Raw genomic sequence first — 72,089 nt, forward strand, 5'->3', positions numbered from 1 at the left:
GTATGCTCATGCATGTATTTTAGTGTTAATAGATACGAGTATGATATTGAAAATGAATAATATTGGAGAGCAACTACACTCATCTCTCATCATACAACAGATATAAAATATTTGAACGCCATCAATTCTTATATGAAAGTAAGAATTCAATTGATGCATTTTGCACTTTGAAACACTTGAGATATCATCACAATGCAATGTGTTGAATTAGATAAGATATTAAAACATTCTTTAAGTTATAATTTTGATTAATATATGCCTAATTAGATGCACCTGACCTATACACTCCATTACTTATTTAGTTATGCACAGTATCAATCAGCAGGCGCAACTTAGCTTTTGATTTTATAACAACAGTCATCTCATCTTGTTGGATCAATATTTCGATCGTGAATGTGAATGAAAGCGAGTGTCGTAAAATACTGGAACGCCGCCGAATTGATAGTAGTACTTATCATATTGAGCGCAAACTCAGTTTGCAGGTCAAGTTCATACAATCTGCCGATCCCTTGCTCTGAAGATCAGCCCAATCAAATATTCTATATGGAAGTATACATACGAGAATGCATAAATATGTGCCATTCCATACAGACTCGTCCATTGAATATTTAATTTAGATTTGACTCAATCTGTGTGAGAATCTTCTTTAGAGTTCTAGATAATCAAATCAACCGTCAGGCCGGTACTGAGGCACACGAACTTTAAATTACATACAAGTACATTAGATTCAGTTCCTTGGAACTCTAATTGCCAATTTTGAGTAAAATTTAATTTAGCTGGCTCTATAGGCGGTTTCATATGGAATTGCTCATACATATGTATGTTTGTATACATATATTTATATACATATATATGAATGTATGTCCATACGTATCATGTATTTAGTATGAGAGCAATAAATGATGCTTAGCCTTAGGTATTTACTTTGAAGTGAAATGATCGAGACTTAGGGACGCAAATTGCAAATTATTTAGAACGAACCTGTTTTGCAGTGGTTGTTCTGAATCAATATTTTTTGAAAATACTTACATAGGTTCAGTACGAGTCCGACTCCTCACATAGTCGGAGCGGAGCAATTTTGAGAAGTGAAAAACTTTTGCATCACAAGTAAAATATTTAAATTAAGACAAATGTGTATTTGAAATTTTTATTTAACTCGTGCAAAAATCTACATGAATATATGTACATACATACATGCAATTAAATATACTGAAGTGCATAAGTGTATCATCCATTCAAATTACGATGAAAGTGAGAATGTTACGACAGAATTGTTTGTCCATTCTATTTCTAAGCTCGATCGTACTATGTGTTGCGCTACCCACTAACAACACTCCAACAGGAGAGATAATCGCGAATAGCGCCGTTAATGCACCAACGATTGCAAATACAATTGCATTAGACACAATGCAAAATGGTTTGAACGAAATCGAAAGTGAATATCGCATCAAATACGCCGAACAAATGCTGACGTATATGAATCGATCGGTGGAACCGTGTGATGATTTCTACGAATATGCCTGTGGCAATTGGAAGAATGTAATTCCCGAACGTCAATCGCAACATAAACGTAGCAATCTTATCGATATTGTTTATAGTTTGGGTGAAGCCATTGAACAATTGCTTTTACAAGATTCACCACCGCATGAAAACTTCAAGTTTACATCGGAATTGAATTTGACAAAGCGAATTTATAAGGATTGTTTAGCGGCTGAATTGTATCCATTGAAGAAATCCGAAGTGTATTTGGAGATTATCAAATCGATTGGTGGTTTTCCTGCCCTTGATGAGACGTGGAAAGCTGATAACTTTAGTTGGTTCAATATGAGCGCACACTTAACAAATTATGGTGCTGTCGGTTTGATTAAAGAAGAAATACTGCCGCAATATCCGTTTCCGCCATACTTCAAACTACCCAGTTTAGGTTTCGAATATGTTGTACACTCAGATAACATACACACTAATAGTTCCCACGAGTTGAATGAAAAACGTATGCGCGATTACTTGCGTTTGTATGGCGTTGATGATGAGCAAAAAATTGAACGGATCGTTTCTGACATCGTTGAGACCTGGTCTGCTATACTCAATATCACAGATGATTTTCATGAAGATCTCACTGAATGTGAAGTGATAACAGCTGCAATGGACATAAACGAATTCCAGCAATGGGATAGTTATATGGAAATTGCATGGAATGGTACAAAATTTGATTTGGATGAGGATACTTGGCCCTGCCACTACTTTTACAACGAGCTCGACAAAGTGTGCAATGAACGCAAAGAGGCGGTGGCCAATTATTTGGCTTTGAAATTTATCTACCGTATGGATGCGCGTTTACAGGATACAAAATTTCAAACGGAATATTGCAATATGATGATTCAATATGTATTACCTCATCTTTTAAATGAAATCTATATGAATGTAAGTAATTAAGTAGTAAGTAGCAATAACCGAATGGACATACGTGAATGTGTCTCGCCCAAACGAGTCTGTTGTATTCGTTGGGCGCACGCGTTCGACCGCGATGCCGTGAGGCTCAGCGCACTAGACAGGGCTAGTTTACTGGGGCGGCAACCTTTGGGCGGGAAAAACCCCGGTCATTCCGGTACGCAGAACCGGCTGCAGTGGGATATTGTAGCAGGTTAAATCGCCACATATCCAGAATCGATCCCGACATATTCAATATATGGCATGTGAAGATGCCCCGCACGACACTAAGCACCTATTCACATTCCCCCCTTAAACCCACTCACCTAACACGGGATCCAACCCCCCGAAACAGCGGGGACTATCGGTGACTACACCGTATTGGCAGGGCTTGATGCACTGCATTAACAACCCGATTTGCCGTTCAAAACACAGTGGGATACCATAAAGGCAGACACAAATCAGCTACAGACTTTCTTTTTTGTTTGGTTGCTTACATTGTTGTTGTGCCGGCCTTTGTCGCGCGGCAAAATTAGAGAGTTGGCCGTCTTTTGTCCGTTTCGGCAGCACGTGCGGTTCGATGTGGGTTGTCTTTATACAATTATCGAAAATGGGCTCGACTATTAGTCAAATGCAGTGCGGCAACGTTCGAAGCGGACTTATTCAGGCGTGGATATTAGTGTTTCTGTTAGTCAAGTAAAGTCCTCTGTACTGCTCCTACTTGTACGACTAACTACTACGGCTAAATAAAAGTTCGATATACAGGGTGGTCTAAAAAGAAACTTAAATAAAAAACTACGTTTGGTTTGGTATATTATGACTTTACTAGAAAGAACAAATATTCTCGTTGTTTATGGAACTCGATTTCATTCAGCCTTACACGGCTTTATTTAAGCTTATCCTTTCAACCCCCATTTTCTATTATTGACGAGATAACGTCTTATAATTCCATTTAGCCGGCTGCACGCACGAAAAAATGCGTTGTTATCTATCTCAATCGTCGTTATCTTACTCAAAGGCAAATCGATGATGTTGCCTCTTAGTGTTGTTGACTTATTAACGTCTGATGCACAATCGAAATTGAACATATCTTTCATGAATTTGATAAATGTTTCGTCATTTTTCACGTTTGTGTAAATGTAACTTGACCTATTCCATTGCGATTCCATTTACCTCCTTCTCTATATCCATACAAAATATCTATCAAACAAATAAAATTAAAATTTTGTTTTGAAAAATGTATTTTCAGTATTTTCTTATGACGTTGTCACGTTAAACTATCGTCAGTAAACCGATTTTACAGACAACCAATTTTTTTTTGAAAATTACCGTTATACGGGAGGAGGGCTATTGACCGATTTCTCCAATTTTCAATGTCAAACTAGCTTCTATATTAATTTTTCCTGCAGTGCATGTCGCGCGCACGGGCGGATGGACAAACAGACATATTTAAATCGACTTCTATCATTCTGAGAATTTTGATATGCATACATACGTCTACATCTATCTCGATTATTTTATGCTGGTACATACAACAGCTATGTTAAGAAAATTATAATATCCCTGGGCACAAGTGCATGTATATAAACAATAATAATTAGTGAAATATACTCGCCTTCAACTTTTGTTCACTCAAACTTGCTAAATTATACAAAAATAGGTATCGCAATTTTATAGAAAACTTTATTTACCATCCAAATATTTTCTTAAAGGAATATTTCGACGATGAAATCCATGGAGAAATTAGTGATATTGTTAGCGATGTACGGAAAAGTTTACGGGAAATATTGGAACAAGCCGACTGGTTGGATAAGAAAACAAGGGAGCAGGCTTTGATGAAGGAGGCTGCCATAAAACCATATATTGGAAGCTATCAGAACAAAAATGTGACAGATCGTTTGATTAAACAAATGCAAGAGCTCTCCTATGTGGAAGGCAATTATGAACTGAATTTGGCGAACCTGTACAAATTCAGAGCAAGGCAGAAACGTTTCAATGGCCTACATCACAAAGAATATGATAATACGACAATTCAACCATTGGAGCTGTTGACGGGTATTCAAGTGAATGCCTTCTACTACAATGTCGATAATTCAATTTGTGTTATGGCTGGCATACTGCATCCGCCGGCATATCACAAAGCGTGGCCAGCAGCTCTTAAATTTGGCACTATTGGTTACTTGGTAGGACACGAGTTTACGCATGGTTTCGACTCAGTGGGTGCACATTACAACAGCGTCGGTGAGGAGAATTACTGGTGGTCGCAGAAGGCAGGCAAAGTGTTCAACGAACGTGAAGAATGTTTCGTCAATCAATATAATGCTTACAAAGTATGAAAATTGAGATTATAAATTTAGTTTTTTTATACGAATATTCACGCATCTAAGCACATATACTTACGTTAAACATTTGCATTTCACCACTTTTAGATACCTGAAATTAATCGTTTTGTCGATGGCAATCAGACAAAAGATGAGAACATAGCTGATAGTGGTGGTTTGAGGGAGGCATTCTCTGCATATCAAAGACATGTAAAGCAATTGAGTTTGACACCAAAGGATGAACGAATGCCCGGATTGGATCTAACACCCGAACAGCTATACTTTGTCGGATTTGCACAACTTTGGTGTGCATCGTACAAGGAGAGGCATTATTGGGAGGAGTTAACGAACGAGCACACAATGGACAAATTTCGCGTATTAGGCGCAGTGACGAATATTGAAGAATTCAGTAAAGCATACAATTGCCCAGTGGGTAGTAAAATGAATCCAGCAGAAAATAAATGCCGTGTATGGTAATATTAAATTTAATACTAAGAGTATATGGAAATAATTTAATTCACAAAAGTGTATGTATGGATGTAAGTGGCAAAAGTAGTAAATACAGGAAAATTAATTGCAATAATGTTATTGTAACCGGATAAAACCACAAATATTTAGTGCCAACGAACGCTAATGCAAATAAATGATTAAGTTAATTTGACAGTGAATGTGTGAATGTACTCGTATCATTGTTTAAGTTGCATTGACCTATGGGAATTTAGAAAACTGCCTGTACACGTACATAAGACAAAATAAAATGCTATCTGTTTATATTTTTCAATAACTGGTTATTTTAAACTTTTTGATTACATTCACATTCTAAAGACGATACCAACCGAAAAGCATAATTAGATGTGTGTGATGGTAATTGAAGATTTTTTCATCACTACTTATATATGTACATATGTATGTATTATACAATAACTTCAGTTAGTACCTTGGTGTTTTTTTGTCATTGTTATTTTAGCAATATATCTAAACCTTGCCAAGGTCGTTGGAACTATTAACTGTTATCATCGAGGTCATCTAAAGGTAGGCTCATTAAATGTGCTGCTTTGACGGGTAGTAGTTAATGTTGTTTAAGAACTGTCCGTAGTTCGTCGGGTTCAAAGGTATTTTAAATTCATCAGGTAGATTAAACTTCTAAAAGATGAACGGGACGCCTACGTGGTCTGGAGCTCGAAAATTTAGGGTATCTTCAGGAATTTTTTTACAATAAAAAAAAAATTAAAAACGATATTTAAATTTATTACGCTTTTTATTTAACTTCTTTTACATACAAAAATAAATTAATTTTAATAATTTTAAAAATGGTGTTGAAGTTGATCCTCCCGAAAAATTGGACCTGGACGGTGTTGCTCATTTTGGCTTTTCTATTTATCTGAACCACAAAAACTAAAAAAAAAATATTAATCAGTATAACTGTAGCTATGTCTTGTACTAGAATAAGTAAAAAAAAAAAACAAATTTGACAAAATAGCGCGGTTTTCAATTTGACACTCTAAAAATCGTGTTTTTTCAGTTTTTTAATAAAAAAAATTCGAAATAATTGAAATAATAATATGATTCTAGTATGGGCGATAGCCTATGATGTTGTGTACAATATATTATATTAATATGTCGGACGATTCGGTTGAATAGTTGTTTTTTTTATAACACCAGGCCGAAAAAAGTCGTTTCGAGATAAATGAGTTTAAAATTTGAGGTATAGGAGCGCGCGACTAGTTAATCGACTGTAAAAGTAAATTTCCGCATTAAAATTTTACAGTATATTCTTAAGATCTATACTTTCGAAATATCGGGAAAACAAAAAATCGATTTTTTGAAATTTCTAGACCACCGGGTTCCCTTAATACGCATTAGTACCCTGTGCCAATTGGATAACAACTTCGCACCATTTTGTGCAAAAATTGTGAAGCAAAATGAATAAATTTTTTATTTAATATTTATATTTGAATGTTTTTTGATTTGTTTGTAAATGTATAGATTTATCTTACTTTTACGTTTTTTATTGCTTAAATCTGATTTTCTTAAGTTGAGTCAAAATGACATCTTTTGCCAGGACTGATTCGTGTTAAGCAGGACATTCAGCAGAAATTGCTAGAAGAGATTTATTTAGGAGAACACTGTTATGCTGAGTACGAGTAGTAATAGAAAATTTAGTTTTTTAACGCGTTACGTCTCCTACAAAATTAATCCAATACCACGCGATTGCTATTGGTAATAAAGAAGAATTTAAGAAATGCTTTGAATAAATAACTTTAATTATCATGATTTTGCTTTTTTAAAAAGCTGATAAGTCTGTAGGTATTTACTTTGTAAAGGGAGGTGTTTTATAATCCCATCCCGTTCAGGATTGTTGGAAGTTTGTTAGCACTGGTTTTCACGCAACTAAAAACCAAGTTAGAAGGTGCTCAATTCGATCTGGACCCAACTTTATATATCCACGTACATATGCGTAAAAATTAATTTATATATATGTACACCCCTTTTGGGTGTTTGGCCGGAGGAGCTCGGCGCTATGTGGTGTGCGTCTTGATGTTGTTCCACAAATGGAGGGACCTGCAATTTTAAGCCGACTTTGAACGGCAGATATTTTTTATGAGGAGCTTTTTCATGACAGAAATACTCTCGGAGGTTTGCCATTTTCGTTTTCACCGAGATACGAACCTACGTTCTCTCTGAATTCCGAATGGTAGTCACGCACCAATCCATTCGGCTACGGCGGCCGCCAAATTTAATTTGGGTTGGCTATAAAACAAACTGATAGAGATAGCTAAGAGATAGGCATGTTCTTTAACTGATCTCAATATTTATGTCGTATCTAAATAATTTGGTGCGTGTACCAAGTTCGGGTGAGTTTTATTACGTCGAGGCACCCGCAGGTGTGACACTGCCTATTTTTTTACAAATTTTATTTGCATGCTATTTCCATCCTTGGGTTTATCGTTTGTATAGGGTGGGCCATATAGCCTTTGCTTTTTGAACCACCTATTTTTTGAGAATGGTAACACAAATGACATGTCAAATGTGTTCATAGTTTACTTAAAGGTTTGACATTTACAAAATGGGACGCTATACGCTTGAACAAAATTGGAAAATATTGAAAACCTAGTGGTAAGTCTTCTTCTTCTTCCGCGGTTACAGTAAATGGCGAACGTTACCGTGACATGCTCAACGATTTTTGTTTCCAAAAATTGAAGAGGACGACATTTGGTTTCAACAGATCGGTGCAACTTGTCACACTGCCAAAGTTACACTCGAACTTTTGGCTACCGTTTTTGAAAACCGAATAATCAGCCGAAATTCCGATATCATTCCGGAGCTTTGATTTAAGCCCGTTGGACTATTTTTTGTGGGGAGCCGTTAAGGACAAATGCTATGCGAACCATCCAGAGACGATTGATGCTTTAAAACTCGAAATCGAAGTTGCCATTCATGAAATTGGAGCCCAAACAATCGAAAATGTGCTTAAAAATTGGGTTGATCGAATGGCCTACTGTACAGCCAGTCGTGGCAGTTATTTGAACGATATTATTTTGCATTCACAAATGTCAATGTTCAATCTTGAAAATAAAAAAAATATTGAAAAAATATTGATTAGTATTTTTTTATAGCCGATTCAAAAAGCAAATTTTACATGACCCACCCTATACTAAATTTCAGTAATTTCATAATCAGGTTTTTATTTAAATTTAATTTTTTTTTTAATTACCGTTGTATGGATATTGGCCGATTCCGCACATACCAAATTACCATGGAAATACGTTTACCAAGTTTCAGTGAAATATATTGATTTTTGCTTGAGTTATGTAGTTTATATACGCTCCAACCGTTTTTAACAATGCGTTGTACAATGAGTTGGATGGCTGTTTAGAATACACGTTAAAACATGATTGTCCAACTTTATAATTCTCATGCAAAATGCAGGAATCAAGTGAAATCTGTTCAATTATAATTGATGACATTTTATTTTATTTATTACAAGCTTCAACCCGCGGCCCCGCTCGCGTAGGAGTAGTTTTGAGGGATTTAGGATATGTATATAAAAGAATTATAAACAATAATTTCATAGAAAATAATTTTTTATTAATAACCATAATATTACAATACCCGGCATCCGTTGCTATGCCTCGTTGAATAAAATCAAAACAACCAATCAGAAAAATATCAAGCAAAATTATTTTTATTTATTTTCTATCTCAAACCGTTTTTGAACTTTGCATTTAGGTCATAGTTGAACAGCTTATGCGGATTATGATGTCTAAAGTGTGCTATAAATAGTGGGAAATAGGAAAAGCTAAGATTTTTTAGGTTAAATTTAAGCAAATATCCGATTATTAGTGACGAATGAGAGTGGTGGTGGCGCGGCCTGGGGGCTGTGGGAAGGGAGTTCCATCATAAAAACATGCCTATAACCTTCATTGGGTGAAGTAGTGATGCGCGGACAACGTACAGACATTCACCTTTTTATTTTATTTTTTCTATGTAAATAATGAAAAAGAAAAACACCGCCCACCAAAAATTAAATCATTTCAATTTGCATGCAACCGTCGGATCAACATGAAAACCGATTGTATCATACAACCATAATAAAAATGGCACGGATGGACGGACAGACATAATAGCTAAATCGACAAAATATGTCTATGTACATACATATATCTATTTCGATTATTATTTCAATGCTGTTACACACAGCCATTAAGTGCAAAAATTATAATACAATTATTCGTAAATGCGCACAGGTATGTATAAATACTTGGCTAACCTTTTACTTTTTTACGTAGAATACCACACAAATTCATTTGTCTTCAACTAGTCATGGATATTTTACGTGTCGATATCCTTGGGTCTTTAAAAATGAAAGTGCTTATAATTAGTTTGAACTTTACCTGATCCTCTTGCGGGTCAAAACTAATACAATCACATATGTATTTTAATTTTGCTAAACGGTGAGAGAATGAAGAGAACTATTCGCTCACGCACCTAATACAAACAATTGTCAGTTACAGATTATAAGGAAAAGGGGATGTTTTTGTATATAAATAATGTGAAAGATAGATGTTATATTGAAGAATTTACATTTTAATGTTGTATAATTCAATTTAATTTCTTCTTTTTAATAACATTTTATTTGGTATTAAAGCAAAGTTTATATTTTATTAATGTAGTATTGGTAATCAATCCAAAAAATGGAAATGAAATGTGGTCATCTCCTAATTATTAGTTAATTTTTCAATATTTATTTTATGTTTATGTCTATTAGTCCTTAAGAGATCTTCTAAGTGTTCGTCAGTCATTGTGAAGCTGGGATTTGATTGGGCACGATCACAGCAAGGCAGTAAGCGTCGGCATCACTGCTTCAGAGAAAACGTAATGCATGTGCGAAAGCAGCGCGGCTTTTTTTCGCGCACGTGTGAAAACAGCGTTTGCAAATGAAATGTTTAGCTGTGATAGACATATGTATATACCTGCACAATATGCGCGATCGCGACTTTATATGTATTGTACGCACATCCATTTATGAAAGGATATGTAAATAGTCCCCTGTGTATTCAAAGAATTTCTATCCTTGAACAAAAATAAATGTAAGTGCATATTATTCGTCCACAGATAACATAAGTAGATATGCATACATATGTTTTTGCCAGGTAAATTTTCAGAAGAGATAGTGTTTCCTTTGGTACTTCCTTGCCGATTCCGTGGTTCAGTGTCGATTACGTGGCTCAGTACGATTTTACTTTTCACGTTGGAATGAGGCTCAATTTGGTCGTCGCAATTTTTGCAACAGTGTTTAATGTTGCTTACAGTGTTACGGATATAAAGGACTATGTAAAATTTCACGCAGATCCCCGAAATAAACCATCGTTTTATGGAAATTTCTTGATAAAGGTATTGAATTGTTCGCCGAAAAATCTTGACAGCCCGAAACCAATGTCGCCTGATGAATTTATAGTGTCAGCAAAACAAAAAATACGAGACTATAAGCCACCAACGCTAATAAAATACACATCATATGTACCCTCGAGAAAGAAGCAAGTGACAACAATAAAACCTGATGCACCTCCGCTAAAAAAACTAGGGAAATTCGAAAACTCGCGGCCAATGACACGTGCTGAATTTGTAACGTTAGCAAAACAAAGAATACGAGACTATAAGCCACCAACGCTAATAAAATACGCACCATATGTACCCTCGAGAATAAAGCAAGTGACAACAATTAAACCTGTTGCACCATATGCAATTAAAGTAAATAGCAGCACAATTGCGATTGCAGAAACAAATTCAACAACGCCATATCTAGTTACCACCGACCCAGCTTTTATCAATTTAACTACAGACGCCATAATGGGAAATCAATCAACTACCATAACAACAGAAGCTACTATGGCTGAAACAAGTACGACAACCCAAAACAAGTCCAATGTGGAGGACACCACGTACTCAAGTTTATCAACCAGCCAAATAGAATTTATGACCTCAACCACTGAAGATTACACTTCAACTCAAACCTTTTCAACCGATCAAACCCCAACTACAACAACATTAATGGACACAAAAATTGAAAGTGAATCGACTACCCCCAACGTGGAGACTTCTACAGACATTAACCAAAGTGAATTAATAACATCAACCACAGAAGATTACACTTCAACTCAAAGCGCTTCAACTACAACAATATTACCGGAAACTATCACTGAAAGTGAATCGACTACCTTCAATTTGGAGGCTTCTACAGACATTAGCCAAAGTAATTTAATTACATCAACTACAGAAGATTACATTCCAACTCAAAGCGTTTCAACCGATCAAACCCTAACTACAACAACATTAATGGACACAACAATTGAAAGTGAATCGACTACCCCCAACGTGGAGACTTCTACAGACATTAACCAAAGTGAATTAATTACATCAATCACAGAAGATTACACTTCAACCCAAAGCTTTTCAACTGCTCAAACCCCAATTACAACAACATTAATGGACACAACAATTGAAAGTGAATCGACTACCCCCAACGAGGAGACCTCTACAGACATTAACCAAAGTAATTTAATTACATCAACTACAGAAGATTACACTTCAACTCAAAGCGTTTCAACCGATCAAACCCCAATTACAATAACATCAATGGACACAACAATTGAAAGTGAATCGACTACCCCCAACGTGGAGACTTCTACAGACATTAACCAAAGTGAATTAATTACATCAATCACAGAAGATTACACTTCAACCCAAAGCTTTTCAACCGCTCAAACCCCAATTACAACAACATTAATGGACACAACAATTGAAAGTGAATCGACTACCCCCAACGAGGAGACCTCTACAGACATTAACCAAAGTAATTTAATTAAATCAACTACAGAAGATTACACTTCAACTCAAAGCGTTTCAACCGATCAAACCCCAATTACAATAACATCAATGGACACAACAATTGAAAGTGAATCGACTACCCCCAACGTGGAGACTTCTACAGAAATTAACCAAAGCGAATTAATTACATCAACCACAGAAGATTACACTTCAAATCAAAACGTTTCAACCGCTCACACGCCAACAACAACAATATCAGTGAACGCCAATACTGATAGTGAGTCTACCACCTTCAACTACGAGTCTCGCACAGATACTAGCCAAAACGGATTAACTTTTTCAACCATAGATGATTTTGATTCAGTATCTACACCAACAGGACATAATATCCTTATATTAGAAAATAATTTTACTACGGATGTGCTAACCGATAATACCCAGATTATACCCTTTGCCTCAGAGACTACAGAAATTTCAATAGTTCAACCTAAACGTTTTACAATAAGTCCAAAGAAAGATGATACCGTCACAGCAGATAAAATTACAGCTAATGATATACTTATGAAACCAATCCGATTTACCTACGATACTGACGTTATGCCAACTTTGGACGAATTTTAATTCAACTTTTAATTTAGTTTAATATTTATGTATGTATTTGAACTTAAATGTGTATAAATAAATATAAAAACAACGTTGAAAAAACTACTGAATGTATTTAGGTGTAAAAGATCGGTGCGGTATAAGATCGTATTTGAAAGCCATTCAAATTTGGGCTGTACGGCACAATACAGATTGATCCAAAATGCTGCAGTGAAAAATCTCTAATCTCTTATAAATTAATAGTTTTGTCATGGATTCATCTTACACAGATGACGAATTGATAACTAGGGATGACATCCAAGGCACTATAAAAGGCTAATTTAGTTTACTTACCTATCTAGAACCGACCCCGACATGCTCAATATATGACCGGCATGTGGAGGTACCCCGTTCGATACTAAACAGTATTCACATGACCTCTTAAACCCACTCACCTAGCACCCCCTTCCCATTGGTCCCAACCCGTGGAGACAGCATGTTTTCTGGACCTAGCGTTAGATCAGTTAGACGATGACGATCGCTGACTACAGCGCAATTGCTTAATGATCTTCTACAACAGCCACAACAGCAAATTGATAACATTTTTCATAGCTTTACAATGGAGAATAAACTCATACCAAGGCGAATTTATTAAGGTGACAGCATTCACCCAGCTGAATTTTTCACCGTAGGTATGGCTTATGTCAAAATTATATGCTTTGTTTGTATGTATTGGTATGTTTACATTTGCTTGCTGATTTTGACGTGATGGTTGCATCAAACGCAACAACAAATACATGTAGGGTTTTACTTATATGTGTTTGCTGTCACCTGTAATAAATTCGCCTTGACTCATACCATGCAGCCAACTGTGCTTGCTGCAATATAATTTTTGACCGGTACATACCGTATCTGCTTAAGCGCGTCATTACCATTCACATAAAATAGTTATCGATACCAATCCGATTAAAAAAGACTTGAATATTATATTTCTTTTACGGAGAGATGCAACCCTGTAAATAAACAGCTGAGCTTAAGGCACAAACATGTGCAGTGTGAGCATACGTTGTATTGCTATTAACAGGGAGATAATTTAGATTTGTTTACTATGAATAAGAATAAAGGAAAGCGAAAAGGTTTACCGAAATTGAAAACAATTTTGGCAAATCCAATTAAAGAAAAATGGTAAGCCTGATATTTAATATTTCGTGTGGAATTTTTGCTACAAAATGCTGATTTTTAGTCCCGCGTTGGATGAAGGAGAATTACAAGAACTAGGTCAACTGCTAAGTGAATCTATTAGCTGCAGCGGTTTAAATCCACAACAATTTGCAACCTCTGTACATATTCGATTGGGATTGGAAAGTAGCCTCCGAGCTATCAATAACTTGAAATGTTCTTGCGTGCTGATTTCGTTGACTATTCAACCACGATTCTTGATTGGACTAATAGTTCGGAATGTTGAAGCTAAAAATACAGGAATACCTGTGTACGTGCAGTCTCAATTGGAGGAATTCACGAAAAGTGTTTTTGGAGTGCGAGCGCTGGCTCTATGCTTGCCTACCGTGGAAGAAATGCGTGTAAACAAGTTGGATGAAAAACTTTTACAGTGGGTTGGTTCGCGGACAAAACCTGTAAAACCAAAGGCTTCAAGAGTTATGCCGAAAATAATAAAAAATAAAAAACCTACTGTAAGTATAAAAGAAGCCCCTGCAATAGAATTGCAGAAAACCGCTGTTGAAAATGTAAATGAACAATGGGAAGGAGACTTCATATCCTTTTCAGAAACAAGGGAGGTTGATAAGGCAGACCCTATAAAAGATGAACAACAATTAACAGAAGCTTTAAGTAAAGTTGTTGAAAATGTCGAAAAGCAAGCCGTCAGAGCAGTAAATTGTATTACTGCTACAACAACAACAACAGAAGTAAAAATGGATGTCGCAGAAGATGTGTCACATGCTGTTGAGAAATGTTATGATGACAAGTCCTGTAGCGATTCTGATGACTTTCTTCCGGAAATTTATCAACCTCTTACGGTCCACAAAATAAAACCGAATCCTCAGAAAAAACCGAAAAAGAAGCGTAAAAAAAATAATAAACAAAAGAAAAACTAAATATGTTTTTGTTTCAATAAAAGTGATTGCTTGGTAGCTCTGTTCTCCAGCTGTTTATTTTGAGGTTATGGTTAGCGGCTGATTTTCATAACACAGTTACTATACAACTAGACTTTATTAGGAAGTAACTAAAAATGTTAAAATTGCGCCATGTAAATAATTTTAGGAGAATATTTGGTGTTAATCAAGATCATGCGCTGACATCAACATTGGCGGTTTGCCAAGAGAATACTAATACTGCGGCCAAAAAATGGTATAACCGTTTGCCACAACAAAGCCGTCAAATACATATAGCGCAAATATTGCAAAAGTACAATAAAAAATCAAGGTATGGTGACGAAAGTGATAGCGACGATGAGAGTGTTGCAGAATTTAAAGATGAACGCGATTCTAAAGTGTTGAAGGCTAGTGTAAATTCTTTGCGGGCTGATTTGTTATTGAAAACAGGCTTAGGACTGGCTAGAAAGTAGGTACTTGAATTTAAAATGTTTTACCATTTCTAACCTATTATCATTACAGCAAAGTGGAGACTCTTTTCTATGAAAGTAAAGTACGTGTTAATGGCAAAAAACTCAGCAAGAAAAGTGTAAAAGTATGCGTTAATCGCCGATTGATATTTGATGTTACTAAATTAGATTCTGCTTTCAGCTCGAAGTCGGCGATGAAATTGACGTAGTTCGAGGTTTCAGCCAAGCGAATCCCGCCCATCTGATAGTCTCTCGTGTTATTGTTCTTGATGTCAGTGAGCGAGAAGAAAGCTTAAGCGTACAGATACGGCGTTATAAATCGCTACTCATAGAAAATTATCCTGGACCTAATGCTTACAAATCTTCTGAAGCAGTGCAACATTAACACAATTGTGATTGAAAGCTGTTTATTCATGTTCTACATTTAGGCCAAATTATAGTTTAATATAGTTCCTATTTAAAATAATATGTATAGTAGAATGCATAACGTAATTTCCGCTTTATCATTCTAATGCATAAAGTTATCTGCACGTACCCTAAAATATGCAGTTTCCAGCTGCTTCACCCAGTAAAGAGTAAAGATTTTTATTTTACGTTAGCAATTCAAGACAAAAAATCCGTCTATTCAATTAATTCTTTTTCGAAAAATTTTTTTAATTTCTGGTAAATTTACAGGATACAAAACTAGAAAGCTCTCGGACACTGGATTAGTGAAAATATAGTAGTGCAAATATAATAGTTCATTCGCCCGCAGTAGCCGAATGGGTTGGCGCGCGACTACCATTCGGAATTTGGAGAGAACGTAGGTTCGAATCTATACATAGGTGAAATACCAAAAATAAAAAAAAAGTTTTTCCTAATAGCGATTTTTTTGCCTCCCCACAAAAGACACTAAAAGTTCGACCCAAATTGGGGGACATCAGAATTCGTTTTAGAGGTATGGTTCCTTCAGCAAAGTTTCTTATTTTGATCCCTAGAATATGATTTTCACAGAACAATGAGCGATTTTTAAATCGACCCGCCCTAATATTCATATATATAAATAAAGGAAAATATCTTTAATCAGTAGTATGGAGGCTGATGTGAGTTTAAGATGTACGCAGGCGAAGGTATAGGAAAGTGCGAAGAATGCAGCTATCTAAAGGATCCGACTCTTCAGCAAAGTCAGTGATACCGAAAATTAAATCAGCTGTCCACAAAGTTGCAAAGGGGTAATTTTTGTACTAGTCCATTCGCCCAGCCTGCACCGCGATGAAAATTAGGGATAATGAGTTTGGGTTATTGCGTCTAAATGGGTGGCCCGATCCAAACAATTTCAACACAACAAAAACTTATAGTTTTTATTTAAACATTTTTGTGCAGAAAATTCGTTAATAAACTCGATTTGGAACATGCATTTTTTCGGAAATAACGGAAATAAGCATACATTAATTACTCTTAGTCTGCCTTAAAGTAGGAATTTAATCAATACATTTTTATGTTCACATCCACTTAACCCATTATACTATTGGGTATTACTTCTTTTATTTTTTAGTTTAAACTAATTAATCGAAATTTATTAAATAAACTCACTTCCGCGCATTTAAAAGCAAATTAAATGACAGAGTTGAGCTGGCAAACTCTACAAAATCCACGAAAAATAAGAGCCAAAGAAAGCAAACAAAAACCCAGTTAGCATTAACGCTCCGTTGGGCACCCAAGCCGACTTTGGACGTGAATTTAACATATTTCTATTACACTCAACGACTTGGGCCAGGTCGTTTCTGAAAATTCAATTTTTTATCGATTTATGGAAATAACCCTTTAAAAAAGTTGGGCACATAGAGCCTAGCTGGGACTCTATTATTTACATTCATTTGTATGGGGATAATGTGGCAAATGCGCCACATTTATAATTCATTTTTTAATTATCGCAGGTAAATATTTTTAATTTCTTACTTTTTTTATTGGTTTTGGCATGCATTGAGCTACCTACAGAAGCAAAAATAATCGCAAAAAATGTTAGTATTTTGGTTTGTGGAAAAAAAAGGATTTTTTTTGTTCCTTATTTTGACTCGTTTCGAAGAAGATTTAAGAAAGACAGTTGATTACAATGGAATTTATGGTAAAACATGAAATTTTATTTATTTATGGATTCGGTAAAAGGAAAGCAAAACATGTAAAGCGTTTTTCAGTAAGAGTGCTTCAACTTTTTTTTGAATAAAACACAAACGGTTTGACAATTTTAACTAATTTTTCTTTTATTATCGAGTTTGAACATATACATTTAAGTATGAAATTCGATTTCTTTTGCATGACCACCGCGTGCACGTTTTACGAAGTCCAATCGTTGAACCCAATTTTCGACCACTCTTTTGCATAAATCGGCCGAAATTCCAGCAATTTCGCGTTCAATATTGGCTCTGAGCTCACAAATCGTCGCCGGCTTGTTACTGTAGACCAATGACTTCACATAACCGCAAAGAAAATAATCTAGAGGCGTCAAATCACACGAGCGCGGCGGCCATTCGACCGGTCCATTTCTGGAAATAATGCGCTCATCGAACTTACTCTTCAACAAATCAATTGTAGCGTGTGCTGTGTGGCTTGTGGCCCCGTCCTGTTGAAACCACATGCCGTCTAAGTCCATACCATTCAATTGCGGCCAAAAATAATCGTTTATCATGTCGCGGTATCGATTTCCATTCACAGTAACGTGGCGATCGTTCTCGTCAACGAAAAAATATGGGCCAATTACGCCGCCGGCATGTAAACCGCACCAAACAGTGATTTTTTCGGGATGCAACGGTGCCTCATGAATCACGTGTGGATTGCTTTCTGCCCAGTAACGCATATTTTGCTTGTTGACAAAGCCATTGAGCCTAAAGTGAGCTTCGTCACTGAAGATGATTTTTTGGAAAAAATCTGGATTAAAGTAGCAGCAACAGAACGATTATTTTCATAAAAAATTTGCACGATTTGCAATCGTTGCTCAAGTGTGTAGCGTTCCATGATGAAATGTATACTAATGAAGTTTACAAATGACAAGCGAAAAATAAAAAATATTGCGTCGTTCGCCCTCCCTATCGGAAAAAAGTTGAAGCGCACCTATTGAAAAACGCTATATAAGCGATTTTTGAGTGCTGCTGATATACTGGATTCTTGCATACAATAGGAACGAGTTTTTCGACGAAGCTTTTCCGACGACAATCGTTCTTCGCTGTGAGTGTATTGGTTTATTAAAAAAATTATTCCATAGTTAGCATAAGAAAATCACGGCTGAATTATTCATACGGGTTTCGATGTTTGCCTAAAATTACACTGTGGAACAAATTCAGGTTAGCAAAAATTAGGTCCATTCTGAGAGTGGCGGGTGAAAATAGAGGAAATTAGAAGACCCGTATCGCGCCGTTTTTTTATGTTAGTTCGAATTTTTTTTTAATCGACCTTCGAAGTTCGAAATCGGAGCAAAATTGTTTATATGGTTTTTTGGCTATAACTCGTCGACTAATTGATATTTTTTCAATCTGTAAAAGCCAAATTATTGCTAGAGACCTGTGCAACAATTACAATTTTTGAAAAAATTGATTTCGAAAATTTTTGTGGTACTTATGAAACAATATACTGAAAATCGGCATTTGACTGCAATTATAATTATTCACTCAATTTTGTTTTTGAATTAATTTGTTTACTGAATAAAAGAATTATTTTGAGTCATGAAAACCTTTGTTTGACCTTTACATGCGCCAATGCTCGTCTGTGTGTATACTGCAGCTGTTAAGTTCCCAAGTGTCAAATATGATTGACGTATGATGCCATTTGCAAAAATTATAAATTATATAGGGTGATTAATTTTGTGCCACCTTGTATAAAAAACTCGAGAAAGCAAAATCTAATGGCTAATAACTGACTCTGTTATAACGAAAAATCAACAGAGGCCTTTTATAACTCCAATAAAACCGGACAGACATTGAATGTGACATATCTAATAAAAGCATTTTTGGTCTTGTCCGTAATAAACGTGCACGCTTGTTATCAGCAGAGATGAATAGTGGCAAATTAATTTTTTTTCTTAATTTTATTTTGAATTTTTATATGTTTTGTATTTATGGCTTGAATTCCCTCTGTACACTAATTTAATGTTTTTTTAATATTGTACAATATATGAATTCTTTTTGTTTTAAAATAAGTATTTGTTGTTGTTGTTGAAGTGGTTGAGCATTTCCACTGAAATAATCCTAATTAGTGACCAGCACCGTTTTACTACCGCTGTCCTCGTGTGATGATGTTTTTTTTTGTTTGTTTCTAAGTCAGATCCATTTAGTGAGGTCCAAGTACAGCAGCAAATTCTTTATCTCGATGTCTGAGATCTCATTAATTTGCTGTTAGAAAGGCTTACCGAAGGAGCGGAGTCGTGCCCCAGCTAGCCCTGGACATTCATATAAGTAGTGGAAAATACTTTCCTTCACCCCTTTCGCTTGACAGCTTCTGCGGATGGGATTGAAGGGGAGGTTGAGTCTGGCTGCATGATACCCTACTTTCCAATGACCTGTAAGGGTTGCAATGATGCGTGAAATATTTGGTCGAGAACATCCTAGCAGGTGATTCGTCCTTTGGATTTTGTACGACGGCCATGTGTTTTTTGTTGTACTACATGTAATTAATAGTGTGAAGCAATGGATGCTTTGTGCTCAGTGGGGTGGAGACTGCCACCGCCTCTGCTATGTCTAGTGTCGAACCTTTTCTTGCTAGCTATCTCATTACCCTGTATGTTCCAATGTTCGGGAACCCATATCAAAGTAATCTCAAGCCAATGGCTAAGTAATTCTAGTTCCTCTCTACACTGTAACACTAGTTTTGATAAAATGGAGTTGGAGTCGAAGGCCTTGATAGCTGCTTGACTGTCTGAAATGATAGCTATAATATTTTTGCACCAACTTCCTTCTAGAGTTTTACTGATTTGCAGGCTTCTTTGATCGCTAAAAGTTCTGCCTGGAACATGCTGGCATAGTCAGAAAGTCGAATTGACTGAGATAGGTTGAGTGGCTCCGAATGGAAGCCAGCTCCCACACCACAGTTCATCTTATAACCGTTAGTGTAGATTTCAATATCGTATCTTCCAATCATCTTCCCTTTGCTCCATTCGGCTCTTGGTGGAAAACGTACAGTAAAGTCTTTCTTGAAGTTAAGGTCGGGGACTGTGTAATCTGATTTGGGTTTTAGCAGTGAGAGTCCCTTTAGGAAGATCTTCCTATATCTCTGAGTCTCACCGTGCTGCAATTAGTGATTGTTTTATATGTAAGTCTAATGGTAATATATGAGTTAGGACAATGAGCCCTTCAGTAGGACTTGTACTAAGCACTCCTGTAGTTAAGATACACGCTGTTCTTTGTATCTTGTTCAGCTTGGTTTGGTTGTATTTATTTTCTGTTGCGGGCTACCAGAGTAGTGCCGCATATGTTGGTATTGACCTTACAGTGGCTGTGTAGGACCAATTGGATAGTTTTGGTTGGAGACCACATTTTTTACCCAACATTCTCTTACACGTGTAAAGTGCTATATTCGCCTTCTTTACGATGTACTCTACGTTGGACTTCCAGCTGAGTTTGGGGCCTAAGATAACACCTAGGTATTTTAAATACTTATTTAGTATGGTATTTATTATTATTTCTTTTGCACGTTTTTTTGGGAAACTATTTAGAGCATAAAGACAGTTAGACTAAACATAAAACAGTTAGACTAAACTTTAAACATAAAGGAGACTAAACTGGCAGAAATAAAAGCCAAATTGACCGAATCAAAAATGAAACAGGAATTAGAGTTTTCCAAAACTGAGCGCATGTTACGCATTGTTAATATGCAGAAATTACTTACAGGGTCCGGCACTCGAAGTATAATCAATAAATTTAGTTTGGAAAATTACTTTTATTCAATTAAAAGTAAAAAATGTGTGAAAATAATACAAAATTAAGAATCAATTTACTTTTGCTCGATTTGACCACTTTTTGACTTGACTATAGTCTGGAGACGGTCTAGAAACGAATCGCAAGCTGCCCGAATGTAACTTGCAAGTATTTTGGCCCATTCGCGGACAATGGCTTTTTTCAGCCCCTCGGGAATGGTGAATCTTTTAGTTCGATCCTTCCTCTCCAAAATGGCACAAAGAGAATCATCCATCGGATTTGCATCTGGTGAATTTAAGAGCCATTGTGTGGACGTTATGAAGTTCGGAACGTTGTTTTTTAGTCATTCTTGGTTCACTCGAACTTTGTGAGACGGTGCCGAGTCGTTTCGCCATATTGTGGCGAAGTGAAACCTTTAGATTATTGGAAACACTACATTTTTTCCGATTGGGTTCTTCAAAAGTTACTTTATTTCCTTTTTGATAGTTCCTCTACAATCTTAACTTACGTTACGTATACGTCTCATACATGCGCTGTATAGTATGTATGACATTTTCCCATAAAAAAAGCCATATTGTTATAAATCACAACAAGCCGTAATTATGGCAACACTTGGCAGTAAATTTCCCCACCCTTCACTTTGGTCTTATGAACACTGTGACAGCTTTAAAAGTGTGCTCTAATTGCTCTTGTAATTCTAAGAACTGGCGTATCATAAATGAACATTTCTCCAACTGCTCGTGGCTTAAAATGCTACGCTCTAATATTACGGCGCTCATTCCACTGCTTCATATATTAGATTACAATTTGAGTGGCGTAAATTTGTTAGTATATATGTATGGTATTTAACGCGTCAAAAAAATTCTACGCATTATTGGCACCTGTGCACAAATATTTGTCTTACCTTAGCTAGCAGTCGGCCAAAGGCTGTCGAGGATCTAGAATTGGCGCACAATTTTACCTCAGAAGCATGCATTTATTATACAGTTGGTTTCGTTTTTTGTTTTTGCTTGTGTTTGCTCTGTGACCGACAGATAATGTAAATTCAACAGCAACGCATACCAAGAATTTGCCAAGCGACTTGAAGGACAGGCAGGCAAATAGATGGCCTGAAATACCAAAGAAAAGCGTGCGCATAAGCGCTTTAAGCATTCTTACGTGGTTTTTAAAGTACAAGAGCGTATCGGCAGGAAAAGGAAACGTAGCACAAAAAGAGGCGTATAAAATATTGTTGGTACATATACAATCGAGTATACGAGGGAATTACATTTTCTTCATAGCACACTCACTCACCGGCAAAGCCTACACAATTGGCAGCCAACAAGTGACCAACGGTATTGAGTGTGCAACAACTGCTTTGTAGGTACATAGGCCTGTAAATATAATGAGCAGTAGCAACTTCTTGCATATTTTTATGTGTTCTATGGCAAACTTCAGCTTCCATCGTTGCACGCCTGGAGGATACAATAACTGTAATAAAATAAATATCATCACAACAAGGTTAAATTTGGTCAACGGCAGCGAAAACAACTGACGGGAAAATGAAAGCAACAGTCGCGCTATGTAAGCTTAAAGCGTTGTTCGAATGCGAAACAAACCATTTTGTTGTTGTTATTCTTATAACCATGGGTTCAATTATAACACTTGCATAACAAATTTAGTAAAAATGTATACAAAAACTAAATTAAAAGTATACGATTAACTTATTATGCCTTAAATTTTTCGGATAAGAAAAAGGGTCAACGATAAAGTACAAATTGAAAAAGGTTTATAATTGTGTGGCCGCTGTAGGCGAATGAGTTGGTGCGTGACTACTATTCGGAAGTGCATATGGTCGCGAAACATGGGCGCGAAACATCATAGAGATAGAAAAAGTTTTTCCTAATGGCGGTTTCTCCTCGGCAGACAATGGCAAGACTGCGAGTGTCCTTTTGTCGAGAAAAAGCTTCTTATTAAAAAACCATATGCCGTTTCGAGGCAACATAAAATGTCGTATGGTTTGACAAGATGGTAATCGGTCGGTGTAAGGAGAGAAAAATATGACGGCTGCTGAGGTCCTCTCATTCGTGTTCTTGGAGTGCGGCTTTGACGACTTGTGGGGCCTGGCTCTGTCATGAAGGCGTATAGTTTGGCCATGTCGATCAGGTGTTTTCTGTCGAGTAGGCTCATTCACGCGGTGTAGCTAGGCAATGTAGAGATTCTTGTTGACCGTGGTATTTTATTCGAGCATTTCCCAGTGCGCCATGCCTTCCCAGTCGCACCAGACACATGTCATTATCTTCTTTGGATGAAGATCCGGCTTGGCTCTCGACTTTGACGTATCTCCTGCAGCCACCCACTCCTTACTTTGCTTCATATTAATGTAGCGGTGTTGCTCGATGGCGGGGGAGATACTTGAGAAGCAATTTGAAGGCGACTTTCTTTGTTTTTTTCGTTGAGCTCGTGAGGTACCCAGGCTCCCAATTTTCGGTAAATTCCATTGAATGAAGGTGATTTAGAATCGTTTTATGATCGCAGTTTATTTTTTCCGCCAATTTATGACTGGTTTGGCGATCGTTCTCCTTCAAAAGTGATTTGAGACGTTCTTCATCGAATTCAGAAGGCGTTCCGCTGTGGGCCGTATCATCGACGTCAAAGTCGCCATTTTTGAACTGTGGAAACCGTTTCCGTACTGTAGACTCGTCTGTGATATATATATATATTAGATAGTTTACGGCGATGAATTCCTTGTTTGAACTACATTTTTTTTCCCGCGAGCCATTTCTTTATGTTAAGGAACAAGAAAAAGTCGCAGGGGGCCAGATCGGGTGCGTACAGGGGGGTGTGGCAGTAATTCATAACGCAATTCGTGAAGTTTGAAACGTCACTTTCTTTTTTGCCAAATGCGGCCGTGTCTCCATAATTTTTTTGTAAAAATGGTCCAATAACTCATTGTAGTATTGTTCAGTGATCGTCATATGTATTTAAAATTTTCCCGTTGATTGTGTATATAATTTTCACGCTCATGTTTTACTGAGTGTTTGACCGAGCTTTTTCTCCAATTTAATGCCCTCCTACAATTGGAGAGACCTACAATTTTCTGTCGACTCCGAATGGAAGAAGGTTTTTATAAGAAAATTTCCTATGCATGGCGAAGGGCGACCTCTATTAGACGAAACTTGTTCTATAATTTGATGATTCATGCCTACTGTGCGCATCAATCACGCACAACCACACTCGGCGACTGCCGCATCACTTTCATTCAGTTTCTACTACGTGGCTGTAGTGGAAATTCTTTAATATTGCATTTCACGAATTTTTATGGGATATTAAGTAGAATGGCCACATATATTTTTGAAAATAAATCCATTTCTGCTGAAATCTTGCTAAGTTACTTGAGTCCTTTATCCAAATGACTCTAGAGCCAAGTGGTAGCATTTGCACGGAATGACAGAGAAAAATATTTACTTATGCAAATGATACGCTGACTTAAATCGTTAGATGTAAAGCCAGACAAATGCGAATAATTCAAAGAAATAAATGGCTTAAAAATCTTAGAAAAGTTGTCGAAGAATAGCTTGGATAATGTACGGTTCCAAATACTTGGAGAATCTACTGTATGTACCGTACTGACCTTCTTCTGTATGTTCGAAATTCTTCTATTGCCAGAGCCATAATTGAGCTCAATATAATTCAAAATATGTTGAGATACATTATTCATTTTCAAAAAATCACTTCATGGATTCCTTGAAACCCTTTTGTAAGTAGTTTAGCTTCAATCTTGTTTTAATCCCTTTCACATCTAAAATATTTGCATCAAATCTATAAAAAATTTTAAAATTTAATTTGCTTGACATTTGTAAAGCCACGCCGTCTTGAGTAAATCTGCAGGTGCTTCGATTTTTTACAGTTTAAAAAAAGGATTTGAATTTGCGACAACGAGTTTATATTAAATTTTGCGTTAAAGATGGATTTAATGGTGCGAAAAGCTTAGAAATGTTGGAAAACTGTTTCGGTTATGATACTCTAAAGAAAAGAGTGGTTACGAGTTACATGAACGCTTCAGAAGAGTCGTCCATCGTTCGTGAGTCCATTGAGGGAACCGGGCATAGTGGCAGGCTGTCGATATCGAAAACTGATGAAAACATCAATAAAGTGAAAGAAAAAAAAAATAGCCACAAATTAATCCGGATCCGTTTAGGACATTGTAGTTAATCATTTGGGTGTGCGCCGTGTTCCTATAAATGTGGTCCCATAGAATCTGAATTTTATGCAAAAAAGGGACCGCCTTAATATCGAATAACACCAAAGACATGATTTCCAAGGCTGAATCCGACTCAACAACATTCATCGAATGCCTCATTATTAGAGACGAGACGTGGCTTTATGAGTACGACACGCAATCCAGACATCAGGTGAGTGAGTGGAGAGCTTCGAATGAACCTAGACCAAAAAAACGCAAGTCGTTTTCAGTCAAAGAAGAAAGCGATGCTCATGACTTTTACGTTTTACAACGGTATTGTACACCACGAATTTTTGCCAGAAGGTCAGACAGTTAATGATGGCTATTATTTGGGCGTTATGAGACGTTTAAGTGAAACAATTTGCCAAGAAAGGAAGAATTTATGCGAAAAGAGCACGTGTATTTTACACCATGATAACACACCATCGCACAGTGCCACCATTATCTGTGAATTTTTGATTCCATTTCCATTTTTTTTTCTGTTTGATCGACTCAAAGAGCCACTACAGGGAATGCGTTGTAACAGCCGGAAGGAAGTAATGGAAAAAAAACGGTTCTGATGGATATAGCGAAAATAGAGTATCAGAAATTTCAGAACTGGATCTACTGCTGGCAATAGTGAGTTGCAGTTGATGTAGAGTACTTTGAAGGTGATAATATCACTGGTGGTATTTTAAAATGTAATATAGGTATGTACACCTGTTCAAATATTGCTTGACCTGCTAAAACCGTTATATAAATATAACACAAAGATAATGCAATACTTTATATTCAAAAGTAAGGATGGTGATGCCCCAGGTTATTTAACGGATAAAGTTTTTTTATTACTATTTACTTTTATTTTTATTTTTTGTTACTAAAGCTTACATAAAGCATAAATGATTAGATGCGCTGTTCCCGCTGTTTGTCAATAGATGCCGCCAGCAGTGTGTGCTGGTCGATCCTAACATAACCTAAACGCCATAAACCAAGCTTACACCTATGGTAAACCAACTGCTTCGACACATTGGTGATTATGTTTTGGTATCATATACTTTTGGTTTTGTGAAAATGTCTGATTTTGTGCCGAATAATCGTCATTTGCGGGAAGTGTTGATTTTCCTCTTTCATTCGAAAAAAACGGCGGCTGAAACGCATCGAGAGCTACAAAAAGTTTATAGAGATGCTGCTTTAAGTGAAACAACGTGCCGAGATTGGTTCCGTCGCTTCAAAGACGTTGATTTCAATGTTGACGACCGTCCGCGTGAAGGAAGGCCAAAAACTTTCAAAGACGCTGAATTGGAGGCATTGCTCAAACGGAAGAAGAGCTTGCTTCAGTATTAGGAGTTACCCGCCAATCCATTTCCACGCGATTGCATGCTTTGGGAGTGATTCAGAAATAGGGGACTTGGGTTCCTTATTTGTTAAAATCTAGGGATGTTGAACGTCGTTTTTTTGCCTGTGAACAACTGCTCCAGCGGCAAAAAAGGAAGGGTTTTCTTCATCGCATCGTGACGGCTGATAAAAAATGGATTCATTACAGCAATCCAAAGAAAAGAAAGTCGTGGGGACTGCCAGGTCATGCTTCTACGTCGTCGGCTCGGCCGAATATGCACGCTGCGAAGGTTATGCTATGTATTTGCTGGGGCCAAGTTGATGTTATTTATTATGAACTGTTAAAACCAAGCGAAACCATCACTGGGATCGGTATCGCCTTCAATTGATGCGATTGAGCCGAGCACTGCGCGAGAAGCGGCCGCAATACGCGGATAGGCATGAAAAAGTGGTTCTACAGCATGACAACGCTCGTCCTCACGTTGCCAAACCCGTTAAAACCTACCTGGAACACTAAAATGGGAAATCCTCCCCCACCTGCCATGTTCTCCAGATATTGCGCCGTCCGATTATCACCTGTTGCGATCGATGGCACATGGTCTAGCTGACCAGCAGTTCACTTCAAATAAAGACATCAAAAAATGGCTTGATCCGTGGGCAGCCTCAAAAGAATGAACAGTTTTACCGCGACGGTATACGAGATCTACCAGAAAGAAGGAAAAAAGCCAGCGATAGGCAATACTGTCAATGATTCACTTGTAACCATTTTTTCACAGTAAAGTTGTAAAGTTGTATATTAATGTTATACAAATTAAATTACGCAGCGCCAACAAAATGGGCTTTCGGCTTAAACGATTTCAAATACAATTCGAGAGTGGTATAGCCACACAAAACTCACTCCATTATAAAGGATTTGAATTATTTAATACTCTTCTAGAAGACTAAGTATAACTATTTGGAATATATTCAGAATGAATTGCGTAAATTTTTCTAAAAACATGTAAATCACTCTGTCTGACCAGCAAAAGTAAAAAACATTTAAACTACAACTGGAATCAAATTTAGAATAACTGACAAAAGAGTATAAGAAAAAGACCAGAGCAAAAATACTACGACGATAAGGATAACGATTGCCAAATATTTATTTATTTACTAAAAATACATCAATTCGAACAGTCTATGAAGATATTATGTATAAGATGCTAACATTTTTCACTAAAGGAAGTTATTGCCTTCAAACCGGCGCACCGTTCATTGAAATCGGAAACCGTTACACAGGGGTTTAAATATTTTCGTGTAGCGTATTTATCTAATGATGATAATGATGATGATGATAACACAATGTTTCTTAATTTCCCAAATAATTTCTGAGCTCCATACAAAATAGCATAATTTCAGCTTATTTTATACACAATCTTACGAGAATTACTTTTTATCTCTGCAGTAGCTCCCGAAAAGCAAGTAGTGAAATTAATAAATTCATATTTTTTCTAATTTTCCTCGTCAAAAGTACGAATATTCAATAAATTTTCGTTTGAGCACAAACTAAATGCTTTTTGTTACTGTTCATCACTGTCATCGATTGTTACATAGAGAATGTTGAAAAATCATTAAACAAAAAAGTCACGTTTTCGGAAATTAAATTTTACGTCATTTAAAAGCAAAAAGAAAAAATTATGCACTAAAAGAATTTAAGGCTGTTAATTTGATTAAAAAATAGAAGCGCATTGCTCTTGCGGAATAGCTATTGAATTTGGCTGAAAGAATTTTAATTAAATTTTCAGGCAAAGCGCCGCTTTCGCGACATGCATTAGCTAGGAGTTACATAAATACACATACATACATATACACATACACATCAAAGCCCAAACACACTTTAGGTTCGTTGGCCAAATACGGGCACTTTTCCACATTCACACGCACGCTTACATACTGATAGACACATTTTCGAAAGCTTTCATCACCGTCCGACGCCAAAACTTTTTAAAGTTGTAGGGACGAGTGGCAAAGGGCCGAGACAGGTTTTCAGAAATGACTGTAAGCATATATAATGCATACATACATACGAACATGCAAGTATTCATATATAAGTATGTCTGTAAGCATACACACACGCACAGTAAAATATAAGTGATGGCATCTGCCCACCGAAACTGAATAAATTTGCATCTAATTAGGGGATGCGAAGAGTCCGATGTCCGTTTAACGGTGCTGTTGCTGTCGCTATATTTTTTGTTATTCTTGCAGCCTTCCAGCTTCGCAATTTCCGTACGAGCATTCTTCAGTGATTTGTATGGCGGTGCGGTGCAGAAGAACAACACCAACACTTTCACACCTACTAACTAATGCATGCCCACATTTCATTTTCATTATCAAACCAGGATCATTGCCATTGTGTGTTGCATACCTTTATGCTTATGCTGGCTGTACGAGCATTCAACAACGTCCTCCAGGTTGCTGCTATTGCTGCTGAAAAGCATTAAATTCGGCAGATATGAAAAGAAGGAGAAGCGAACTGGAAAAAGTTGAATTGGGTACCTACACTCCGCGGAATTCAATTAAAGCCACCTTTTTTTTTTCTTAAAAGCTTAAAAAAGCTGAATTGGGAATCTACACTCCATGAAATTCAATTAAAGGCCCCTATTTTTTTTCTTAAAACTATTGAATTATAACTTTTAAACACATCATTTTTTACATTCTGTAGTAATAGTTATTAGAAGTCAAGCTAATAAAAAATTGTTCATTTAAACGCAGTACAAACTTGTAATATAGGTTGTCAAAAAAGTCTTGCGGTATTTCCGCAAGCTTGTCTTTGCAAGCGCGTAGCTTGTTGGAAAGCTCTTTTCGCGTGCTAACACGTGTTTGATTAATTGTGGTTTGCTTTTAGTTGTTCGTGAGTTATAGCGTCGCAAACATGGAGCAAAATAAAGAGAACATACGGCATATTTTACAGTACTACTACGATAAAGGCAGAAATGTATCTCATGCTGCCAATAAAATTTGTGCAGTTTATGGACCCGATACAGTTTCCATTTCCACCGCACAACGATGGTTTCAACGTTTTCGTTCGGGTACAGGGGTGATCGAAGATGCGCCACGGTCCGGAAGGCCTGTCGTCGAAAATTGCGATAAAATCGCTGAATTGATCGAAAGAGACCGGCTAGTAGCAGCCGTAGCATCGGCCAAGAGCTGGGCATGAGTCATCAAACCGTTATAAACCATTTGAAGAAGCTTGGATTCAAAAAGAAGCTCGATGTATGGGTGCCACACGACTTGACGCAAGAAAACATTTTTGCCCGTATGGATGCATGCGAATCGCTTCTGAATCGCAACAAAATCGACCCGTTTTTGAAGCGGATGGTGACTGGCGATGAAAAGTGGGTCACTTACGACAACGTGAAGCGCAAACGGTCGTGGTCGAAAAGCGGTGAAGCTGCCCAGACGGTGGCCAAGCCTGGATTGACGGCCAGGAAGGTTCTTCTGTGTGTTCGGTGGGATTGGCAGGGAATCATCCACTATGAGCTGCTCCCCTATGGCCAAACGCTCAATTCGGACCTGTACTGCCAACAACTGGACCGCTTGAATGCAGCACTCATGCAGAAGAGGCCATCTTTGATCAACAGAGGCCGAATTGTCTTCCATCAGGACAACGCCAGGCCACACACATCTTTGGTGACGCGCCAGAAGCTCCGGCAGCTCGGATGGGAGGTTCTTTTGCATCCACCGTATAGTCCGGATCTCGCACCAAGTGATTACCACCTATTTCTGTCCATGGCGAACGAGCTTGGTAGTCGGAAGTTGTCCTCAAGAGAGTCCTGTGAAAATTGGCTCTCCGAGTTTTTTGACAATAGGGAAGCGAGCTTCTATAAAAGGGGCATTATGAAGTTGGCATCTCGTTGGGAACTCGTCATCGAACAAAACGGCGCATATTTTACTTAAATCGCATTATTATAACCAATTTTATGAACAATTGAAAATTCAATAAAAAATACCGCAAGACTTTTTTGACAAGCTTTATTATGTTTTAGAAACAAAACAAAAAAAAATCGAACTTTAAGGCACTGCTTCTAAAGTAAAAGCAAAATAATTGGAAAACTTATTGTGTGTAACACAAAATTTATCTGACTTGGCATCGAAACAAAGATACATATTTGTAAGCTCTGATAGACAAATTATTTCCTAACAACGTTACGTAGCTACTCTACCCTGCAAACTCGTCGAAAAAGTTTGCCCCACATGTTCTTGTTCGGACTTAAGTCCCTGGATCGTTATGGCAACTTTAATACTTGAATTTATTTTCCCTGAAACCAACTTTCCTCATGGTGAAAGGCATTTGAGTTTTGACCCACATCAGACTTCACGATTTAGGAGGCACGAGGTAATTTACTGACGTAACCGGGGATGTGACTTTGTACAGAATATGTTGGTGATATATGAAGAAATAACGCAACCACCCCTCATGTTAATTCATTGCCATCTGAAAAGCGACTGATTGGACGAGCGTAAAATGAGCGGCCAGAATTCTGCTGCCGGAGCCCCGATGACATGGCAACCGAAGTTACTATCACAATTTTGTTTCGGATGTCCGAACCTTCTAATCTAACATCCTTGGACAGAATTCTGTTAACGAATCTCCGATCACGTCGCAAGCGAAATCACTATCATAATTTTGCTTCAGATGGCTGAACCTTGTAATCTATCACCATTGAGTTTCGGGTGGCGCATGCCGCATCTGTGGCGAGTTTAAGTTGGCGGAAGCTTTTCACACAGGTAGAATAGACACACAGGACGAAATGACTGTGCTACTTGGAGTCCACAAAAAAAAGCAAATTCGTCCATTATGATATCATACAGAGGAAAATCGAGGGGAAAAGGAAGAGGGGCCAATTATATGTATGTGTGTGCGTATGCTATCTAAACCTGCTATATCCGAAGGTGTAGCAAAAAAGTGAGATCCAGATGTCTGAAACTTTGCGCGTACGAACGGGACAACTGAAGGGTAGGCGCTGTGATGATTCCATATCATCCCCAAGGCACGGTTCCCTGCTTATCGAACTCATCCGCCCAGCAGTTATTCGCTGTGGCCCTTTGACCGGGAACACAAATGAGCCTAATATTGAAGTATTCGTATGAAGTCGAGAGAAAAGTCAGGTATTCCCCGGCTAATTTCGAACGCTCCAACAACGGGCCCTTTTTGCCGCTTGGCTGTCAGAGTAAATATTTACCTCCCGTACAGTAAGCAACACGATCAGTGGGATCATCCAAAGGGCGTTAGACGAGCTTAACTCTTGGGCCACAGGATGTGGCTTAAGTTTAAACCCGCGTAAAACAGAACTTATGCTTTTTACCACCAGATACAAGATACCAACTTTTACCCTACCAAATATCAACGGACAAACTCTTTCACTTTCACCCAGTGCAAAGTACTTAGGGGTAATTCTGGACTCCAAGCTTAGCTGGAAATTAAACATCGAAGAACGGGTAAGGGAAGCAGACATTTTTTTATATGACTGTAAACGTATGCTTGAAAGAAGATGGAGTCTTCAACCTAAGCATACATTATGGCTGTATGAGGCGGTTATACGACCTATTCTATCGTATGGCTCGGTAGTTTGGTGGAAAGCTCTAGGGAGAGAGTACAATACCAAATTACTCGGCAGATTATAAAGATCGGCCTGTGCAATAACGGTCGGTGCAATAAGATCTTGTCATAGAGAGGCTCTCAATGAACTGACACACGTTATTCCAATAGACCTACATATAAAGAAGACAGCAACCATGAGTGCATTTAGGTTAAATGAAGCGGGTCGCTGGAAAGAAAAAACTCATGGTCACGCTAGTCTATTGTTGCGACAAGCTCAGTTAATCTCGGTAAGGACTGACTACATCGTCCCGCCGGTAACTTTCAATAGGAATTTGCCACTCTCTTTCCATCTAAGGAAGAATGAAATAAGGGACTCTCCCTGAACAACTTCGACACTACAGTCTATTCAATCTATATAATGGATTGTGGTGTTCAAGCTGGTATATATTCTTACAGACTTGGAATTGAAAAATCTGTACGTCTCCCGTCTGGTCTATCGGAGAACAAGCCACCAAAATGGGCTGTCATAGTTGTAAACAACCGCAGAAAAAGGAAACAATCTTCCATTTCCTCTGTGAATGCCCTGCCCTATGGAAGGACAGAATGCTAACCCTGGGCAAACCGCTGTTCGAGAGTCTCAAGCAACTATCTGGCATAGACGTCAACAGCCTAATAAGGTTCCTAAACCGAACAGATTGGATATAGTCTTGCTGTAAGTAACTGTTGAACAAGTTGGTAACGAGGATGTGGCAACAAAATGATGCGGAAGCGCTAGTTGGATTCTGGATGAATCACCATTCTAACCAACCAACCAACCAGTAAGCAACAAATCCACTGCTTCTTTGATTGCGGTTACCTTCGCACCGAAAACACTACAGTAGTCCGGCAGTCTAAATTTTAGTTTGATGGGGAGCTCCTTGTAGAATACTCCTCCACCAACCCTTCCATCCCACTTCGAGCTATACGTAAATATGTCTGCCATGCCCTGTCTCCCTTTCGCGGAGATAATTTTTGGTTATTCTTGTTTACTTTTCCTTAAGTCTTACGATAATATCTATTGCCGAGGCCGAGCTATTCAACGCACGTTATTGTTTTTCGTTTCCCATGACGACTTTTTGTAAGAATTTCTGGCATATTGAAATGTGTATTTAACAGCTAAATAAAATCGAGATTGTAGAATTACGTGTAAATTCAATGAATTTTATGCCCAATCTACTCATTTGAAGACACGGAGCTGATTACTTTTGATTGCATTTTGCAACGAAAGTAACTTCTAAAGAAAACGTTTCCGAAAAAAGATCTAGTTGCCCTTGAATTTTTTTTAGAAAAACAAAAAATATAATAATAATAAAAAATACAATATTATACGAAAACCTTCAAAAGTAAAAAAAGGCACTGCTATCATTGAACAATTGTTAATTGCATAAATGCAGGTGCCTTTAATTAAATTTCGCGGAGTGTATGCAAGAAAACAAGCCAGTGGCAGCCAAAGCAGTGAAAATCGTGAAAAGCACGTTAAAACTAAGGTACATAAGTTATGACGACTCTGGCAGAATGCACTCGACAGAAAGGGGGGGCGTTATAGGTGAACGGCGACAATGTGGACTGCTGGCGCATGTCAAAAGTACACGCCAATATGGGCAGCGAAAAGTTGAGTGCTTGCCGAATAGCGAGCATTGAATGACTGAATAAATGACACGGGTTGCAGATGGTGGAAGGCGACACTTTCTCGGACGACGCTCGATTGCTTTCTGGCTGTCGCACATTAAATCTTCGCGACATATGGCACTGTGAAACGTCTTATTTTTGTCAAAAATATTTTCATGTTACGAAGATCTTATTCACACTGCGGATGTCAAACTTTTCCATTTTTACGATCCCGTGATTTTCGAGATGGTGTTATTACAATCCCCGGATTTAGATATTCATTATTTTGAAGCAACTCGAAAAAATTGCCGCAATAATAAATGTATAGTTTTAAATAATCATACTTTTTTATGTAAAGGGAAGTTTCACAGCATGCATTCCTCGTGCATTGTGTCCTGTGAGAATACCCACGAGATTCGAGAGCTGATATTTTGTCAACCTCAGAAGCTCGCCCGAGTACCCCCGGTCCACACGTGGCCAGAAGGATTTCGCGAGCTTGTGTACTTGCCCAACGCTCGCTGAGTTGGCGCGAAGCCCAGGGGCAGACCGCAGGTAGTCAGAGGGATCTCAACACTCTCCCTTAGCGGGGAAATCACCTCACATATCCCTTGTCTGGCCAGCTCATCCGCCTCAGAGAAAATTCTCACAAAAACATTCAAACCTATCCGTATTTGTGTAATGGGATTTTCCTGACACCGCTTCATATGCTTTCAAATCATAATAATAAATTTCAAATCCCGAACATCCCGGGATTGTTAGTAAATAACCCGAAATTTTCGGGAATAAACCTCGAGATTATGGGATCCTACATGAAGGACGAACAAATTTTGGGATCTCGAGGTCGACATCCCTAATTCGCACAAATTTTAATAAGCCGCACTTTGTCGAATAGGCCATATTGTATTTTGGTAAGAAACTCTTCAATTTATATTTCTACCAGACAGCGGAAATATCATAGATGTGATGAAATGTGTAAATAGATATAGTATTAGTTGTAGCAAAGTGAAGTAACCTGAAATGTCTTTGGTATACCGGCAATACGTTTATAACTTTGTTTGCTTCTAACGAATACTAAAAGGTTCTGATCGAAGAACTTACATTGATCAACTGATCAACAGAAGCTGCATTATTTCAATATCTGCCTAGCTAATGCCGAACATTTACGCAAAATATCCTATCATCATCCTCAAAATAAAGCCGGAAAAGCCTTGAAGATCCTACAGGTACATGCCAATTGTAAACGCAGCCAATTGTAATCATTTAGGTAACCAATTAAAAATATAATGGTGATCCTAACAAAATGCTTATTACCCTTTCTATTGAATGTCTAATCGGAAAGTAGCACAAAGTATGCTTAACCGCGTGGTACGTCACTATTTAACACTTGTGAGCTAGACATCTGTAGTATAAAATCAGCAATGACAGACAAGCAATGGATTGCATACAGGTGGAAATAAAGATTTCCACTACTTCAGATTGGGAGCTTAAAAAGGGTTTTTGCAAACTCATTGTCCGGACAAATAGTACTTCCGACTTACAGTCTGTGTCAGAAAAAAGGAACCGCGATTATTCATGAAGTATAAAAGATATATATTTAACATCTTTTTTACAAAAAAGTGTGTACAAAATGACGAGTCGCAATTACTCAATAAGCTGTGTAGTCCCATTGTTGTCGAGTATAGCCTGGCATCTTCTCGGCATGCTTTGAAGCAGCTTTTCTGCGTAGCTCGTCCACCAAGAGGACCTGATTTTGCGAACAAGATGCACGGTTTCTTGAAACCATGGACTGGACTTCCGGCAAGATGCGTTTTCATAGTTTCCTACATATTTTCAATGGGGTTGGCGTCTGGGAACTGGGAAGGCCAGTCCAATATTGTGACGCCATTTTCTTGTTTCTCAATGAGTTTTTCTGAGAGCAGTGGTTTTGCTGATGTGGGACGGTAGGATATATTCGCCTCCTTCAGTCGACGTTCGATGGTGTTGATACTCACATCTAGCAAGAACTGATTTAGCAATAATTGATCGTGCTTGGCGTAGCCACAAAGAAGAGTCCCGCTTAAAAAGTTGGACGATCACTTTATCCTGCTTTTTTGTCGTCACTCGCTTCAAGACGCGCTTGGAAAAGTCATCAGAATTTTTGTACACCTTATACCGCAGTTTTGTAGCCGCGGCGTAAGATAATTTCGGCCCTTTCGAATGCGTGCATAAAAATACCGCCTCAAAACGTTTCGCCCACTTCTAACTCATTTTTGTTTGGTTGCGTTTGCGGGAAAGTTTTAAACGACACTAACTTGAGTTAGCACTGGCGTAGTAACTCTTGACTTGAAGTTACATGAAAAAAACTGGTTCTTTTCTTCTGCTACAGACTGTATTTCGCGAAACACGCCATTACAGTTTTCGGTCTTACTCATCACTTCACTGACTTTATAGGGACTTTTTAGGCTTTGAAAAATTTGAAAGTGCTGGAGGTGCTGTCCCCCTTAATGTAGTCAGCTATTTTTCTAACAAACTATTTGTTCTAAAGGTTTTTTGCCAGACCAAGCTAAATGTGTCAAATCTTTGAGTAGAGTGAAGATATTTTATTCATTGATTTAGGTTGTTTAAACATTTAAGGTTTTACACTTTACCCTTTTCATATTTTGATGTGAAGTGCTTTATTGTACTGAAATTTTAACAGATTTCAAATCTTCTTCTTCTGCAACTGTTTTATAACAGCATTGGATTAACAATAAAAATCATATATTGGTTACGAGTATGTAAATAAGGCCTGTATGTATTTTCTATTCGGAACGTGAGCCGAAAGTTCAGCACTCATGCGATCTTCTTGGGGGTCTACCTGGCGGTCTCGGCATATTCGGTTCCTCTAGCATTGCTGCTTTCGCAAGTCGCCTGTCAGCCATTCTTTTGACATCTCGATTCCTCTCTTTTATGCGTTGTCTGTCTCTTTTCTGCTCCACTTAGCTACATCGGCAATTTCGTATATGCGCCTAATCTCTTCGTTTCGCTGCTGATCGCTTCTTGTGTACCCTGATATAGCACGTAGAATTTGCATCTCTTTAGTGTTCATAATTCGCTAAGTTGCAGAAGTGTCTGCTCAAGTTTCTACTTCGAACGTCATAATTGGTCTGACGTACGTTTTATAATTATGACGTCACACAGGTATCCCGGCATACAAGAGAATTTTATGGCTTTTGCTTTAACTTCTCTCGTAAGATCTCGTGAATATGTAATATGCCTATATACGTCTATGCCAAATATTAAAATTCCATTACTTGTTGAACGCTCCTAATATATTCAGTAAGCTTTCATCTGACGGTCTGTCGCGATATTGTTAAACCTAAACAGATTTAAAATATGTTAAAAACACATGCACCATATTTTAGTCAAAGTTTGCTTCATCAAAAGTTCTTTTCGTTTCATCTACTTGTATGCTGTCGCCAATGTATTTTTTCATAATGTACTTAATAATTAATACTTATACAATTAATTTTGTTACACTGTAGTGCCCCACACATCCCCAAACTTACAGTTTTGGCTGCTCTATGATATGTTTTATCAGTTTTTGCATTGTGTGTAAAATTACCCTGAAGAATATTAAATATGAAATAGCGTTTGAGACCAAATGCAAAAGAATGTCGGCAAAATGCCACAAAAGATACAACAAACTCGCTGCAGGAGAAAAAACTGGCGGTGCAAAGCAAGTAAAAAAATAAAATGGAAATTGTAATATGGAAAAGGAGCACTACAGCATACTTGAATGCACTTAAGCATGCTAAGCGTGGCCGAATCAAGTTTTTGTGAATGTGACCAGGCTCGTCCAGACTTGAGTTCTATGTATGTATATGTATATGTATGCCAGAGGAGTGTATTGCAGTATGGAAAGGTGCTTACCGTGCACAAGTACACAAATGATTGTACTACGAAACTCGTTGGTATGCATAGGTATCGTTGAGGGAGAATCAAACTTAATAAAAGATGCAAATTTCTGATTCTGATTACTATTACCAAAGAGGTCGACTAGCGACTAGTTAGATTCTTATCAGTTTAAAAAGCGAAGTATGGGAAATTGCTATTCTTTTGCTTGGATAACGAAGTAACTGCCTAAGCAATTTTTCCCGAGTTCAAGAAAAGCCTGACAATCGTTTCTTCCTCGCGCCAACTGGTGCCAATTATGAACACTAAATGAAGCCAAGTCCTCTTGCACTTAGTCTTTCGAACGCAGAGCTACCTTTCTCTTCCTCTTCAACCACCAGTAGTTAGTAGTTCAACTACCCCCAGAACTGGAATGCAAGTAACCCCATTCGCACGACATAACTTAACCAGTAGAGTCACTTGATCGTTCGCCTCATTATAAATCATATGCTTCATCATACCATTACTTGCGATATTGCGGGGTCCCGGTGGTCTAGAATTTTGAAAAAATCGATTTTTGGTTTTTGATATTTGGAAAGTATAGACTTTTAAGAATTACCGGGAAATTTTTGGAAGGATATTCCCAGTATTTTCCATTCTACAGCCGTTTTAGCAGGTAGGGCCAGATTCGTCACGCGGCCACTCTCAAAACTTTAAACTCAATCCCCTAAAACTACTTTTTTCGGCCAGGTGTTGTCGAAAAAAAAAACTATTCAACCGAATCGTCTGAAATTTTAATATGTTGTTCACAACATCAATGGCTACCGCCCGTATTAGAATCATATTATCATTTCAATTATTTCTTTTTTTAAACTGAAAAAAAACAAATTTTTAGAGTGTCAAATTCAAAACCGCGCCATTTAGTCATTTTTTTATTATTTTTTATTCTAGTACATAGGGACATAGTGGGCGGAGTGCAACATTTGGTGGCAAGGCATGGCAAACATGTTCACGGATGGCTCGAAGTTGGACGGAAGGGTTGGTGCGGAAGTATTCTGTGAGGAGCCTTCCATCAAACTTAAATTTAGGCTTCTGGACCACTGTAGTGTTTTCCAAGCGGAGGTATCCGCAATTAAGGAAGCGGTGGACTGGTTGCTTACCTCGATAATTACCGTTGAAGAAGTAAATATTTACTCCCATAGCCAAGTGGCAATTAGGGCCTTGGGCTCGTTGAGATTGGTCGGGAAATGTCTGGCTTCTCTCTCGATTGCATCCGAATACTTCAACATCAGGCTTATATGGCTTCCTGGCCACAGCGGCATAGAGGGAAACTGCTGGGCTGATGAGCTGACTAGACAGGGAACTTTGGAGACGGTTTCGTCGGGAAATGAGAGTATTGGAGTTCCCTTAAGAATCTGTGGTCCGCTCCTGGAAAGATGGGCCTCGAGTCAACTCAATGAGCGCTGGGCTAGTGCGTAAACGTGCAAGGTCGCGAGATCCTTCTGGCCACAGGTAGATCGGGGGCGCTCGAGCGATCTCTTAAGGCTAACAAAACTCCAGCTCTCGAATTTGGTGGGTATCCTTACGGACACTGTCCGCTAGGTGGTGGACGAGGTGGAATAATCTCAACACCTTCTTCTCAGCTGCCCTGCTTTCGTCTGGCAAAGATTTAGACATCTGGGCTCTCATTTTTTCGATACGCTTGCGGATATACATACATACATACATAATTGGCGCGAACACCCTTTTTGGGTGTTTGGTCGAGCTCCTCCTGCGTCTTGATGTTGTTCCCGCCTGCGTATATAGCGGGTCTAAATATCATAAATTTGGTGAAGTTCATCAGTAGCTTGTTGCGGCTAATTACGAAGGCAAATCAGCCACCGTCGGCGTCGTCGTAAAATGCATGGCCATAATCGTCTCTAATCCCAAGGTTCCTTATTCCTTCCCTTCTCCTTTCTTCTCTCCCATGTATGGCATCACAACTGACGAATTTTCAATATTTGTCCAAGTGTGCCCTAGGCAAGGGCAGCCATTTAACCTAACCTAACCTAGGCACATAGCTACAGTCATACTGATTCATAATTTTTTTGGGTTTTGTGTTTCGGATAAATAGAAGAGCCAAAATAGACTACACCGTCCAGTTCCAATATTTCGCGAGGGCGAAGTTGACCCCCCAAAATTATTAAAATTAAAAAAAAAAAATTTTAGTTTAGTCTGCAAAAGAAGGTAAATAAAAAGGCTAAATAATTTATATATCGTTTTTTTTTCATTTTTTTATTTAAACAAAAAATTGCTGAAAACACCTTCAATTTTCGAGCTCTAGACCACCTTAATCGTCGCCAACGTTCAAAGCGCATAAATCTTTTACGGAATCTTTTTCTCGAGCATTCCAAGGGGGGTGGTGGTGATAGGTGGCGGCTGTTAGAAAATAATTTTTTATCAACTGCATTAAAAATAGTGAGTTTTAAGCGCTGCACCAACTGGGTGATAGTATCTAATTTGGCAACTGAAAAGAAATTTCCCCTTCCTCGTAAGCTGGCGAAAGTTTTTTTTCAAAAAGGATTTTGCTTGTTTCGCCTTTCTTATGTTTTGGTTTTCGATCATATTTTATATTCGTAATTTTTTATGCTTTCTTCTTGACTTTTCGGTATCCGCACTTCCATTTGCATTAAAAATGCAATGAAATTCATTGGGCTGCGCAAAACTAAAGCGATATGAAAACAAAACAGGCGGTTTTCCAATTTTTTTGCTCAATTGCTATTTTTGTTTAGTAAGTGGTCTGAAATGCCCTGCTTTTTCTGACCTTTTTGTTCAAACGCGTTTTGCATTTATTGTGTTAGACATTTTTTTATCTTCTTTCTTCATCTTTGCGATTAATGGACTTTTTCCCCGTTTTGATTTATTTTTAGATATTTTCAAATGAAAAGATGTTGTAAAAGAGAAACTTTATTTTGTACCAGTCGCTGTGTCGACAGCTTTTTTTTGCATGGGCGCCCTTTTTCATTACCATACATATAAAAAAATGAAATCAAGATAATTTGTGATATTGATTTCTGTTTCACGCTTGTGCAATTTTCTTAATGGATTATAAAGGTAAGCACAGAGATTTTAAATAATCAAAGGTGCAAGCTATGAATTATTTAGATGATGGGTATAGACATAGGTAAATTGTACTTATACATATAAAATCGAATGAAGAAATTAAGTTCAAGGAGAAATGAATAAATGTAAAGGGGAAACAAGAAAACAGGAAAGCGGGCGAAACTTAACTTTTTACATCCAGCACATGGCTTATGTGAAACGTCTTGTTGAAAGTATGAAATGATTAGCACTTAATTTTATTTAAAAGTGGGCAGATAATTTTTTTACATATTTCTATCTTTAAAATTATCTTTTATATGAAGTGAATGAGTTTTTTCATCACTAGTGATCAGACATCAAATGTTTTCATGTTTAAAAATTACATTACACTGTCTAATACGAAGAGTAAAAAGTGTAGTGCCTTAAACGACAATTTCACAGCAACTTATTGACAAGTTTTGACAATATATTTGTTTATTATTTAGTTTTAATAATGTTTTCAAAATCAGAAGAAGAAGATTAAATTAAAAACTAATTAATATCAAAACTAAAAAAAAAGCTCCCGTGCTATAGTTATTTCACTCAGAGTATATCAAGTTTCGTTAACCCCGCTTCTACTACTTCTATGGGGTGGGCCATGTAAAATTTGCTTTTTGAATCAGCTATAAAAAAAAAATTATCAATATTTTTTCAAACTTGTCATTTATGAATGAAAAATAATATCGTTCAAATGACTGCCACGACTGGCTTTACAGTAGGCCATTCGATCAACCCAATTTTTAAGCACATTTTCGATTGTTTGGACTCCAATTTCATGAATGACAACTTCGATTTCGAGTTTTAAAGCATCAATCGTCTCTGGATGGTTCGCATAGCATTTTTCCTTAACGGCTCCCCACAAAAAATAGTCCAACGGGCTTAAATCACAGCTGGGAGGCGGCCAATTGATATCGGTATTTCGGCTGATTATTCGGTTTTCAAAAACGGTAGCCAAAAGTTCGAGTGTAACTTTGGCAGTGTGACAAGTTGCACCGTCGTGTTGAAACCAAATGTCGTCCATGTCATCCTCTTCAATTTTTGGAAACAACTCTTTGAGCATGTCACGGTAACGCTCGCCATTTTCTGTAACCGCAGCTCCTCGCATATTTTCGAAAAAAATGGCCCGATGATGCCGCCAGACCAAAAACCGCACCAAACAGAGACTCGTTGGGGATGCATTTGCTTCTCTACAGTAACGTGTGGATTTTCTGAGCCCCAAATCCGACAATTTTGCTTATTGACGTATCCACCGATGTGAGAATCAGAAAAGAAGAAGAAGACTCACCACTTTAGAAATAGGTTTTCAATATTTCCCAATTTTGTTCAAGCGTATAGCGTCCCATTTCGTAAATGTCAAACCTTGAAGTAAATTATGAACACATTTGACATGTCATTCGTGTAACCATTCTCAAAAAAATAGGTGGTTCAAAAAGCAAACGCTATATGGCCGACCCTGCATATATGTATGTATATGTTATTGTAGATTATGTTAAAAAAGCTCTGTTAAAACGGCAATGCAGCGTTAGCTGTCAAAGCCAAAAAGATGGATAGTACACTAGACTCTTACGCAAGGATGACAGAAGGTTGGTATGGTTTTCAGCTAGTGACTTTGGCAGCCACGTCACCGGGGAATTTTGCCTGCTCATTTCACACGCATTCATGCACATGTCTAATTAGTCGTTTTTGAGGCCATAGAAAACTAGATGTGAAGCTTTTTATCTCGTGAGATCGTTGTCAAAATGTACATTTTTTATTACATTTGTCAGTAATGCCGAACCGGAAAAAACATGGACGGGTATTTAAAAAAAGGGGAATTTTCCGTTTCCACAGCACCATAGAGGTTACGGCATCCCAGTAGGCTCTATTAGCCGTATACATATAACATATACTATGTAAAAATAATAAATAAGAATACGGCCGCCGTAGCCGAATGGGTTGGCGCGTGATTACCATTCTGAACTCACAGAGAGAACGTTGTTTCGAATCTTGGTGTTACACTACAAAATTAAGAAAACAATTTTTCTAATAGCCACAACCAATAGAAAATACATAAATACAACCAATAGAAAATACATAAATAAGCAAATTAAATTATTCAAAATTGAAACACAAAAGTAATGCAGACGAAAAAGAAATACATAAAATATTGTAATTTTTCAATATAACATAAAAAGTGAGTAACAAAAAACAAATTTGGGAAACAACGAGTGGAACAAGTTAAAGCGGTATAATAATAATATCGATTGACGAAGGTAACTTCAATTTTTTATAACTTAAAAATAGTCAACAAAAGTAGGTTTGTAAAATATCTCAAAGTCAAATTGAAATCCTCTACCTACGCTTTTAAGCCAAAAAATATTTACATACTATATATACATTTGTATCATACATAAACCAACACTCAATTTCCAACAGGATTACATATATACAAAATATATTCAGCAAAGTGTGATTGAATTTGACAGTGCTCTTATAAAAAAAGAGGTGGTCTGTAAAGTCGGTTTACTGACGATAGTTTAACGTGATAACGTCATAAGAAAATACTGATTGAATGGTTGCATTTTTCAAAAGAAAATTTTAATTTTATTTGTTTGATAGATATTTTGTATGGATATAGAGAATGAGTTAACATTAACATAACATAACATAACATAACATAACATAACACAACATAACACAACATAACACAACATAACATAACATAACATAACATAACATAACATAACATAACTTAACATAACATAACAAAACATAACATAACATAACATAACATAACATAACATAACATAACATAACATAACATAACATAACATAACATAACATAACATAACATAACATAACATAACATAACATAACATAACATAACATAACATAACATAACATAACATAACATAACATAACATAACATAACATAACATAACATAACATAACATAACATAACATAACATAACATAACATAACATAACATAACATAACATAACATAACATAACATAACATAACATAACATAACAAATTACCACGTATTAAAGCACTTATCAACAGCTTTCATTTGATACCCATATTGTACATACACAACCAAAGGTTAGCCGGGTCCACGTTTTGATGCATATCTCGAGACCCCAGTCACGGAGCGGCATGAAAAATACTCTGTACTAAAGCATTCACCAACAGCTTTCATTTGATACCCATATTGTACATACACATCCGAAGGTTACCCGGGTCAACGTTTTGACCTATATCTCGAGACCCTATCTACCAATAGGTATTCAAACTATACGGAAATCATCTTCAATACCTACTTAACAATGTGTGTAAGTTTGGTTTAATTCGGTTCAAAGACACGGCGGGTCCACGTTTTGGCATATATTTCCAGACCCTAGTCATCAATAGGTATGAAAATTACCCCGTATTAAAGCACTTATCAACAGCTTTCATTTGATATCCATATTGTATAAACACATTCTAGGGTCCACGTTTTGGTCTCTATCTCGAGACCCTAGTCACGGAGCGGATGGAAATACTCTGAACTAAAGAATTCACCAACAGCTTCCATTTGATACCCATATTGTACATACACATCTGAAGGTTACCCGGGTCCACGTTTTGACCTATATCTCGAGACCCTGTCTACCAATAGGTATCCAAACTATACGGAAACCATCTTCAATACCTCCTTAAAAATGTGTGGAAGTTTGGTTTAATTCGGTTCAAAGACACGGCGGGTCCACGTTTTGGCATATATTTCCAGACCCTAGTCATCAATAGGTATGAAAATTACCCCCTATTAAAGCACTTATCAACAGCTTTCATTTGATATCCATATTGTACAAACACATTCTAGGGTCCACGTTTTGGTCCCTATCTCGAGATCCTAGTCACGGAGCGGATGGAAAAACTCTGAACTAAATCATTCACCAACAGCTTCCATTTGATACCCATATCGTACATACACATCCGAAGGTTACCCGGGTCAACGTTTTGACCTATATCTCGAGACCCTATCTACCAATAGGTATTCAAACTATACGGAAATCATCTTCAATACCTACTTAACAATGTGTGTAAGTTTGGTTTAATTCGGTTCAAAGACACGGCGGGTCCACGTTTTGGCATATATTTCCAGACCCTAGTCATCAATAGGTATGAAAATTACCCCGTATTAAAACACTTATCAACAGCTTTCATTTGATATCCATATTGTACAAACACATTCTAGGGTCCACGTTTTGGTCTCTATCTCGATACCCTAGTCACGGAACGGATGGAAATACTCTAAACTAAAGCATTCACCAACAGCTTCCATTTGATACCCATATTGTACATACACATCCGAAGGTTACCCGGGTCCACGTTTTGACCTATATCTCGAGACCATATCTACCAATAGGTACCCAAACTATACGGAAACCATCTTCAATACCTCCTTAACAATGTGTGGAAGTTTGGTTTAATTCGGTGCAAAGACACGACGGGTCCACGTTTTGGCATATATTTCCAGACCCTAGTCATCAATAGGTAGGAAAATTACCCCGTATTAAAGCGTTTATCAACAGCTTTCATTTGATACCCATATTGTACATACACATCCGAAGGTTACCCGGGTCCATGTTTTGACCTATATCTCGAGCCCTATTTCCAAAATAAAATATAATCCATGTTACTCGTGATGTAGCTTTCGAATGGTGAAAGAATTTTTAAAATCGGTCCAGTAGTTTTTGAGCCTATTCATTACAACCAAACAAACAAAGTTTTCCTCTTTATATATTAATATTAGTATAGATATGGTAAATATTACCATACATTTTTTCCTTCATATATAATAAAAAAATAATAATAATAACATTAAAACAACAGGTATTATTAACAAACTTGGTTTTATTTTAAATTCTTCAAGTGAATCAAATTAATAATAATCAATAAGAAGGCATATGCAAATACAAATACGTGAATTTATATATGTACATATGCGCATATACATACATATATACGCTCACTTAAGTAGGAGAGAGCAAGATGTCGAACGTTGCCGTTCGTTTGCTTTGTTTGCTTTGTCGTTCCTTCCGCGCTTTCGCTTGCAGTCCATTCAATGCAATGAGCAAGGTAACTACATATGAGCAAGGTAACACTTATATGAGCAAGGTAACACTAATGAGCAAGGTAACACTAAAGAGCAAGGTAACACTAATATGAGCAAGGTAACTACATATGAGCAAGGTAACACTAATGAGCAAGGTAACGACACATTTTTTCGTGCGTGCAGCCTGTTAAATCGAATTATAAGACGTTATCACGTCAAAACATATTATAATATTTAAATCGCGACATTTTTCCATTAACGCAAAAACGAACTTTTTCCATCAGTTATTTTTGCTGCCTGAAGCTAAATGAGTGAAGGCTGTGTGGAGTTTTTTCGTACATCACTAACACAATCTCAGTTTTAAGCAAACCACTGCCATAACCGGGTTATGTTAGCCAATCAGTTTATTCTTTGGCCACTCTTTCTGATATTTTTTAAGCACGATTCCCAGCGATGTGATCTAATACCATAAGGTCTTACAACTTATTTTTTGCTCTCTGGGACTTCATGATATGTCGAAAGTCCCCATTGTGGTTCCTGTTACTTGGCCTGCTCACAATGAAAATCCTAATTTCTGACAATTCATCTTTTATTTATAGCGCACAATGTTGTTGTTTTCCGATTGCCCATGGAGTTCAGTACACTTTTGCTTAGTTTTAAATCCATTTTCGAACACGATCGAATGGAATCGAAATCCGAAAACACCTTTTTGGTTGCCAAATGTTCTTGCAATACTAAATATAGGGTGACCCATAAGTCCGTATCGTATCTTCCCGCAACAATATTAATCACTTTGTGCTTCAACAACGTTGAAAAATAGTGCAAACCTATTTCCAATATCAATGTTGTGTAGTTCAAACTGTGCTTTTATTGACAAGAAGTCAAAATCAATCTGGCGGCTATGTTAACGAGCAAAACCGCCGCACCTGGAGATGGGAAAACCCGCGAGTAATCGTCGAAAAGCCAATGTATCCTCCGAGTGCTAATAATTTATAAAAAAAAATTATTTTTGTTAATCTATATATATAAAAAGAAGTTACATTTCCTTGGTAATCTTATAACTCAAGAACGGGCTCACCTATCCAAACCAAATTTTTAGGCTTTGTTTGGACTATTCAGTAGATGGTTTGTGTTTTGAAATTTTAAGAATCGGATACCAGGGTCTCGAGAAATAGGCCAAAACGTGAACCCGGGTAACCCTAGGATGTGTTTGTACAATATGGGTAGCAAATGGAAGCTGCTGATGATTCTATAGTATAGAGTATTTTTGATGCCGCTCCGTGACTAGGGTCTCGAGATATCGGCCAAAGTGTGGACCCCGATAACTTAAGGATGTGTTCGTACAATATGGGTAGCAATTGGGAGCTGTTGATGATTGCTATAGTTAGAATATTTTTAATGCCCCTCCGTAACTAGGGTCTCGAGATATAGACCAAAACGTGGACCTGGATAACCCTAGGATGTGTTTGTACAATATGGGTAGCAAATGGAAGCTGCTGATGATTCTATAGTATAGAGTATTTTTGATGCCGCTCCGTGACTAGGGTCTCGAGATATCGGCCAAAATGTGGACCCCGATAACTTAAGGATGTGTTCGTACAATATGGGTAGCAAATGGGAGCTGTTGATGATTGCTATAGTATAGAGTATTTTTAATGCCCCTCCGTAACTAGGGTCTCGAGATATAGACCAAAACGTGGACCTGGATAACCCTAGGATGTGTTTGAACCACATGAGTATCCATTGTAAGTTGTTGATAAATGCTAATGAAAAGAGGACTTTTCTTTTCGCTGGGTAACTAAGGACTCCAGATATAGACCAATTGGGAACTCGCCTTCAGGTTAAGAGATTGCATTCTTATGTACTACAACCAGTTAAAATGTTTTTAAAAATTCAGATCCGTTATCTACACATATTTCTCGAACTTTACAGATTCAAGGTCAAATATACCATAGAGCTGGGTCTTTGCTACCATTCCCAGATGGTGACCATCAATTTTTGCAAATATATTTTATTGGTGATGAGAATCGTGAATTAGATCAGCGCTGTGCAATTTCGACGAATACAAGAAGATCAATCGTGAATAGATATAATGTTCCATCAACACAATGAATTGGTGAAATTGTTCAAAGTGGCACTCGATCTGATGCCCACCGATGGCCACAAAATCATAATAAAAGCCGATAAAACACCAATTGGGAGCACGCCAGACGATTCAATGTACCAACGATTGATGAAGTAGCTATTGTTGTTACAGTTTCAGCCACGAGATATTGTTTTGTATCGTAGAAATGAGCAATAACAACGTATTTCAGAACTCCATCGCTGTTATGATGCATTGCAATACCCCATTTTGTTTTGGAGAGGGGACGATGGCTATCATATCAACATACCAATGATAAATCCAACAACTGGTACATACACATTTTATTTTTGTTTAAATATGATTTTTAAATAATTTTCATGCGCTAATTAATTTTTGCATCGCAGGTCAAAAATCAACGAAAACCATCAGTGCGATGAATTTTTATTCGTATCGATTGATGATTCGCCCTCAAGAAAACAATTTTATTTTGCGATGCAATCAACTTTCGCATCAATTTTTTATCGAATTGCAAGTCATTTTGGACGCAAATATAATAAAAAATTGAATGCTCCAGGAGGAACTGGAAAAACATTTTTAACTTTATTTATTTTAGCATAATTTATTTAGCGTAAAAAATTGAAATGGAAATTAAAGAATCAAAGTTTAATTACAAGTTTTTATCGGCTCTTTCACCTTACCTGTATATATGTAGGTGACCACCACAATCAAATTTTAAAAAGGTACAGAAAAGGCTAATGTGACATCTTTAGAAAGTATGTCGAATGAAAAAAATCAACTAATTCGACTGTTTCAACATTTTACGAGTTCTATAAAGAAAACTTAATATGAAAAATTTCTTGCGATATAAAAAAACATTTTATGTATGGTGGTGCGAAGCCCAGTGGGCTCTTCACCTTACCTGTATATAGGTGACCACCACAATCCTGGATAACCCTAGGATGTGTTTGAACCACATGAGTATCCATTTCGGCAAAAATGTAAAGCACTTATGGATTTAATTGTGAAATTATATGTATTTGGGGAGGTGCGTTGCCATATGTACTCCATCGAATGGCAGAGAAGGGGATTGCCGCACGCACATATACTAATTTGGCTGGTACATAAAATAACTCCGGATCAAATCGATAGCCTTATATCAGCTGAAATTCCTAGCCACACTGCTGATCCTGGGTTATTTCAAGTTGTCGTTATATATTACATTTCCTTGGTAATCTTATAACTCAAGAACCGCCGAACCGATTGACGCAAAAATTTTCGAGTTATTTTCTATCTTTGAGGAGGTGTGAAGTTTGATTGAAATCGGTGCAGCCGTTCCTGAGTTATGATATTTTATGTGAGTAATGGTTTCCTCTCATACGAAATGCCTGTATGGGAAAAACAATAACAAATACACAGCCGCTTATGAGCGTTTCTGTTGTACTGTTGTGGTTGTAAGTGTATTATGTTAATATTAATTTTGGGCGAAAATATAATAAAAACTGGAGCATTCAAGGAAGTGGAAAAACAGTTTTAACTTTATTTATTTTAGCATAATTTATTTAGCGTAAAAAATTGAAATGGAAATTAAAGAATCAAAGTTTAATTACAAGTTTTTATCGGCTCTTTCACCTTACCTGTATATAGGTGACCACCACAATCAAATTTAAAAAAAGTACAGAAAATGCTATTGCGACATCTTTAGAAAGTATGTTGAATGAAAAAAATCAACTAATTCAACTGTTTAAACATTTTACGAGTTCTATAAAGAAAACTTAATATGAAAAATTTCTTGCGATATAAAAAAACATTTTATGTATGGTGGTGCGAAGCCCACTGTTAATTAAAAATAAATAAATGAGTAAATAGAATATGGACACTCTATATATGCGAATGGAACAGAGTCACAATCATGTTTCACTTTAAGAATATGAAATACAGAAAATAGCCAAAAATGTACAGCACTAAATAACCAAGTATCATATATTTTCCTGCAGAAAAAACGATTTTGAAAGATATTCACGAAATTCGTCCTGCAGCGTAGTGTGACCACGATCATATTCGGAAAATCAGCGAAACACGATACTAGCGCGTTGATCTGCACACATGGTTTAAAAATCCCGAAAGTCATAGGAAATCATGGAATGGAAATGTGCTCGATTTAGTTCAATTTTTTTCCTAAAAGAATAGTTTTTGCAAGCATCACAAAAAATTGAATGTAGACTTGTAGATTGAATAGAATCGCGTTAGTTTCATTATTCGTACGGGTTATTTAGCCACGATGTCGCAGTGTACGGGTGAACAACGTGCGTTCACAATTGAAGCATATTTTCAGGCCAATGATTCGTGTCCAACTGCTCGTCGTAGATTTTCTTCATGTTACAATATTCGACGTTTACGTGATGCCCTCAGTGAAGATATGATTGGAACATGAAAGCAAAGATTCCAGGTAACAAATTCGGAAGCAAACAGCCAGTCGAACATTAAGAACAAATGAAAATATTGAACGCGTCGCTACAAGTTTGTATGATAATCCGCGTCAGTCTATACGCAAAAGAACGACTGCCAAAAGAGCGGACTTCCAAAAACAATGAAGCACTGAAGCATTGAGGAAGCATCTTAGCCTAATGATTACAATTTGCGTAAAAATTTATACGAGACAATGTTGGAGCGATTTCGTATGGTAAACATTATCTTTTAGAGTGATTAAGACCGCTTTTGTTGAAATGGAAGTGTAAATAATCAAAATTGTCACCTAAAGGGCACTCACCCAATATTAAAACATCAAATAGCCACTTCACAGTCTCAAAGTGAGGGTTGGTGTGCATTGTTTAGTAGTGGAATAATTGGACCATAATATAATTTTTGAAAATCGTCGAGGGCAATCAATTTCTGTGGAAGGTGCATGCTAAACGATTATTTTCTACTAATAATGAGAGAACATCCTTTCCTCAGTACACACGGGGTTCCTACATACGTGGTTTCAGTAAGATAGCGCCACGCCGAACACGACCAGGGAGATCATGGCGGTACTGCGTGATTTCTTCCCTAACCAACTGATAGGCCATTTCGCTGACATATCCTGACCATCCAGGTTGCCCGATCTGAGCCCTTTGGCCAATATTTATATATTTGAGTGGGGGTACCTCGAAAATAAAGTCTACGAAACAAACTAAGTAATGACACCCCGACATCACAAAACAAAAAACAAAAAATCCGCACTTGTCTTCTTTGTAATAGTCATTGAAATAAACTTTTGTCATTAGTAATTATTTTTTAATTAAGCTTCTAATTCCTAATTATGCCACCTATTTGTGGAAATAAATGAGTTTTTAACAGAATTTTGCCACACATTTCCGCTTTAAGTGTATGATCACTACCTGCCCGGATTCCTAAGCCGGCAACTGTGTGATATAATTTTATGCGCACTTAACATTCTTACTTGAATAGACACTTAAATGTTTTGTTACTTCAACAACTAACATTAATTTGCAAATCTATTAATATATATGTATAGGTGCACAACTACGAGCAGAGATGGAATAAGAGCATTTATATGCAAATGGCAAATGGGCGAAAAGTCATATGAAATTACCCATAAAGAGACAATAAAAAAGCCTACTTATCCACACATGCTTAGCTTGGCTCACTTATGAGATGCGCGCACATGCCTAAATACAATACGTGTAAGTATGAGTAGTAAAGCTAACTTGTGTAGGTATAAAATTGTGAACAACGGAAATTAATACGCCTTTGTATGTAGCTGACGCATGTGACGTTAGCGCATATTATTACACTTAAAAATTCAGCATATCATTCAGTAAATCGTGCGATAAAAAAAGAAAATTTATAAATGAAAAGAGAAAAATGAGTTCCTTAAACTTTGGTAAGATATGGCAGAAGAAAATTTTGGTCCTCTAGGGTGCAGCATTGGCATTTTAATATTGTAGTGTATTTCTGAATTATAAATGTTAAATTTTTTGAGTCACCGATGTGCATCGATTTTATATATACATATGTATCCTGTGGTTTGCACAATGTGTGTCCGATCCATTTCCACTTGCGACGCATAATTTCTATGTAAACCTATGTTAACGCCCAAAGATCATCGTTGCTTATGATATCAAGAGTGGAGATAGTACACAGCCTTGTCTAACACCGGTTTGAACTTCGATACTACCATTTAAAGCATTTTCGTATTTCACGCGGCATGAAGCGCCCGAGTACAATTCTTTCATGATGGTGACAATTTTCTGAAGCACTCCTTTGCATTCAGGAGCTTTCCAGATTGCTTTATAATTGAGAATGTCGTACGGTTTCTCCAAGCCGATGAAGCAGAGATAAAGAGGCAAGCGCCACTCAACCGACTGCTCCACGATCACTCTCAAGGATTTCACATGATCAACGCAAGAGCAGTGGGGACGAAAGTCTGCTTGTTCTTTGCGTAGTCTCTTAGCAACGTGATTCCTCGCCAATTTTTCCACTCAGATAGGTTACCCTTCTTCTTCTTTTAGAGTTCCAAATGTTTTTAAATAAGGGCAGAATGATCCAAGCGATTATCTTGGGGTCAGTTTTTAATAGTTCCGGGTTGATGTTATCGGAACCGGGAGCTTTGCAGTTTTTTAGAGGCTTTATCACATTTATTATCTCGCTCTCAGCCGGGCATATCGTGGGGATGTCACGTCTTGCAATGTGACGATGGCAGCTACTCGACAAAGTGCTGGCAGTAGCTTCTTATAATAGCGCTCCCAGATGTTGACTTACTTGTCTTTAGATGTAGTTGGCACGCCGCCCTCGTCTTTGAGCGGCATGGTCGTTCTTAAATTGGTGTTTGTTAATTGCGGTTTATTTCCGCAGCAGCCTGCGCTGTAGTGGCTAGGTTGTTGCTCCACAGTCTTTTATCAGATCTGACTCTTTTCTTTATTCGTCTGTCAATAACCAACGTTGTAACCGACGTGGTCCTCCGCAGACTTTACTAAGGCTTGTTTTATCTGCTGCCAATCATCTACTACATATGCGTGCTCTGGAATAGCCGATACAAGGGATTCAGTGAATCTGGCACGCGTAGTTGCGTCTTTTAGTTTCTCCACCTCGAATTTCTTGGTGGTGATCGCTAGCTATATCTGCTTCTCATTTGTTACGCACATTTAGAAGAGAACCACGCCACTTATGACTTATAGTCAATCTGGTTTTCGGTAATTCGATCGGGTGACGCCCACGTTGTCTTGTGGATGCGCTTGTGGTGGAATAGCGTGCATCCGATGACGAGGTTGTGGTTGGTACAAAACTCGGTAAAGAGCTCCCCGTTCTCCGTGAGTGTACCCAAGCCATGCCGTCCCATCGTCCTCTCTTGACCTAGATTACATTGGCTAACTTGCGCTGCCAGTTCTGTGACATTTGTCGGAGCATAACACTGTACAATAGTCATCTTCCTTGTTCTTGTACGTAGTCTTATTGAGATGAGTGCGGTCAGAGTGCGCTTTCCATTCTATAAGAGCCCCGGCTGCTGACTTGGAGAGCAGAAATCCGACCCCATTCTCTCTTCTTTGTCTGGTGTGGTTGCCTGAGAACAAGGGTTTTTGTCCAGTTGTAGTTACGAGTTCACCCGAGTCTGACCACCTGAGCATTATGTAGGAGCTGATAACGCTGAAATTCTTTACATAATTGCACCAATTTGCTTGGCTCTAGCAGTGAGCGCACGTTCCATGTTCCTATTCGTGATCCTTTTTTCAAGCTGAAGGTAGTCTTCAATTTTTTAGTATTGTTGTTAGTTTCTTTGTTTATGTTGGTTTCTGTAATCCGTTATTTTAAGATGAGTAGGGGATTGGCCTTTTGCATCCGATCCTGGATCCGGGGCTGCCACTCGCTTGTAAAAAGTTATCGATTCCAATTATTTATTATTTAAACAAACAAAAAGAGCACGCTTCACAACAACAATTATTAAGAGAACCACTATAGGTATTAATAAATTCTAGATGTACGAATATACCTATGAAACCGTAATTTATAGATGGCTCCGGCGTTAGATGTTTAAATTTTGTATATGTATAAATTATACCAAGTTGTGGTTTCAAACAAGAAATTTTATAGGTCAAATACAATCGCTTAAAATTGCCTTCTTCGTACTGTGAAGAATAGCTTGTGTAGAGTTCCATACTGAAATACTTAACTGAAATTGGAAGCAGCTTAGTTTTTTTAAAATATTCTACTTCTCTTTAAATTAAAGTGAATTTGTTTATCAATACAGCCGATTTTTAAGTTTAATCGGCGCAACTATAGTAAGTGCTAAGGAGCAGGTAATTTTTTGAAATTTTCTAAAAGAAAAGCTGTATCAAATATTTTGAAATTTTGATTAAATTTAATTATTTGTGTCAAAAAAATAAATGCACCATAATAATTTTTCATAAAAATCATGAATTTGTAGTAACTCACGGAAAACGTTCATTTATATAGAGACATTTTCTGTTCAATAGACTACGATTGTGATGGAAAAATAAAATTAACAAGAGTGGAGCTCCGAAAAAAAATTTCAATTTACGTTGAAAACCTTGATGGTTGTTTTGAGTGGGTTTTTGCCATTTTTCGCCTAACCCAAAAACTGTAGATTCATAGTTTTTTGTGAAAGAAGTAGTTTCTCCAAAAATGTCACAAAAGTTATGCACCTCATTCATATTCTTCTTTTTTACTTAAGATTTAAAAATTTAAGAAACAATTTTGGCATTTAATTTTTGGAAATTCACATAGCAGAACCTTTAGCAATTGTTACAATGGATTCAATTTCGCTTGAAAATCAAAAATCATTAAATAATAAAAATCCGCAAAAGAAAAGATGTTGTTGAGAAGACTTTGCGTGCTTTACCTGCCCATTATTTGTTACGCTAAGTGGTTTGGAGGCACATTAGAGCCAGTTTTTCAAAAATTCCACTGGAAACTCCGGATACAGTCAATCGGTTATGCTCTCGAGATATGCTATTAACTGAATTTTTGTCCATTATTGATGAGATGGATATCGGTGACATGTGGTTTCAACAGAACGGAGCCACATGTCACACAGCCACTGAAACCGAAAGGTGTTTGAAAATGTTGAAGTAGGAATCGACATCTGTTGCAGTGGTTATGGTGAAGATCTGTGCGATATCATTTTTCATTTATAAACTAAACCTCATTCTTTCTAATACAATATAAATTTGAATCACTTTCATCTAAATTCTTTGTTTTATGTATTTTGTTTTGAAAATTAAAGTTTTTGCTGAAAACCCATTTATTAGTCTGCAGACCGTCCGGATCTTAATCTAATTGAGCACGTTTGGGTCTTTATGATTGCTGAAATATACAAAAGAAAATCCACTGATTGAGATGGTCTATTGAGAAAGTGAATCATTTTTAAGTACACCCCATCTAACGCACTTGGGAACTTGGTAACGGAAATCTCAATAACGCTAAAAAACAAATCGGGTAAAAAAATTCCGCAAACATATTTTATCATTTAAAATAAGGTGTCAATAAGATTTTTAATAAAAATTTTGTATAGAGTATCTTTTTTATTCTTTTGTGTAGCCGAATCGGCTGTAGCCTGTATGGCTTCGTATTTAAGTATTTCTGAAATTACTTTCTCATACAAGTTTTCTGTTAAACAAGAAAGAGTCTGTGACCTAAATAAAATCTTACCTCCCAAATCTCTTTCCGGTATTTTGAATTTTAAAATCTAACTTCAGATTCGTAACTAGCAACCACAAACAAAAACACCGAGTAATGAGATACGAAAAATCCGCCAGTATTTAAAAATAAAAAAGTTTGCTTCCACATAAAATCCATTATGTACTTTAAGGTTAGAAAATTTGGAGCCAAACGGATTACAAATACATATTCAGCACATCATAAAGAATAAGGAAAGGCCGGTCTAATAACAAGGCCCCAGGACTTATCTTTTCCTTTTATGCCGCTGTATAATTTTTATTTGGCGGCCGCCGAAGCCGAATGGTTTGGTGCGTGATTACCATTCGGAATTCACAGAGAGGTCATTGGTTCGAAGCCGGTGAAAGCAAAATTAATAAAAACATTTTTCTAATAGCGGTCGCCCCTCGGCAGGCAATGGCAAACCTCCGAGTGTATTTCTGCCATGAAAAAGCTCCTCATAAAAATATCTGCCGGTTGGAGTCGGCTTGAAACTGTAGGGCCCTCCATTTGTGGAACAACATCAAGACGCACACCACAAATAGGAGGAGGAGCTCGGCCAAACACCTAACAGAAGTGTACGCGCCAATTATTTTTTTTTATTTTTTTTTTTTATAATTTTTATTTAATTCGAAATACATTTTCTCTTTTGTAAGAAGTTTCGCATTATAAACTTCGAATTTGCAAATTAACTTTCGTGACGTTTTTGTTTTGCTTTGCGGGGAAATATTACTAGTAAGTAACCTAAGAAAGCCTCTTTTCGAATAATGGAAAATAATAATTGTTAAACAATTGTAATACTATTTTTCTCTTAATATAATAATAAATATCATTTGTATAAAAAAAAAAATAATTAATTCGCACTGTCTCACGATTGATAATGACATTTGGTTTATTGCATCGGAGACAGTTAAAATTTCTACTTTGGCTGAGAAAACTCCACAAATAAATGACTAGACAAATGCCAATTAACATCTACGCTATATTTCAAAAGATAAAATGTTGTTCTGCAGCAGCTTAATCCTTAAATATTGCTTTGAAGTAAATTCTATTCTTCCACTGTTTCAAAGAAGAAAAGGAAAATATAAGTCATGCCAATTATAATATTCACAACATGAATGACAGGTCAGAAATATTAATGTCTGAGCCACAATAAATAAGCTCAGCGGCATGTGTTTAATAAGTATACGTATATGTACGTATGTGTGTATGTAAATGTGCTCAGAGGCATGTGGGGCATAATCGTTACTCAACTCATATAGTATGAAACACAAATAAAATATTGTGCGGCGTGCATATTAATAAATATTGAGACTGAAGCTGCCACCAAAAGTTGCTTAAATTATTTTTGTGTCAGAGAATGCCTACGGAAAGGCACGCGCGTTGTCAACATTAACTTTCTCTCTGACAGTCAAGCAGCTCTAAAATCACTGGATAGCTTCTCATTCCAATACTGGTTGGTCTGGGAATGTTTTAAAATCCTCAACACGAAGTGAATGGAATTGACACATTATCGAAAAAGGGGGTAAACACTCCGTTCATAGGTCCTGAACCTTTCTGCGGGGTAAATAACAGCTTCAAAAGTGGCTTTTTGCGTGACCAGGAACAACGAGGCCTAATCGATTACTGGAAAGCCCAATCGGGCATGCGGCAATCGAAAAAACTCATAGATCCAGAACGGATAAAGGCATACACAATCCTTGACCTAAGCAGAAAAGAACTTTACACAGAACTGATCAGGAAGGCCTGCTAGCCCTAAATAAAAGTGTCCTCACCACAAGAGATATAAACATATATTCAGATAGCCAATCGGCTCTGAAAGCTTTAAAATCGCCTAATATTAACTCGAAGACAGTAAATGAATGTATCGACGTTTTGACAGAACTATCACAGTACTTTGTAATAAATCTGCTCTGGGTGCCGGGTCATAGAGACATAGAAGGCAACTGCAAAGCAGATGAACTAGCGAGATTGGGTACCCTATTACCGATCCAACCAGACAAAGCGAACATACCTATATCTTTAGCAACTTGTAAGATGCTTATAGATAAACACACTATTAGCGCTGCCAACAGACTATGGTCTCAGTCCCTGACCTGTGCAACTAGTAGAGTGACGTGGTCGGAATGGAACATGAGCCGCACAAATCGATTGTTGAAACTAAACAGGAAATACATGAGAAATCTTCTCAGGGTCCTAAAAGGGCATTGCCTGATTGGCAGGCATACCAGTAGACTGGAAGCGCCCTATAACGACTATTGCAGAAGCTCTAACGACATTGAAGAAGAAGAGAATATAGAGCACTTTCTATACAGGTGAATTGAAGAAGATTCAATATTTGAGGAACAAGTTCTCTGAATAACTTGGCAGAAGTAGCCAAAATAAAAATAACAAGTCTTATTAAATATACTAAAGCCACAGGTTGGTTCAATGAGGACAAAGTAGAGTGAGGAGAGGGGACAGACCTGGATGTATCATAATGGGCCTACAGCAGGCCTAGGTGTGTCAACCGACAACCACTATACCTACCTACCTTACACTGAACTACTAACAGGCCACTGTAAACTTAATTATCACATGAAAATAGGGGTGTGACAGAAAACGATTCCTGTAGATTCTGCACAAGAAACAGCAGAAGATGTTTTATGCGACTGCCCAGCAGTGGCACGACGCAGATTAAATTACCTGGGAAATGGGACTATAGATCCAAGCCTCCTGGTAGAAATTAAGTCTACAGCAGTTTTAGGATTTATTACAGCCTAAAACTGTTTGAGTAGGCTATATGGCTGCACAATAGATCTCTTCATGTTGCAGTGCACAAACGGCCAATCAATAATAATAAATATTTTTGAATTTTCTTCTTTCAAAAAAAAATTTATAAATTTTCTAGGTCATTTGCACGTCTACCCAATAAAGTAATAAAATGAGTTTTACTAGTAATGCAGCCAAAAAACTATAAGGTGGCGCAAAATTAATCACCCTCTTGGAAGATGTTTGTATTTATAATTTTGCAAATAACGTCGTACCTCAATCATGTTTGTCCCTTGTAAGCTAAACAGCTGCAGTATACAAACAGACAAGCAGGGAAGCGCGTAAGGATCGAAATGAAGACTTCCATCGCTCAGAATTAATTTTTCTATTTAGTTATTCAACATCAAAATTCGATGAACAGTTTTGCGCCACCTTATACATTCACACAAGGCTAACTTTTTTGAGCTTAAAATCGATGTAAAATCGCTTTGTTTTCAATTGCAAAGCCCTGAACTGTTTATAATTATAAAATAACTCATTTCCTAACGTTTTGTACAAAGTCGTCTTTATTTTGAGCAGCAAATCAGAAATTCAAATTCAGAATTCACAAAGAATCAGCAACTTAGCTCATCTCTCACATCTCTAAGTCACCCAAAAGCATTCGCTTAGTACAAATAATGGCCATGACTTATCAAAAGAGTTCATATTTTGTGCACGTGTCAGCTCAATTCTGCAATGAAATTGACTGGTTCTGAATTGCTGCTCCTCTAGTGAATTTGGAATCACGATTAGTAAGCATTTCATCTTTTTTTCAACTCAACTCCTTGCGCTCAACCTATTGAAAATAATATTCATATTACGATAGCAAAAAACAAAGTAAACAATAATTTTTCCACATAAATAATTTGTGACTTTCGCACATTCATGTCTTAGGAATACACCGTGCGAAAAAAATGAACTTTTTTATTATACAGCAAAAAACTCATATGTACGTGGAACTACATATATGGAAAAGCTGCACATTTAGTTATTTTATTTTTCATCAATTCGATTTTTTAAAGGAGTTCAAAGTTTTGAAGAGGAAAATTTTTGAAGAAATTGATTTAAATCCTTATTTATATTTAGTCTGTGATATGGATACCAAACTTTCTTGCAACCTAATATGTGATACGTTTAGATCAAAGAAAATATAGAACGTTTTTTCATAAGTTCTTAAATTATTATAAAAATCCTGATCATGCTAACTTTCTTAAGTAAATCTTATTACCTATTTCTATTTGGTTACTCCCAGAATGGTTCATATTCGCATTTGTTCTACTTCCCGCAGGGTTAATTGAAAATTTAAGCGTGTATAGCTAATACACTGATGTTCACATATACTAGTAAATACAAGTGTGTACCCTGCAGGCAAATTCACTAGTGACGAATTGGGTCGATTGTGGTGAATTTTGAACTATAACTCGAACGCGTTAGTAATGGTGAAATTTTTTTCTTTACTTCGGAACTAGTACTAAATTTAACAAATGTGGTCCAGTACGCTGGGCATCCAGCAATAAATTTCTTAAATTATTTTCGAAAGAACAACCTACTATCTAGCTTGTGTTGGTGGCGTTCGTGCAGGAATTGAAGAGTATAGAAGATTGCCGCACTACTCAAGAGGCCTCAAGCTTTATGCCTGTGGAAAGAAATATTAATTTCCGGCTTTGTTTTATTGGGTTTTTTATATTTTTTTTAAAAATATTTTTTTTAAAAATAATTTTATTTGTAAATTATGCGATTCCCATTTTATTGCAATTCCCAATCTGTCTCAAACCGTGGACTTCTTGCATCAGGAGCCATAGTCAAGTCACGTGGCCGCGACGCGGTCATAATGCCATAATATTGGACAAAGCCCATTTAGAAATTATGCCATTAGTCGCTATTTGAAATTCACGAAACTGTCGCTTGTTTAATGGTGGAGGTTTTTCCTGCAGGGTATATACTTTTGTATTTGCTTATATGTGTGGGCGTAGTACCACCATGCTTCAGTTTGCAGTACCGCGTACCATCACTGTTTTCTCATTTCTTTGGAATACACTTCCTCATATCAGCCGCTATTCCACATAGAATTCCCACCGGCATCGAAGTTCTTAAGGCTTTTGCGATATTCATTTCATTTACATTGCAGGCACACTCATATTTCTGTTAACTTGATATGTACTCTTGTAAGTATATGCTCACACACATTTAGGTAAATATACATACGGGTGTATTTATTCACATTTTGTGCAAGTTTTCAATTTTAAACTTTTTACCACTTCCGCCGGGTTAGGTTTGATGTTTGGTAACGTTTCATTTTGCCTAAGATACTCAAATTCCCATCTTTAATTTATTTTTGAACTTCCTCACATTTTCTGTAAATATTATATAAAGAAAATATTAAAAAATACTCAACTCATCTATGGCATTTGCTTAACGTGCGAGCGGGCATATTGAAAAGTCAGAATGAAACTAAAATAGAATTCCTTTCCACCCATTCCCATCGGCTTTCTTGATTTACTATTTAATCTTATCCCTCAAGATGAAAACTTTGATATACGTAACTTTCTCAGCTTGTGGAATTATTAAAAATGTGATAAATAGTGGTGAGGGAGTTTTGATATTCCTTTAAGTAAAGTTTCACTCATGAAATTAGAGAAATAGAGAAAACTACGTTTCTCTTTGTGAAATAGGCCTAAAAGTACGAAATTCAAATTTATATACGACTATACAAAAAGAGTTGCCAGGAAAGTTGAAAGACATTATTCTTTTTTTAGTTGGTTATTCTTGTTATCGCCTAGCGGTAATCGATTTGTTAACCGAAACAGCTGATTTGTTCTATTGATTTTTGTTATGAAACGAATTGACTATTAGCCAAATCATTAAAATTGTGGTTAAGGGAAGATAGCAATGCGAATATCGTTAAAATATGTTAGTGAATTTCACTACTGTGGAATATTCAATTATTGATTTTCAATGATTGGGTCCTGTAAATGAATATGGCAGTGATGAGGAAACTTACACTGACTCCGATTTAGATAACTCGATAATTGTTTCAGGTCGTCAATTTCGATCTGTAACTCTACGTCTCGTGCGAGTCACACTCTAAATCTTTTGGCTTCAACCGATTTAAACAGAATTATGAATTCTTCAAGTCAGGATATAAAATATATTTACAAAAGATCTTTTCGAAGGTAAAAAATATTTGTTTTATGCATTTATTTACTCACACAGATATTAGTTTACAGCGTGGTTCCATGACTAGAAAAATTACCTTCAGGAAACATTTTTATACCTGACTGAACGAGATGAAACAACTTAAACTTAATCTATTTTTAACATATAATTATTTGTATTAGCCTCTAAAACATCTGTTTGTAGACTGAAATAAATAAATAAAAAATAAATAAATTATTTAAGCGCAATTGTTATCTTAAGCGTAATCTCCACGATGACAATTTTTGAAAAAAAAACAAAGGTTATTAAAGAAAGCACATTTTTACCTCAGAATTAAGAAAAAATATGTGTTATTATTATATGTGTAACCACTTGAAAAGGCCATAAATTTAGTTTGGAAAATTACCTTCATTCAATTCAAAGTAAAAAATGTGTGAAAAAATACAAAATTAAGAATCAATTAACTTTTGCTCAATATGAGCACCTTTTGCCTTCCAGAAACGAATCGCAAGCTGCCCGAATGTGACTTGCAGGTAAGTTGTCCTACTCGCGGACAATGGCTTTTTTCAGCGCCTCAAAACTGGTAGTTCGGACCTTGCTCTCTCAAATGGCCCAAAGAGAATAATCCATCGGATTCGCATTTGGTGAATTTAAGAGCCATTGTGTGGACGTTATGAAGTTCGGAACGTTGTCTTTTAGCCATTCTTGGTTCGCTCGAGCTTTGTGAGTCCTGTTGAAACGTCCATCGTCTGCCACCGAAATGTTTGTCTTCCCACGGCTTTTATCTTGATAATAGGCGCGATGAAAACGATTGGAGAGCGCCCATATGCGCGTACAGGGGCCCAAACCATTACCTGTGGTGGGTGTTGCCTCCTGGTGGCCAATCGATGACTCAAATTCTCGGTCGGCCAAATAAACCCTATAGTTTTGGGAGTTTACGAACTGCTCAATTTGAAAAATTGTCTGCTCAGAATACACTATGTTCGGAAATTTACCGCTTTCGGCCAAGCGAAGCAACTCCTTCGGTCTCTCAAGTCTGACTTGTTGCTGCTTTGGTGTGAGATAATGCGCCTTTTGGATCTTGTAAGACATGACTTTGAGATCATTTTTCAGTAAGCGGCGGATGCTATGGTCAGATATTTTCAGTTCTTTCGCCATTTGACTGGCATTTCGTCGAGGATTTCGCTCAAGTCGCTTCTTCACTTTGTGAACCATTTCACGTGACGTTGCAGTCCTTTGATAACCACCTCCATGACGTTTCGCGATGCTAACAAGATCATTGTTAGGAGTAATGGTGTGATAAACCAAAACTTTATTTACCTTAAGCTGCTCGAGCTCTCGAACAATGACTGGTTGTAATTTTCCAGCCAAATTTAATGCAATCGCACGTTTGAAATCCATTACTGATTTTCTTTTTTCGCGCTTACTCTCGGCAAATGCTTCCGCGCGGTTGTAAAAAATTCTCTGGACTGTCATTAAGTCAACTAACAGACAGCTGATGCGCAAGCGGTCTGAAGTTGGTTACACTTCGGACCCTGTAGTGAACCATTTGTTTTTCATGCAAACGGTCAAACTGTTAGATAATAAATTTACAAATACGGTATGCATTTTTCTAAAATTTTCTAACTTTATTTTGAAAATATTTTCCTAATAGGAATAGGAATGTTTATCTTGACGTTGAAACCGTTTGTGATATGTTCTTTCATTAAAAGAAAGTTCACTATAACTTTCCACAACTTTTGACCTGAATTTTACATTGTAATAAATAGTATTTTCCTAAAATTCGTTGAAGTGCTCTCATTTTTGCGCCAAAAAAAGAATATACCTACATACGTGATGCCTATAGAAATACAAAAATGGAATAGTGTGACATTTGCATATCCCATACATTTGCCGCTGATTTTCTTTTTGTACTTCCAATACTTCCAGTACACCCATATAACCACTCGAATTGGAATTTTCAAACATTAACGAATCAATGCTAATTGCCTTCTTTAGATTCCTGGTTTTATTGTTTGCTTAAAGTCGGACAAAATGAATTCAGCATCAAACCGCCGTTCAGCCTTTAACAAATAATTATTGGCTTTTGAAAAATCATTGACAGGAACAAACGGCAGCAAAAAAACAATAGAAATTGGAAACAACAAAAACACAATTACATGTGCAAAATCGTGGCAATGGTTGAGATATGCAAACACAAACAAACACATAACAGCAACAGCCACCATGCCGGAAATATCATAGTCGCGACTTGATTGCTGTGAAGTTATTGATTACGGTTCATTTTTGCATGATTAAAAAATTGTGTCGCGATTTTTATTCACAGTGAATAAAAAGCTTTGTTTCTTACATACAAAACAAGAAAACAAGAAAACAAAAAAATTATAATCATAAAAAAACATACTTCAGTAACGAGTTGCGATTTTAATGCGATGTACTATTATACCTCTCTATTTGAAATCCTCGTTTCTATTATATTAGAAAAAGATTTGGGCAGCCGATTTTCAAAATCTTCTCTTGATGCAAATTTTCACCAGCAAAATGACGCTAGACAGGAACAAGTGGTCACTTGATCACTTGGTGTGTTGGTGGTAAGAAGGATGCATAAGAACCTCTCAACCAACATCGAGAGCTTTTGGCTAGCCACTATTGATGCTTGTGACCTGACGCTGTCTTGCGTGAACACAATTCCTCTGCTACATTTAAAACTGACCAATTCTGGCAGATACCTTTCTTAATTCGGTGGGATTTTCGACAGAATAAGTCTGAATAGAGGATCACCTGAAAAGACACATAGATGATTTTCAACACAGAAATACATTCCCGACCATCAATCCCCGTTTGCACAGCTCATCGAAAATCGAATGCGACCATTTCTATTTTCGTTGTCGTAAGTGATATATATTATTTTGTACCACCAGCCACCCCATGTTTTAGAAATATGTAAATTTTGTTTGTATATATAAATTCGGTTCTTCAGGTTTTATTTGGGCTAAATCGTGTGCCACACATACAACGAGCTTGTCGATATTTTTCACAATTGGTTTTGAAGAGCGTGATGCCTTAATACAAAAATAGCGCATGATTGGCTGTTACAGTATCAACGCCATATTCAATATGCGGAATTTTGGCCGCTTGGCTTACGCTTTTCGTATTATTTATTATTTAGCCTATGACACAAGTTTCTTACAGACTAAAAAATAGAATAGAAAATAAAGTAATTAGAAATAGACTTTTTAGAAATGAAAAATTTAGTTGGGCAGAATCCGAGATTGAATTAAATTCACTTGAGGCTCGCGCAAGAAGAGCATTGCGCCAATACTTCGTTTTATATTTAGCACCTTAGAAAGGTAAGGAGATACGAATATTATACTATGGTAAATTAAATTTGAAATTAATTATTTCCAAAAGAAATTTGCAGTCATTACTGCTATTGATGATGTTATAAGCAAATGAAAGCAAGAGGGCTGCTATTCTTATTTCCAAAGACCTTAGACGTATATAATAATGGGAGAGTGTAAGAGTCAGTAAATTTGGAACTATTTCGCCTCACAACAAGACATATATTACATTAAAGCCATATGTTACAGACAGGGCCGTAGAGAGCATTTCCGGGCCCCGGGGGAAAATTGCAAATGAGGGCCCTTTCCAATTACTACCTTTAAACTAATCCCCTCTCGATGAAATACACTTATGCCAACGATTTTTCCAATCCCCGAAACATGCCAAATAGTCCATTTCCGGTATAACCATCAGCACCTTCTTCGATTCAGCTTTTATCTCTTCAATCGACTCGAAACGCGTTCCCCGGAGTGGTCTCTTGAGTTTTGGGAATAGCCAGAAGTCACACGGAGCCAAATCAGGCGAATACGGTGGTTGCGGAACGATATGCGTGGCATTTTTGGCGAAATGGTCACGAAGAACGAGTGCAGTGTGAGACGGTGCATTATCGTGATGCAAAAACCAAGAGTTGTTGGCCCATAATTCTGGTCTTTTTAGACGAATTGCTTCACGTAAACGACGCATAACGCTCACATAATATTCCTTATTAACAGTTTGGCCAGGTGGAAGGAGTTCATAGTGCACCACACCACGAAAATCGAAAAAAACTGTCATCATGACCTTTATTTTTGAACGACTTTGACGTGCTCTTTTCGGTCTGGCCTCGCCTTTAGCACGATATTCGCTTGATTGGTCGGTTGTTTCAAGGTCGTAAGCATAAATCCAAGTCTCATCTCCCGTAATGATGCATTTGAGCTTGTCCTGATAGTCTGAAAGCATTGTTTCACACACCTCAACGCGACGACTTTTTTCCAAGAAATTGAGAGTTTTCGGTACCAAACGAGATTTGACTTTTCGTAGGCCCAAATGGTCTTTCAAAATGGTTTTCACAGATCCTTCTGATATTCCGATCATATCAGTAAGGTCTTAAACAGTCAGCCGACGATTTTTGAGCACTAACTCCTTCACTTCATTGACGTGTTGGTCAACTGTTGACGTCGGTGGTCATCCGGAGCGCTCCAAGTCATCAACACGTTCTCGACCCTCTTTGAAGTCTTTGTACCACTTATAAACATTTTTCTGCGACATGGTCGAATCACCAAACCAAATGCCTTCTGCAACATGCTAAACGTTTCCGCAGCCGAAATTTCATTCCGCAATCAAAATTTGATGGCAGTTCTCTGCTCAATCAAATCAGACATTGTAAAAATCCAAAAATGCACTCTTGGTCGTTTGGTAAACACAAGCGTAAATATATTACTGACAATGACATTCACATGAAAGTTGGCCCAGATGTTATTAACAGTGCTGCCAACTCATGAAAAAATAACTAGAGCGAAATTTTAATCCCGCGAAGTTTGACAAATATTCACCTTACTTTTTGGCCACAGTAGTATGTCTAATTCATATAATTCGAATTACTTTCGAGTCTGGGCCCCTCTGAGAACTCCGGGCCCGGGGTAAAAAGTCCCAGATCCCCCCTTCTCATCGGGCCTGGTTACGGAAATATTATACTTCTTTTTACTTTACTTTACAGTATATACAAAAATGGCGCAAATTGAATCATCCAATTTGGTTTTTGAATAGCTTTTTCACTAAAAAAAAATTAATTTGAATGATGGAAACCTTTATTTTCAGTTTTACGCGCTCTATTGCCTTTTTGTTCGTATTGGCAGCTGTTCAGTTCACAAGTGTTAAACATGATTGATATATGACCCCATTTGCAAAAATTATAAGTCTAGCGATAGGGTGATTAATTTTGCGCCACCTTATACATACCTATGTAGATGTGTGTATGTACCTGTACCTGAGACCAGGCTTTTACTTTCAACGTGTATCTTTACAGCATATGTGATATAAAGAGCTATGAATTGGCGATGCAAAGAATAGTTTTATGAATACAAAAATCTCATTAGAAGAACCTCATTACTACAGAATGGGAGTCTATGTACAATTGACGAATGATAAAGATAAATTATATTTCTTTTGGTGTAATTTCACTTGGGCCAAAAGCTATATTGTTAATCTCGAACCAAATTATATCTATTGTATATTTCTAAACTTTCATTGATTACCTTTCAGAAAATAGTTCCAAGGTATCATGTAGTGTGATTTTGACCTCCAAATTCCAATGGAATAACGTAAAAATATTTGTGCAGGAACTTTCTTTTGTAATAAATTGGTTGCCAAGGTGTGTAGCATGCCTCAGCATCTTGCTGAAACTATAAGTACATATTGCCAATACTCAGACCATCAGTAATGGGACAAAAAAATATTGCTAGGATATTTCAATAATGATATTTTTGCAAAAAAAAACACCAAATAATATCAATGTATATTGGTTGGCAATGCATACTAAAATTAGCATCAGAGGAATATGTAAATGTCTCTCAGCATATCGACGTAGAATTTCCAATATGTACATCTATTTTGCTTGTGTATATATCAGCTCAAATCGGAAAGAGTTACATCTGAGATGATTTTTGTAGCAAAAAGATAATAATAATAATCGTAAATGTCTCTTACTATCTTTTACATGGAAGGAAATGGAAATACGCTGTATAAAATGGAAGTACACCTTTAGTTTTCCTTATTACCAGGTACATACCTATGAAATGAGGCTTTCAGCTATATTATTAGTCCATAGATGTCGCTAGGAGTGTTTTTAAACCTTCCCAATTGGTTTGCGGTAAAAGACGGCCTATTTTTTTGGCGCGGCATCCACAAATTGCCTCAGAGACGGGAAAAATGTGTTGCTAGCGATGTCTATTATTTTGAAGATTAAATTTAGTTTAAAAATTCATAGGAATATAACAATCGATAGTCGAGAAACCAAAGTTAGTTGAAAGCATGCTGAATTTGTCATCGCTGTCAATCAATAGTAGTAATTTAAAAACAAGTAAAGTAGCTGCAGTTTTAGTCACAAGTAGATGAGAAAAAATGCATTAAAAGTGAACCTAAAGTGAATTGAATTTCTTACAGGGTTGACAAAATAACACTTACAATTGCCTGCAACAACAAAATAGTGTTGTTACTAGCGAAAATGTTTTCATAGCTTTTGTTGGTGACTCAATGCCGCGATTGCCGCATCAGCGTTATTATCATTGCTTGCCACGTGTACAGCCTACACGTCGTATACGTAACATTAATTGCAACTACACACAATATGTGCATTCAAACGCTGCAGTACCGCGAAACGTGCGGCTGGTCGAATGAAATTGAATTGTGAATAGCTGAATCAATGCATGGTTGTGCAATTGCGAATATTTATTGTTGTGCTCTGACTTTGGAAACTAATATGGCCTGCGGTTTGTTTGAAATCGTCGAGATTTGATGTGAATTCAAGTATTTGTGAGAGATACTTGTTTTTGTTTCGGTTTTGGTATGCGGTCGTGAGGAAGTGAGACTTGTAGCGATTGGTAGCGATTATTGGGTGAATAAGAAGGGAACAAGATGAACTATTATGTTGGATGCGAAGTTGTGGAAATCACGTTGGAAACGATTTCTTAGAATACTATAATGAATACTGTATTATTAATTTTGATGTAATTATCTTCGATGTGAACTAAGAAAATTGGGAGAAACACGTAAAATTCGAATTTTTGGGGAACGTAATATAGAAAAAAAAGTGGTTTTTCAAGGAAAAAAAAAACTCTTCAACTGGGTAAAAGAGTCGCTTAAAAAAAGTTTTTGGATGTTTTTTTAGTTCACATCAAAATTAATAATCTTTTTTTTTTTTGTTTTCAGATGAAAATTGCAAGTTGTATCTTGTACAAAAGTTGGATACAGGCGCTCTGGGAATCTATTGATAACTCGGCTTACAATATATTGTTGGAGATTGTACAAATTTATTTTTTTTAGTTCAAATATATATTAAACTATCCCCAAAACTTCATTTGGCTAATTGTTTTTTTTCTCATCCTACAACGCTTCGCGAAAACTACTGAATTTAGGACATCTAATTGGCCCGCCGGCCTTAATGTGTTGTTACCTATCCAACTACACACACATACTCGTAAACTTAGTGAAAAGCCAAACTACTCAGCAAATATTCCAATTCATAAACTGGTGCTTAATGGCAGAAATTAGACTAGACAATGACTGCAAGCACTTCTGCAAAATATTCTTCTAATTATTAAGGGAGAATGGGGAGTTTTGAGACGGGTTTTGTTTTTGGACCCGTATTTCTCAAAATCTTAATATTCTGCATATGTCAACGATGGAATCTTTAGTCAATGAATACTGGAAGCTATTGGTATGGCCTATTTAACAAAACTACAATTTTCCTTAAAACTAAAATTGTATATAATCATATAAAATATAATACAAAATACAAAAATGTGGGGAGTTGTGAGACACCATGGTTTAAATCAATAAAAATGACTTATTTTAGTTGTTAGTTCTTTATTAAGATGAAAAATAGAAAAGAAAAGACAATTGTTATAAAAAAGTGTATAAAAAATGCAATGCCATCAATCTGATGATTCGCAGTGAGAACATGTATAATAACCAGTTCGTAAATTGGCACACTTTAGGTGCACAGCTCGATCGCATACATTGCAATGAATGGAGTTGTTTCTGCTTAACTTTTTCGGCATTTGCAGAAAATTTTCATGATATATTATATTTGTATATATGATAATGCATGAATATTGCGAGGTACTTATGACAGATGCGTTAAAACGTCGAAAAAAACGGTGTCTCACAACTCCCCACATTTGTTGTCTTACAACTCCCCAAATCGTTTTTTTTTATAAATGGCCGCGTAGTCATAAACACATCGAACGTTCATGCCCAAGTGAATGTGTAAATTCAAAGCTAATAGGACAATTAATAATTTGTATATATTAACATTTGCAATTCGCTTCAACAACTGATCGAATGTATCGCAAAACAAATGATGAAAAAAACTTACCGAGAAATTCCAAAACACAGTAACGGGAGAGACGCGTCGAATGCGTGTAAATATGACCAATGCTAGCTGAAAAGTGAGATCGCATCGAGAACACTTGTTGACATTTAAAATCGAATGTAAACAAATGAATAATGCCGAACGGTAACAATGTCTCACAACTCCCTATGTCTCACAACTCCCCATTCTCCCCTATTATAAATAGTACTATTTTAAATTTTACAAAGGCCACCAATTGAACGCGTTGGACACACAATTTTCATGTTAAATACTGAAATGTTGTATTGAAAATTCTGTGTTAAACAATTTTATTGGGTATGGGAATAAGTTTTCGGCCTCGTAAAAGAGGTCTCGCTGCTGATACTATTTTTGTGTTTGCTCTAGTAATACTGGGGATTTGAAGATGTATGGTATATGTGAGGCGTTTTAAAGAAAATTGCAGCTGGAACGTGTCGTATATTAATCAATATTTATGGTAATCACGCTCCATCAAATACCACTTGTAAGAAGTGGCTTCGACACTTCCAAAGTGACAATTTCGACGTGAGTGATAAAGATTGCGAAGGGGCACTGAAAAATTCGAAGAGACTCAACTACAACAATTATTGGATGAAGACGCATGTGGAACCCTTGATGATATGTCTAAAGAGTTGGATGTTGAGAGATCAAACCTCGGTAAACGTTTGCACACGATCTGAATGATCCAGAAAATAGGTAACTGGGTGCCACATTAATTGAAAGAGAGGTATATAGAGAGGCATTTGGTGACGTGTGAGATGCTTCTTGAATGGTAGAAAAGAAAAGATTTTCTGCATTGCATCGTCACTGCCAATGAAAAATGGATCTATTCTGATAACCCTGAGCATCGAAAAAGTTGGAGACTGCCACGTGAACCAGGACCATCGACAGCGAAAAAAAATATTCATGCTTCAAAGGTTATGTTGTGCACCTGAATTCTGAACTCCTTAAACCATTTGAAACACCATCACAGGTGATATTAACCGACTGAAGCTAAGCATGACAAACTGATTCTGCTGCATGACAACGCCAGGCCACTCGTTGATAAATCGGTCCAGAAATATTTAGAGGAACTGAATTGGAAATCTTGACTCACCCGTCCTATTCCCCAGACATTGCACCTTCAGATTACCATCTGTTCCGATCAATGCAGTCAGCCCCTATTGCAAACTGGCTCAATGAATGGATCAAGTGAAAAGAACTCGAATTTTTCGTCAGAAGAGCTGTCTGAAATATGGAGTAAAATTGTAGCTTCCAATGGCACATACTAATGGCACATAATATCATGTATTATTTAATTCTTTAAATAATTCGTAACTTTGGCTATGAAAGGACGGAAACTTATTCCCAATAAGGAACCACAACTCACATTTAATTACTCAGGAAACACGCTCACTTGCTCATCGAATCACCGAAGCCTTCTTGCCCTTTTTGTGACTCCAATGAGTTTACTATACTTCACCTTATGGATGCTTCCCTTGCACTACAAAATGCCAGAAAATCGGGTTTCTCAAGTATTAAAGCATCGTAACTCCGCAAATAGACAACGGAATGTAATATGAGTAAAATATCTGATTATATTTCTAGATTTAAGTTAAGAATATAAGTCACGCTGCTTCTTTTAGACCAATAGCCGAAGGCCATAGTAGCCAGTATTTTAGTGTTTTTTAAGTGGAATAATTATCTAAAATTTTTACTCTCTTAATAAATAACAAAATAAATAAAATTCTATCTAATGAAACTATGCTTTATAAAATTCAGAACGCACAATTTTTAATACAGAAGGCGATATTAGTAAAATTATATATACATAAAATTAAAATAACTAATCTTAATTTCAGAAATGGTTGAAATTGGTATTTGTGCAGAGCAGCTGTGCAGTATAAATTAATGAAAATGCTTGTGGTTTTTTATTTTCTCTTACTGCGATGTTGATCGCTTTATTGTCATTTACTTAATGACTTACTTGTACTACACTCGAATACTCTTCAAGGCACTGCTGTCAAGTTTCTACGC

General features: G+C 37.0%; 4 protein-coding genes across 4 annotated transcripts; all 4 read left to right on the forward strand.

Annotated features, from left to right (window-relative positions):
• Positions 1–1,026: 1,026 nt before the first annotated feature.
• On the forward strand, positions 1,027–5,613 carry LOC128854771 (neprilysin-4). The gene is made up of 3 exons (XM_054089148.1): positions 1,027–2,421; positions 4,140–4,757; positions 4,857–5,613. Exons 1-3 carry the CDS (start codon positions 1,195–1,197, stop codon positions 5,223–5,225), a joined length of 2,214 nt encoding a protein of 737 aa, XP_053945123.1. The 5' UTR covers positions 1,027–1,194; the 3' UTR covers positions 5,226–5,613.
• A 5,072-nt stretch (positions 5,614–10,685) lies between these two features.
• Positions 10,686–12,698, forward strand: LOC128870393 (mucin-2-like). Its single transcript, XM_054113029.1, has one exon. It carries the CDS (start codon positions 10,686–10,688, stop codon positions 12,696–12,698), a length of 2,013 nt encoding a protein of 670 aa, XP_053969004.1.
• Positions 12,699–13,692: 994 nt separating this feature from the next.
• Positions 13,693–14,862, forward strand: LOC128854773 (uncharacterized). The gene is made up of 2 exons (XM_054089149.1): positions 13,693–13,844; positions 13,903–14,862. Exons 1-2 carry the CDS (start codon positions 13,768–13,770, stop codon positions 14,771–14,773), a joined length of 948 nt encoding a protein of 315 aa, XP_053945124.1. The 5' UTR covers positions 13,693–13,767; the 3' UTR covers positions 14,774–14,862.
• LOC128854774 (mitochondrial transcription rescue factor 1) lies at positions 14,827–15,813 on the forward strand. Its single transcript, XM_054089150.1, has 3 exons — positions 14,827–15,239; positions 15,293–15,365; positions 15,422–15,813. The coding sequence occupies exons 1-3, from the start codon at positions 14,908–14,910 to the stop codon at positions 15,623–15,625; spliced, it is 609 nt and encodes a 202-aa protein (XP_053945125.1). The 5' UTR covers positions 14,827–14,907; the 3' UTR covers positions 15,626–15,813.
• Positions 15,814–72,089: the final 56,276 nt, after the last annotated feature.

Source organism: Anastrepha ludens, chromosome 2 (genome assembly GCF_028408465.1).
Source record: "Anastrepha ludens isolate Willacy chromosome 2, idAnaLude1.1, whole genome shotgun sequence".
Lineage (NCBI taxonomy): Eukaryota > Metazoa > Arthropoda > Insecta > Diptera > Tephritidae > Anastrepha > Anastrepha ludens.

What these genes read in the sequence shown, in the direction of transcription:
- LOC128854774 (XM_054089150.1), top strand. Translation starts at nt 14,908, where the DNA reads ATGTTAAAATTGCGCCATGTAAATAATTTTAGGAGAATATTTGGTGTT. An exon ending in GGCTTAGGACTGGCTAGAAA is followed by an intron (nt 15,240 to 15,292) that starts GTAGGTACTTGA and finishes TTATCATTACAG; the next exon opens with CAAAGTGGAGACTCTTTTCT. An exon ending in TCAGCAAGAAAAGTGTAAAA is followed by an intron (nt 15,366 to 15,421) that starts GTATGCGTTAAT and finishes TTCTGCTTTCAG; the next exon opens with CTCGAAGTCGGCGATGAAAT.
- LOC128854773 (XM_054089149.1), top strand. Translation starts at nt 13,768, where the DNA reads ATGAATAAGAATAAAGGAAAGCGAAAAGGTTTACCGAAATTGAAAACA. An exon ending in AATCCAATTAAAGAAAAATG is followed by an intron (nt 13,845 to 13,902) that starts GTAAGCCTGATA and finishes GCTGATTTTTAG; the next exon opens with TCCCGCGTTGGATGAAGGAG.
- LOC128854771 (XM_054089148.1), top strand. Translation starts at nt 1,195, where the DNA reads ATGCAATTAAATATACTGAAGTGCATAAGTGTATCATCCATTCAAATT. An exon ending in TAAATGAAATCTATATGAAT is followed by an intron (nt 2,422 to 4,139) that starts GTAAGTAATTAA and finishes ATTTTCTTAAAG; the next exon opens with GAATATTTCGACGATGAAAT. An exon ending in ATCAATATAATGCTTACAAA is followed by an intron (nt 4,758 to 4,856) that starts GTATGAAAATTG and finishes CACCACTTTTAG; the next exon opens with ATACCTGAAATTAATCGTTT.
- LOC128870393 (XM_054113029.1), top strand. Translation starts at nt 10,686, where the DNA reads ATGTCGCCTGATGAATTTATAGTGTCAGCAAAACAAAAAATACGAGAC.